General features: G+C 44.3%; 1 protein-coding gene across 4 annotated transcripts; it reads left to right on the top strand.

The window, feature by feature from the left end:
* Window positions 1–20,782: 20,782 nt before the first annotated feature.
* LATS1 (large tumor suppressor kinase 1) lies at window positions 20,783–61,225 on the top strand. Of its 4 annotated transcripts, none has more exons than XM_068231729.1 (8): window positions 20,783–20,928; window positions 36,943–37,445; window positions 39,951–40,092; window positions 41,470–42,953; window positions 45,494–46,076; window positions 49,532–49,714; window positions 50,963–51,069; window positions 60,226–61,225. In XM_068231729.1, the coding sequence occupies exons 2-8, from the start codon at window positions 37,101–37,103 to the stop codon at window positions 60,724–60,726; spliced, it is 3,345 nt and encodes a 1,114-aa protein (XP_068087830.1). In that variant the 5' UTR covers window positions 20,783–20,928; window positions 36,943–37,100; the 3' UTR covers window positions 60,727–61,225. The 4 variants fall into 4 exon arrangements, with proteins under 4 accessions (XP_068087830.1, XP_068087831.1, XP_068087833.1 ...); XM_068231730.1 differs by having other exon boundaries at window positions 20,786–20,882; XM_068231732.1 differs by lacking the exon at window positions 20,783–20,928 and adding an exon at window positions 21,156–21,290.
* Window positions 61,226–61,459: the final 234 nt, after the last annotated feature.

Below are 61,459 nucleotides of genomic sequence, written 5' to 3'. Positions count from 1 at the left end.
GGTGAGAGGAATATGGAGGCTGACATGTTTATTTAAAGGGACTCCGAGCTCAGCCAAAAAATGAAAGTTGTACTCACCTGGGGCTTTCTCCAGCCCAGTGCTGGTCGGGAGGTCCCACGACGGCGTCCTGGCTCCTCTCCATGTCCCCGCTCTGGAATGGCTGACCGGCCGCAGCCCGGGCGACACTCGGCCGAGTGTCGGGCTGCTCCTTCCGCGTATGACGCGGCTGACGTCACACACGCCGGCCGCCTCGCGTCATCACGGCGGCCGGCGTGGCAGTACTGCGCATGCGCATTTAAAGCGCGCATGCGCCGTACTGCCACGCCGGCCGCCGTGATAACGCGAGGCGGCCGGCGAGTGACGTCAGCCGCGTCATACGCGGAAGGAGCAGCCCAACACTCGGCTGAGTGTCGCCCGGGCTGCGGCCGGTCAGCCATTCCGGAGCGGGGACATGGAGAGGAGCCAGGACGCCGTCATGGGACCTCCCGACCAGCACTGGGCTGGAGAAAGCCCCAGGTGAGTACAACTTTCATTTTTTGGCTGAGCTCGGAGTCCCTTTAAATACCAGTTGCCTGGCACCCTTGTTGGTCTTTTTGGCTGCAGTGGTGTCTGAATTACACCAGAAACAAGCATGCAGCTAATAATATCAGAAACATTTGATCTGCATGCTTGTTTAGGGTCAATGACTGAAAGTATTAGAGGCAGAGCATCAGCAGAATAGCCAGGCAACTGGTATTGCTAAAAAGGAAACAAGGATGGCAACCTCCATATCACTCATCTCTGATTCACTTGAAAGGCATTTTTACCATGAGATCCAAAACTGATAAAATAGACTAATCCTTGTCACAGTCCTATCTGTAGCTTGTTCATTTTATAACCTTCCCTTTGACTTATTACGGCCACCTCTTCCCTAAACCGTTCCACTCCTCCATAATTTTGTCACTTTTAACGCTCTGTAACAACTTTTTGGCACCATAAAAACTATTTTTGTTTTTTACATTTGATAGCGTGAACAACAATTTAAACCTGATACATGCTTAATTAATCGTGTTAGAGGCAAGGTATATATATTAAAAATGTTGCATTTAAAACATTAACTTGCATCTATGTTTGATAAATACAATACATTGTGCTCAATTACATTATTGATACATACCGGTATTTTTAACAAAGAGCGAGAAGAAAAATAAGGTTTTTGAAAGGATGTAGAGGATGGAATACTCATTGTACCCGGCAACCTCCTAAATTAAGTTTTACCGCATCTTCAGCAAGTGGTGAATTTTTTCACCTTGACACCCTGCTCCATCTATACACGTGCAACTCTTAAACTGCAGCTTTTGTTTCAGAAGCAAATTTCAAGATTTTTATGCATGCATATACAATATACAATATACTTTTAAACGATTCTCTCATGGTGAAGTGAAAAAAATGAGTGCATTAGTAATAGCGTTAGGAAGGGAATAGATAAAGGATTTCCAAAAGCACAGAACTCTTTATGCACCCTTCACGCTGCACATTTAGGTCCAACTGTTTAACTGCCTCTCCACTTTATCGCTCCATCAGTATACACACAGGTATGTAACACATAGACCTATGTATATAGCTGATACAGGGACACAAGTATAAATAACAGCTTGAGGGCTATTAGCACTGTGGGAAAACCCTCCCTTTGCGTCAACAGAAGAGGAGCCCTTTACTCTATCACTCAGTACTTTGGCTTTCCAAGCTAGGTCTTTGGTACAGCCACTCCACAACCTGTGGTGACCAGGTCCTGCTGTCTGTGCTCTGTAAAGCTAGCTGTAGACCTCCCATCTTTACAATCATGTTTAAGCAATCAAACGGGACAGCAGAGAAAGGTATTTAGCCTGATTTGGAGGGGAAGGGGGGATATGCGGACTTAGAAATCAAAATAAGTTAATGTGTCCATTTTGAAAGAACGAGTAAAGGAAACAGAGAGATACATGTATCCTAAATGGATAGTGGGAGAGCTTAAGGGCAATATCAAGACTTTGTTCCCTTGGAAATACCTTACTTTATAGATATAGTAGCACAATGACATCCTGTCAGGCCACCCTGATCTTTTACATAAAACCTACCCAGGGATAGAAACTGATGTCTCCTTCAACCCTTGAAAACCAAAAGGAAGCTAACGAATGCTCTGCACAGAGCTAATTACAAGAAAAAGGACCCATTTTTCTCAATGTACCAGATGTGGTGCAGCCATTAGTATAATTTTATGTTTGCATATAAAATGGCTCTTTCCTTTTCCAGGGAGAAGTTCATTTTGTAGTTCAAAAAAGTGCAGCTAGAGAATTTGTACTTTATAAAGGTCAAAGAAAAGAGCAAGTTTAAAAATCAGGAGGGTTTATATGGGGAAAAAAAAAAGTAATATACTACAGGTGTTACGGAAATAAACAGTGAAACAGTTGTTTAAAAAAAGAGTAGGAGACATCTTTGGCTGTTATTATTGGAGAAGGGTCCTCTGACTGGGCGGAGGGGTGTCAAAAAACCTTAGCAGGGGTGCTGCATGGGGCCACACAAACTTTAGAAGCACCCCTGCTTATGGCAGTAAATTCACCCCAGGATCCCCAGCTGGCTGCTAACAAACAACCCCATCCCCAGGTCTCCATTCTCCAAATTTGTTGTGCTCCTGGACCCCAGGGCCCCTGGAAAGTCTTTACCCAAAATCTGCTCCCAGGAACCCCTGCAAAGTTTTTGCCAGCTGCAGAACAGCTTCTCCATTAGTCCAGTGGTTCCCAACCTTTTCCAAGTTGTGACACACTGTGCCAAAAATTCTGATCTCTGTGACACATAACATGTCAGGGTGAGGAGTCAGGTCAGGGTGCTGAGTAGGAGAGAGGCAGGTTAGAATGCTAGCTGGCGCAAGGCAGATGAGGGTGCTGGGTGAGGAGAGACAGTTCAGGGTGTTGGTTGAAAAGAGTCAAGTCGGTGCTGCCTGGGGAAAGGCAGGTAAAGGTGCAGTATGGCTGCCCAAGTTTAATGGCTGGTTTGGGAGAAGCAGGTGAGGCAAAACATTGAGGCAGCACAGTGTAATAGATGCGGAGCTTGCAAAATCACTCACCTGACCAAAGGAACACTGCCTATGTGCTGTCTTCCAGCTCCGCCTCCCTGAGCTAGTGTGCAATCACTGAAAGGAAGGCGGGCTTACTGGATGAAGGCAGGGGAGGAAGCTTCAAGGCATAGAGAGGAAGACACTCCAAGGGGTGGAGATGAGGACACAGCAGCCCACAGTTCTTTCCTTTAACCCTCCTGCTGCCCGTGGTCCTGCTGAAATCCAGCGACTGATACCTGGAGCTGCCACGACACATTGATGTGTCGCAACATACAGGTTGGGAACCGCTGAATTAGTTCATTCGCTCTTGTCTTTCTTATACAGCAACCACCCCTTGTGTGTTCAGCTGCCTTTCCCATTCCATGGGAAGCCCTCTCCTCCATGTATATTATCCATGTAGAGCAACCTCCTCCCCTCCCATTCACTGTAGACTCAGCCCTCTCCTTCACCCCCCACACCCAAACCAATACTAGGGCCTGCAATTTCCTCGTATGTAATATCTCTAAGGTCCGCCCCTTTCTGATCCCAAACTCATTGTCCATGCCCTCCTCTCCTGCCTGGGCTACTGCCACACCTTCCTGTGCTACCCAATAGAGGCCACCGTGTGATGCTGGATACCCCTGATGCAACTCAACACAGCACTGTGTAGCTGCATACTCCTAATGCTAGTCAACAGAGGGCACAGTGTGATGCTACATACCGCTGATGCTATTCAATAGAGGCCCTGTATGACTCTTAAATACCTCTGACGCTATTTAACAGAGTCCAATGTGTGACACTGGATACCCTTGATGCTATCCAACAAGAGGGCACCATGAGCTTGTCTCGTCTGAAAAGGCTGTGGGTCCTATTAGATTCCATCATCCAGACTTGCAGAATACAGGGGCTGTTTCTATTGGCTCCCTGCTCCTGTCAGTCACAGCGCTCACTGCTTCTGCTTGTGAGTCACGGCTCCCAGTATAGTCTGCTCGCACAGACTCTGCACACTTTTCACCACTTCAAAGCAGACGGTATTCTTTTGTGGCTTTACCACGTTGTAGGCTTTATGAATTGACATTTACTGACGTGTTGAGGTATGGTATTTACTGCACAAGTTGGTAATTTACCACACTGCTTAGTAATTTCAGCTTTTCATGTGGTAACAGCCTTTATAAATTAACATTTTCCTAAGTGCTCTTTAAATTCAGCTGTTTTCTGCATTACCAAATGCGGTAATGCTTTATGAATCGACCCCAATGTGTGACCCTGGATACCCATGATGCTATCCAACAGAGGACCTGGTGTGACGCTGATAGCCTGATGCTACCCAAAACAGGGCAACGTGTGACACTGGATATTCCTGATGCTATCCAACAGAGGGCACTGTGTGATGCTGGATACGTCTAATGATGTCCAACGGGGCACCATGTGACGCTGGATACCCATGATGCTACCCAACAGAAGACACCATGTGACGCTGATACCCCCGATGCTACCCAACAGAAGGCACCATGTGACACTGGATACCCCTGATGCTACTCAATAGAGGGCACAGTGTTATGCTGGATACCCCTGATGCAACCCAACAGAGGGCATCATGTGATGCTGGTTGGGAAAATACCACATTTGGCATTTTAGACTTTAGACTATCCAACAGAGGACACTGTGTGATGCTGGATACCCCCAATTCTACCAGAGGGCACCGTGTGATGATGGATAACCCTGATGCTTTCCAACAGAGGGCACAATGTGATGTTGGATACTGCTAATGCTACTCAACACAGCGTACTGTGTGATGCTGGATACCCCTAATGCTAGTCAACACAGGGCACTGTGTGATGCTGGATATCCCGGATACCACCCAACAGAGGGTATCAGGTGCTATTCGAGACCCCTGATACTACCCAACAGAGTATATAAATAAGTTAATTGGCTTGGCCCTAGACTACGTTGAACATATGCCTATGGTAGGGATTAGATTGTGAGCTCCTTTGAGGCACAGTTTAGTGACAAGCCTATATATACTCTGTAAAGTACTGTGGAAGATTTCAGATTTATATAAATGCTAAATAAAAATAATAAACAAAACCAGTTGCTGGGTGTCCTGCTGATCTTTAATGCATCAGTAGTATCTGCATCACACACCTGAAACAAGCATGTGGCAAATCAAGTCATATTTCAGTCAGAAACATCTGATCTGCATTTTTGTTCATGGTCTATGGGTAAAATTATTACAGACAGAGGATCAGCAGTACAGCCAGGCAATTTGCATTGTAGAAGAAAAAATAAATACGGCATCTTTCATATCCCTCTTCTTCAAGGGAACCCTACGTGAGAGAAATACGGAGGCTGACATGTTTATTTCTTTTTAAATAATGCACATTGCCTGGCTGTTACGCTTATCCTGTCTGTAATACGTTAAAGCCATAGACTCCAGTGGCATAGCTAGATATTATGGGGCTATCAGATGTAGGCACTCTTGAGCAATGCCACCTTCCGTTACCCTATTAATATGAGTTAACTGGACAATTTACATTCTCTACACTGCTACTGTCCATGGGAACTGGGACAAAGTCAGAGGGTAAATAAACACAAGAAAGTTAATAGTGAATATGTCAATTACCTTTGGCCCCCCTCAGCTCCGGCAATACACCCCTGAAGACTCTGAACAAGTATGCAGACCAGATGTCTATGACCAATCTGGCAAGATTAGCTGCATGCTAGTCTCAGGTGTATGATTTAGACTCTACTGACCAGAAAGATCAGCAGGACTGGCAGGCAACTAGTATTGTTTAAAAGAAAATAAATATGGCAGCTCCCATTGGTCTTACACCTCAGGTTCACTTTCAGGTGTGCTTTAATCATTTAATCCGCCTGGACGTGATCGTCACGTCCAGGCGGCTACTATTGCGTGCTGCGCGCGCCCGTGTTGCCCCCCCCATTAGCCCGGAGATCAATGAATGGGAACATGGTTCCCATTCAATGATCTAAGTCCCCGGTAGAAAGACTTGACGGCTTCTTATCAGAAGCCGCCGTCTTTCTAATAAAAACAAGTTTCCCGTCCTCCGTATGCTTCCTGGAAGTGAGCGTTCGCTTCCAGGAATAAAAAAAAAAATGTTTTGACTGTGGCCATCTTGTGGCCAAATAGTAAAACTACATCTGCATACCTTTTGTAATAAAATACACATATTACATTTAAAATTAACTGTTTACCTCCCACACCAAAAATGACCCAAATAAAATTAATGAAGAAAAAAAATTACAATTAAAAAACAAAAAAAGTTACCTAAGGGTCTGAACTTTTTTTAATATGCATGTGAAGATGATATATTACGAAATGTTTTAAAATTATCAGCTTGTAAATAGTGCTGGACGCAAAACTGAAAAAAATGCACCTTTATTTCCAAATAAAATATTGGCGCCATACATTGTAATAGGGACATAATTTAAATGGTGTAATAACCGGAACAAATGGGCAAATAAAATACATACTGTACGTTTTAGTTATGGTAGCAACTATTATTTTAAAGCTATAATGGCCGAAAACTGAGATATGTTTTTTTTTCATATATTTCTTAATATTCCTTTGAAAATGCACTTAGAAAAAAATAATTCTTAGCAAAATGTCCCAGCCAAAGAAAGCCTAATTGGTAGCAGAAAAAACAAGATATAGATCAATTCATTGTGATAATTAGTGATAAAATTATTGGCAAATGAATGGGAGGTGAAAATTGCTCTGATGCATACGGTAAAAAAATACCTGCAGGCTGAAATGGTTAATATAGTCGAGTCTGGCCTTAAGCTAGACATGCATTATGTGACATATACTCAGGAAACCAGCTGATCGGGCATTCTATGGTCAGGGTGCAGATGACGTTATGACGCATTTTGGCAGACTCCTTCAGATCAATGAAGGCTGAGTCTGCCGAAATGCATCATGACACTATCTGCATGATGACCAAAGGATGCCCACTCAGCTAGTCCCTGGCTGTTCCTGAACATCCTGCACACTCCACCAAGCTGCAGGCCAGGACTACTGACAGAGGAAGCGCAGGACACGCACGCTAGACAGGAAGGATCCTTATATTAAATGCTTCACTTGTTTTTATATCCAGTAAGTGCTAGCAACTTTGAACTTCACACATTTAAAAGTAAAGAAAGGTAACACGATAGTGCGCTCCTCCTCTTCCTTTTTATATGCAGTAAATGCAGTCAAATATCTGAACTGCATGCTTGTTCAGGGTCTACGACTAAATGTATTAGAGGCAGAGGATCAGCCGGACAGCCAGGCAATTTGCATTGTTTAAAAGGAAATATGGCAGCCTTCAAATCTCTCTAATAGTGCCTATACATGGTACAATTTTTTCATTTTTTTTCGATTAGATAAAAAAAATGAAAAATAGAGTTCATAGAGCCATTTGTAATTGCTCTGTGGTAAAAAATTCCCTCCAGCACGAAAAAAACAAAACAAAAAAAAAACAACAACACTGAGGTAAAACACACCTATATAGTTGCTCTGAGGTAATATTAACTTCACAATAAATAAATTGAACCACTCAGAGGAAAAATACAGCTCAATAGACACTTTGAGCTACAACTACTGTCTATGTTAACTATCTGAGGTAAAATACAGTTCAGCTGAAAAAAGAGATTCCGGTTGAAAAAAGCGTCACTTCCGATCGAATAAACCATTAGATTGAATACTTTATTTTTCATCTGGATCTTTTTTCTCAATTTGATTTTTCGCATATTCGATCATTTTCAGCCTAATCGAACGTTCATGTATTGTACCTCAAAAACAACTGCGATTTTTTTTCGATCAAACGGGATAATCGAATGAATTTATCTAATCGAAAAAAATGAAAAAGTTGTACCATGTATGGGCACCATTAGAGTGATTAAAATGTGAAATATTGAGGACATCAACAGCTATAATTACTAGGTAATCCCCAGCAGAGTTATCTAGGAATTTTATCTGATTGCCACCTATAGTTTATATTTTGTTTTCCCTTTACTACCTAAAGAGCGCTCCACGCCAATTGGCATGGACGTGGCGGCAGCCCCAGGACCGCCTAACGCCAATTGGCATGCAGTCCTAGGGGCGTGTTTTGCAGGCAATCAAGTGCGCCAATGCATGCGCATCTCTGCTTGAATGACGGAGCTCTGCTCCACCATCAGACTCCCAGCAGGAGACTGTTAGACGGCGAAACCACCGTCTTTTTACAGTGTACAATGCTGCAATCTAAGGCTGTACTGAGGACACACAGCGTGTGACGGCTGTCCCCCTGGGGGGCAGGAGAGCGATCGGCTCTCATAGGCTGATGTTTATGAGAGCCGATCGCGTTGATTGGCTGTCAGGGAGAGGTAGGAAAAAAAATAGTAATATTTATTAAAAAATGAAACAAAGATTTTCAAAAAACCCAAACAAACAAACACTCCAGGAGCGATCAGAGCCCACCAACAAATAGCTCTGTTGGTGGGCAGAAAAAAGGTGAGAAAATAACTGGGGGAATCAGGGTGCTAAATTATACGGCTTGCAGCGAGCCCTTAATGCTGCAGTGGCCTAATTTTTAATAAATGGCCTTGTCACTGGGGGGTTTAAGCCCGTAAAGGACACCCGAAGTGAAAATAAATGAATGAGATAAACAATTGTATCTATCCTTCTTCTTCTAACAATGACTTTTTTTTTTTTTAGCTATCCCACAGTTTTATTTTAAATTTAAATCTACTTTTTAAGTTTTTACGGTGTCATGGCCTCTTCTCTGGCATATTCATTGAAACATGCCAGAGCTAAAATCTGTGAACCATTGACTGTTCTTATCTCTTTCCTGCAATCAAAAGCCATTTACTGCCAGAACAGTGTTTTATGGCTGCGATTCCTTATTAGTGAGAGCTACGCTATAGTCTGACCCAGACAGAAACTGTCATTTGCATACCTGATTTTTAACTCTTTCAGGGAAAAAAAAAAAGGAACACAGCCTACTTATGTGTGCTAGGGACTGTACATACACATCTCATCATGTTACATGTCACCTCGGATGTCCTTTGAAGGATACTAGAGCCGAAGTAAATAGGAGAAACGGGAGGGGGGGGGGGGGGGTAGCAGGCACGTAGGGGAGCCATCCTGATGCCCACTGCTCCACACCCCCCCCCCCGTTCTCCTCCTCCAATCCTCTTATTTGCCCCTCAGCACCCTCTTCCAGGTTGCCAGAGTGGGACATCATTGCACCTACGCTGGCCTGGCTGCGTGCGTCCTACAGTGCGCGACCACAGCTGTGTAATCATGCAGAAAAGAGAGTGGGGGGAGTGGTGGGCATCAGGTTGGCTGCCAATACATGCCTGCTCCCCCGTTTCTCCTTTTTACTTTGGGTCTGGTATCCTTTAAAGTGGTCTTGAACTCTTGCACAGGACATAAGGGAAGCATAGAGAAATATACAGTGTTTGTATTTAGAGAGTTTAGCATGTCTAATTCCCTCCTCATCTGTGACTGATCACAAGTTGCAGTTTGATATCTCAGCTGTATCAGCTGACTGTCATGGCAGAGAGCTAACTGGTAAACATGTAACTGATTCCATGATACAGGAAGGTGACATACTGCAGGATTTGTATCAGCTGTTTTTTTTTTTTGTTTGTTTGTTTGTTTTGTTATTTTTTTTTAAACAAACTGACTATGTAAACATCGCAGAGTCCACCTCAACACCTTTGAAACCAGAGCTTCTGTCATGCTGCCCCTACCCTTTGGTATTCCTTACCTCACGCAATCAGGACAGCTCTAACCCTGATTAATGGATCCTCTTGCTCTCTCCAAGCACATGCAGGGATGGTTCAATTCTGATTTCCATGTTTCCATGGCAGCACAGTCGGGTAAAGTCCCCGCCCACTTGACCCCCTAGGACCCTATAAATTTCTCCCTAGACAACCCCCCCCCCCCCTTTAGTCTTTTCTTTTTGTCCTCTACATCACCGACCGTCAGGACCTTGGCAAGCTGAACATAATGAAGTAGTATGGTAAAGCTTCCTACCATCCTATACAGGTTCAGCCTCTCCTGTATGAGGGGCCCCAGCGTAAGGCCTAAATGGCTACTAGGTGGGCGACTCCATTTCTGGCCATGGAAAATATTGGCATGTGAAGTAAATTTTCCGCTTTGCCCTTGCAGTTAATAATATATATTCTTATTTACCTTTGTGGCGAGTTGCTACTAGCGCAGCCTGTTCCTGTCGGCCGAGCGGCATGGCGTGCATGTCAGCATGCGCTCCGGCACTGTGTAACTCCGGCCGGCGGATATCTTCCGGGTTACGCGACGTCACTACCGGTGGAGTGCGCCTCCTCCTCCTATACCCCGCACAGTACTATGGACTGCAAACCGAGCTGGCCCTTGCTCCTCATTGGCTAACAAGCGGAGGAGGGTTATGTAAGCTGGGTTAGCATAACTTCAGTGCGGACTTTGCTGGCAGACGCAGGAGACGGAGGAGGCGTACACAGCAGAGGGTGAAAGACGCAGTATATTGCTAAAGGATTATAAAGCTAGTAAGTGAAACTCTAACAGATAGTAAGGGAATTCCTCTCTCCTTCTATCTCTCATATCTATCTTTTATTTTTTTCTTTACAGCAGAAGCTGTAACTATGGAACAGGATTTGCAACATCATATTGATTAGTTACAGGTTATTAGGTAGGAAGCTAAAGTCAGTGGTAAGTTTCTCTCTCATTAGAAAAAGAGTGCTGGACTAACTACTGTTGTTTCCATCAGTACAGCCTTCCTGAGGAATTACTGGTGCAACAACCTGGTCCATCTTGGGCAGTACCGGCAGAGAGACCGGAGCATTCAAAAAGGAGATCAAGATCTCGTTCTAGAAGAAAAACCAGCAGGAATCGATCTAGGAGCAGATCACGGTCTCGCAGGCGATCATCACATAAAAGAAGACATCACAGCAGATCGTCAAGCAGAGAACGATACTATCACAGACCTTCGGAAAGAAGGTGCTGGGCCTGCGGAGATAAAGTCATGCCCGGCAAGAGAGTCTGCCTTTCCTGTTTTAACTCCACGGCTAAAGATAATGAGGAACCTAAGGATATTGCATTAATGATCAAGGAAGCCGTACAGGAGTCGATGACTCAGTATATTGCAACACTATCGCTGCCACATCCACCACAACCTGAGGACGCAGCCTTAGAGGAGCATGGCAAGAGGAGGAGCCCTAAACATCCTCCTCTATGAACCAAAAGGAGTATTACGCTCACCTGAAAAAATCATCTAAGCCCTTCCCGCTTATCGCAGCAATCTACCAAGTCATAATCGATGAATGGAAGAAAACAGATAAAAAGACTGTCTTGACAAATAAGTTAGGCAAACTTTATCCGATGAAAGAAGGCAAACTCAACTCTTTAGACAAACCCCCTAAAGTAGACGCCTCTGTGGTAGGATTAGCTAAGCATATAACCTTACCCAGGGAAGATGCAGTGTCATTTAAAGATCCCCTAGATTGCAGAATTGATGCAGAATTCAAGAAAGCATACATATCGACAGGTGGAGCCTGTAAACCAGCAATCGCCTTAACATCCATTGCAGAAGCTCTGAAAGTATGGTTAGAAAACATAGAAGAAGTTCTACGAACAGATGCCGATAAAGAAGCAATTATCGCAGCTCTTGATGATATAAAAAACTTACTGCTGATTTTATGGGAGAGGCTGCGGTGGATATACTCAAATGCTCAGCCAGAGCAATGTTGCATTCAGTAGTAGCAAAAAGAGCCCTGTGGCTTAAGAGCTCATCAGCAGACGCCACCTCCAAACAAGACTGGTGTAAAATACCGTATGACTGTAAGAGTCTTTTTGGAGAACAGATGGACACCGCTATTCGTCGTGTCACAGGTGGGAAATCTGGAATTATCTCACAAGATCGCAATCCCAGAAGACCAATCTACCAAAGAAATACATATCAAAATAGATACAAGAATAAAGCTGCAACCCGTCCTTCCAGGAACTATAAACAAAATTGGCAAAGCTCTCAATCGTCATTGCTAAAACTAAATAGACAGAAGAAAACTTCTCAACCAACATCCCAGACGAAGTCCTTTTTATGTAATTAATTAATTTGGCTGTACGTGTAGTCGCTTATTTGGCTACTAATCCCATACACAGATAGAGGGGAAGGTTAAACCCATATAATACATAGACAATAAAAGGAATGGACTGGGGTCGCACACCTTCATACGTATACCAAAATATAAATTTATTAATAGCTTAACTACAAATCATCCCATAAATACCCACAATGTAATTGCATAAATCCCAAACAATTAAAACCAACAAATGCGGAGCATCAATAGCTATATGCATGTGACCACACTGTGATGATGCTTATATTGGATATAGCTATCCTGGCCAGGAAATACACCATACCATCAAAACAATCATCCGCGCAATCTCACTCTTTTCACACTTGTGCCTGAGCTGATCAAAGTGTCGGGGGGCCCCCTTATCCAAACAATAAAGTCTGATGCACCATGACTCCAGCAAGATATGCTTTGAAAGTTATGCACATTTCATTTCGCTGCCGCATATAGCCTGGCAGCATTGGTTGGTCTCACCCCTCCTCTCGTCAGCTACTTCTCAGTAGTGTATTCCGGGTACAGGTATTGAACCATTCAGTCCTGCCCTACTCGCGCTGGGATCAGTAGAGATGCCTCCTCACAGCGCTGTGTACAGCTACGATGCAAGACGCCAGCCCGGGATCCCATCCGGCATGTGTGGAGGAGGATGCTGCGTCACACGCATCCGCGTAAGCTCCGCCCACCGACGCGTTTCACGTCCTCATTGGACGTTTCATCAGGGTGTGTCCAAGCCTTCTACTAGCCCGTCCTTTGTATCCACCTTGACTCCACCCCCCTCTCACCGTTATCCTGTCGTTGACATCATCCTATATGGAAGCTCACGCTGAGGGGGAGGATTCCTGTGAATACCACCTGTTGCATTGTAATATTAGGCAATGGCTCTCATTCTCTTCTTTTTTGCATACAATAGTACATTTATATGGGCAGAGTCGGCATTAAGGCAGGTTATACTGAGGCCCACAGCCAGAAACAGAAATACTGATCTTCACATTACTGCTTATCCTTGTCATTTCTGTCCCCAATATACATGCAGACATATTTTCGATTGAAATCATGTTCAGATTTATTTAGGCAGTTCCTCAATCTCTCAGCTGCCTTCATGGCAGGCATATAAGACATATAATAAGTTCTGCTTGTATCTTCTTATCTTCCCTCATTCAAAGAGGCACACTTAAAGGCACAGTTCATGTTTGTGGCACAGTTCATGCACTGCGGATCCACTCACAGCTCATGCTCTACCCTTACATCTAGTTTGTCCCAGGACTTTCCTTGTTAAGGGACCACAATCAGGGGACTCATCCCTAAATATACCTATTGACTCTGAGGAAGGGGGATAGGTCCAATTCTGCATTGAGCCCACCCGGAGTCACACTTCCAAGTTTGAAGATCCACATGGCCTCTTTGCAGTAGAGGACCTCATCAAAATCTCCCCTCCAGAAATCTTCAAATTGTAAATTCCCCTAACTGAGGTCCCCTTCAGGCTATTTTGATGATGATCCCTATAATGGTCATAAATTATCCCTGTAGCCTTGCCACTTGTAATCTTACCGAAATGCTCCAACACCCTCTCTTTTAATGCTCTTTTAGTTTTACCTATGTACTTTAGGCCGCAAGGGCATTGTATCATATACACTACTTTTTTTGTGTCACAATTTATAAAGGATCTAATAGTATATTCCTTTTCTCCCCTGCAGTCAAAAAATACATTGGTACGGTCCACATAGGGACACATCTTACATTTCGAGCATTTAAACATCCCCATGGGTTTCCTCTGGTCAAGCCATGTAGAAGGATTTTTTTGTAGTTCACTATGTACCAAACAGTCCCTCAAATTCGGTGCCCGCCTTGCTGTTAGAAGTGGTCTTGGCCCTACAATTTTTGCAACCTCTTTATCCGAAGTCAAAATAGGCCAGAACTTATTGAGAAGTTCACGTAAGTTTGCCCAATGGGCTCCAAAGCCGGTTATAAGGCGCATATGTCCCTCCCCCACCGCCCTTCACGGCATCCCTCCGGGGGCCAGCAATTCTTGCCGGTCCTGGCTCCATGCCCTTTTTAGAGCATGGAGCCAGAGTTCAAGACCACTGTTAGAAGTGGTCTTGGCCCTACAATTTTTGCAACCTCTTTATCCGAAGTCAAAATAGGCCAGAACTTATTGAGAAGTTCACGTAAGTTTGCCCAATGGGCTCCAAAGCCGGTTATAAGGCGCATATGTCCCTCCCCCACCGCCCTTCACGGCATCCCTCCGGGGGCCAGCAATTCTTGCCGGTCCTGGCTCCATGCCCTTTTTAGAGCTTTACGTAACACTTTCGTAAACCTACTGCTGGTAACACGGTTTTGCATGCTGGAAGTCATCATCCACAGTCCTTAAAGAGGGGAATCCCATATGGACAATTCCTCCGTCTTAGGAGGAACTGTGGGAGAGATGATGACTTCAGACAGGAGGCCCGAATGATGTATCAGAGATTCCGAGAACGTGGATATACACACTCGGTGTTACGTAAAGCTCTAAAAAGGGCATGGAGCCAGGACCGGCAAGAATTGCTGGCCCCCGGAGGGATGCCGTGAAGGGCGGTGGGGGAGGGACATATGCGCCTTATAACCGGCTTTGGAGCCCATTGGGCAAACTTACGTGAACTTCTCAATAAGTTCTGGCCTATTTTGACTTCGGATAAAGAGGTTGCAAAAATTGTAGGGCCAAGACCACTTCTAACAGTGGTCTTGAACTCTGGCTCCATGCTCTAAAAAGGGCATGGAGCCAGGACCGGCAAGAATTGCTGGCCCCCGGAGGGATGCCGTGAAGGGCGGTGGGGGAGGGACATATGCGCCTTATAACCGGCTTTGGAGCCCATTGGGCAAACTTACGTGAACTTCTCAATAAGTTCTGGCCTATTTTGACTTCGGATAAAGAGGTTGCAAAAATTGTAGGGCCAAGACCACTTCTAACAGCAAGGCGGGCACCGAATTTGAGGGACTGTTTGGTACATAGTGAACTACAAAAAAATCCTTCTACATGGCTTGACCAGAGGAAACCCATGGGGATGTTTAAATGCTCGAAATGTAAGATGTGTCCCTATGTGGACCGTACCAATGTATTTTTTGACTGCAGGGGAGAAAAGGAATATACTATTAGATCCTTTATAAATTGTGACACAAAAAAAGTAGTGTATATGATACAATGCCCTTGCGGCCTAAAGTACATAGGTAAAACTAAAAGAGCATTAAAAGAGAGGGTGTTGGAGCATTTCGGTAAGATTACAAGTGGCAAGGCTACAGGGATAATTTATGACCATTATAGGGATCATCATCAAAATAGCCTGAAGGGGACCTCAGTTAGGGGAATTTACAATTTGAAGATTTCTGGGAGGAGGGGAGATTTTGATGAGGTCCTCTACTGCAAAGAGGCCATGTGGATCTTCAAACTTGGAAGTGTGACTCCGGGTGGGCTCAATGCAGAATTGGACCTATCCCCCTTCCTCAGAGTCAATAGGTATATTTAGGGATGAGTCCCCTGATTGTGGTCCCTTAACAAGGAAAGTCCTGGGACAAACTAGATGTAAGGGTAGAGCATGAGCTGTGAGTGGATCCGCAGTGCATGAACTGTGCCACAAACATGAACTGTGCCTTTAAGTGTGCCTCTTTGAATGAGGGAAGATAAGAAGATACAAGCAGAACTTATTATATGTCTTATATGCCTGCCATGAAGGCAGCTGAGAGATTGAGGAACTGCCTAAATAAATCTGAACATGATTTCAATCGAAAATATGTCTGCATGTATATTGGGGACAGAAATGACAAGGATAAGCAGTAATGTGAAGATCAGTATTTCTGTTTCTGGCTGTGGGCCTCAGTATAACCTGCCTTAATGCCGACTCTGCCCATATAAATGTACTATTGTATGCAAAAAAGAAGAGAATGAGAGCCATTGCCTAATATTACAATGCAACAGGTGGTATTCACAGGAATCCTCCCCCCTCAGCGTGAGCTTCCATATAGGATGATGTCAACGACAGGATAACGGTGAGAGGGGGGTGGAGTCAAGGTGGATACAAAGGACGGGCTAGTAGAAGGCTTGGACACACCCTGATGAAACGTCCAATGAGGACGTGAAACGCGTCGGTGGGCGGAGCTTACGCGGATGCGTGTGACGCAGCATCCTCCTCCACACATGCCGGATGGGATCCCGGGCTGGCGTCTTGCATCGTAGCTGTACACAGCGCTGTGAGAAGTCCTTTTTATGGACAGCCCGTCCAAATGTGTCCGGTGGGTGGAAGATTACAGAATTTTGGGGACATCTGGACAAAGAACATCCAAAACCGATGGGTAATAGATACAATTACTCAGGGACACCATTGGAAATTTACAACACATCCACCAAACATCTTCAAACCGACAAGCATTCCAAACAATATGGAGAAGAAATTGATACTACAAAAGTATGTACAAGAACTAATCACCAAGGAAGCCGTATGTGTAGTACCTACTGCAGAGAGGGGTCTAGGCGTTTATTCACCCCTATTTGTAGTGAAAAAGAAAACGGCTATATCACCCTGTATGCTGCTATAGCGTATAACATATACGCTATAGCAGCGTACAGGGTGATATAGCGGCTGGGAACGCAGAAAATCACCCGCGTTCCTAGCCTGTCGGCGGCTGTCGCCGAACCCGGAAGTAGCCGCCAGCAGGGACAGGACGATCGGAGCGGGGCTGCGATGGCACCATACAGCTTCAGGGGGCTGAGGGATGCCCCAGGTGAGTAAATATCATTTTTTTTCTGACTTAAGTATTCCTTTAAGACCAGTGTTGGATCTCAGAAAACGAAATTCATTTATACATCTACAACGATTCAAAATGGAGACCTTACAAACCATCTTGCAAGTAGTAAGACCAGGAGATTGGGCAATCTCGATACACCTAGAGGATGCGTACCTCCATATATCTATACACCGACAGTACCAGAAACACCTTAGATTCTCGGTAGGGGATCTACACCTTCAATTCCGTTCACTTCCGTTTGGAATCTGTACAGCACCAAGGACATTTACAAAGGTGGTACTAGCACTGGTAGAGTTTCTGAGGCTCAAGGGCCTCAGGCTCTACCACTATCTGGACGATTTGTTATTACTACACCAAGACAAGAATCAGATTGTACAATACAAATACCTATTATTGTTACACCAGCTATAAACATTCGGTTGGAAAATAAATTCCAAGAAAAGTCGGATGGAACCCTCCCAAGACATTATATATCTAGGGGCACGTCTCCAGACCCAAATCAACACGGTCAGCCTGCCACAGGAAAAACAACAAAAAATAATTCAATTAGCATACAATATGAGATCATCTCCAGTTGTCATGGCCAGACAATGTCTCAGCTTACTGGGGACTCTAACTTCCACCATACCCATGGTCAAATGGGCACAATGGCACTCCAGGCTGTGGCAGATGGGCTTTCTATCCCAATGGAAGGGGAAAGACATGAAACAATCGATTCTGATTACTCAACCTATGAGAGACAGTTTGATCTGGTGGACAAAAATAGAAAAATTATCTACACCTCTGGACATCCAGCAGCCCTTAGGGACCATAGTTACTACAGACGCCAGCCAGAGAGACTGGGGGGCATGGCTTCAGGATCAATACATACAGGGTTTGTGGAAAAGATGCAACAACACGATTTCAGCCAACATATTGGAAATAAGAGCAGCGTATCAGGCATTAACCATTTTCCACGATCAACTGCTGGGCAAGAATGTTATACTTCAAATGGACAATCGTACGGCTGTAGCCTACATAAAAAAGCAGGGAGGTACTCGTTCGAAGACATTAATGAAAGAAGTAACTCCAATTTTTCAGATGGCAGAGGAGAGTTTCAACAGCCTGTCAGCAATTTATATACCAGGCAAAGAAAACACGACAGCAGACTTCCTAAGCAGATCAATCTACAACAACTACGAGTGGTCCCTGAACGATTAAATATTCCAAGTAATATGCAACCAGTTAAGTACCCCACAGGTGGACCTGATGGCAACCAAAATCAACCGCAAGTGTCACAGATACATATCGAGATACCAATCATCAACGGCGATCGCAACGCATGCCCTGACAACCCCATGGGAATTCCAGAGAGGGTATGTTTTTCCCCCGATACCAATAATTCATCGATTACTTTTAAGACTTTGTCAGGAGGAAGTAGTACTACTAGCGGTCATACCGTTCTGGCCCAAGAGGCCTTGGCTTCCCTTACTATGGGATCTAAAGGTTCAGGAACCATTACGTCTGCCAATCATACCGAATCTGCTGACACAAGGGCCAATCTGTCACCCCAACCCAGACAGATTAAAACTAGCAGTCTGGAAATTGAGAGGAGGAAGCTGGAGAAATTAGGATGCTCAGCAGAAGTCATAGAGACAATACTGACAGCAAGAAAGCCTTCAACCAAGGCGGCATACCAAAGAGTGTGGTCAAAGTTCCAGGATTTCGCATCAATCACGGATTTTGATTCAACGAACCCAATCAGTTGTCTATATCCTTAAAGGGAACCTTAACTGGCGAGCAAAAAAAAATTCACTTACCTGGGGGCTTTCCCAAGCCTCCCGCAGCCGTCCGGTGCCCGCGCCGGTCCTTCGGTGCCCTCCGGTCTCCCTCCGCCGCTAAGTTTCGTTTTCGGACGACTGCCAGTCGTCCTCGGGCCTCTTCCGCACTCCTTGTCAAACTGCAGTAAAGCGCGTCCGCATGACGCCGAACGCGTCATGTGCATGACGCCAAACGCGTCATGCGGCGCGCTTTACTGCAGTTTACGACGAGGAATGCGGAAGTGGCCCGAGGACGACTTGCAGTCGTCCGAAAACGAAACTTAGCGGCGGAGGGAGACCGGAGGGCACCGAAGGACCGGCGCGGGCACCGGACGGCTGCGGGAGGCTTGGGAAAGCCCCCAGGTAAGTGAATTTTTTTTTGCTCGCCAGTTAAGGTTCCCAATCAGGTCTGGAGAAAGACTTAAGTTATCACACATTGAAATCGCAGATTTCTGCTTTATCAGCCATTTCAGATCAAAGATAGGCCCTACATCCACTCATAATTCAATTCCTAAAAGGAGTAATGAAGAAAAAGCCACCAGTCAAAGTGTTCTTTCCACAGTGGGATTTACCGTTAGTATTGAACATGTTATCTGAGCGGCCTTTCTTTCCAGCAGACTATTCTTTACTTCTTCAGCTAACTTATAAAACAGTGTTTATCATCGCCATGTCATCGGCAAGAAGAGTGTCGGAGCTCCGAGCCCTAGGCTATGAAGAACCATACTTAAACTTTTACCCAGACAGGATAGTATCCCGACCAATGCAGCGCTTTATTCCAAAAGTCTCTTCTACCTTTCATTTCAATCAACAGTGGACTTTACCTACATTTTATGACGAGAATAACAAGAACCCACACCCGTTGGACGTGGGAATGACTCTGAAAGCCTATTTGGACAAAATAAAGGAAATACGTAAAACAGACAGTTTGTAGTCCCTACTGGGTACAGATTAGGCCAACCAGCAACAGAAAGGACTATTGCTCAATGGTTGGTGAAAACTATCCAGTGTGCATATAAGGAAAAAAGTTTTACTCCTCCTCAACAAATCAAAGCACACTCCACAAGGGGACTAGCTGCTTCATGGGCTGCCCTTAGTAAGGTGCAAGCTGACAAAATTTGTCAAGCGGCCAACTGATCGTCTACTCACACCTTTATGAGACATTATAAGGTTGACCAGGCAGCAAATTCCTCATTAAGTTTTGGCGTTTCTGTATTAAATGTGAAGTAACATTACATTTATGTTCAGCATTGCACCTTATCCCTCCCTGTGTATTTGTTACTAGTTATCTCCCATCTGTGCTGCCATGGAAACATATGGAAAGCGGAAAATTGTATACTTACCTGATGGTAATTTTCCTTTCCAGAAGTGTCCATGGCAGCACAGGGCTCCCTCCCTGAGATTCGGAGAGGCCGAGTCCAGATTAAAGACTACGGGGGACTACCGTCAGGTAAGTATACAATTTTCCACTATTTATGCAGTCACTGACCAGGGACACACTGGTCCTTTTTATAGTTTACTTAGGACAGACGCAGTATGTACAATGGACACACATTTATAGTTTAAAAGAGTATGAACTCATTGAGAAGCTATGTGCAATTCTATGGTCTCTAAAAAAGCACAAGCACCCTTTTTCAACAGAAAAAAATGTAGTCAATAGTAAAGCAATTGGTATAAATATGTGTCTGCAATACAGTGTATGTGTTGCAGTACATTAGAGCCTGTCAAGGTAAAAAGAAAAAAAATCTTTGTTCCCTATCCTATGGTTAGGTTTTAACTTTGCTGCTACAGGGCATCAAATACACCTTTAAAAAAATGTATTCATCGTTTTTAACCAGCCATTTGAAGTCATGCTGACTCTTTAGGAAGATCATCAAAGCCAGCTCCTGGAGGGCAGCCAAGTTTTCTAGAGAAAAGAAGCTGCCACACGATAGCGCTGTGGATAGTTAACCAACACAGACCAAGGTTTCTCATCTGTGGTTTCCTTACATCATATCCGGGAATGTTGGTGTCAGTGATTTTTGGTGGAACGAACGCAATGACGTAGATGGGCGTAGTTAGATCACCCGGCGGATGACAGTGGGACGTTCCGGAGCGAGGAAGGGGAGAGAAACAGCAACATCCGGGAACCTGGCAAGGGCTACTCTGAGGTACAAATGCCCTGGCGGCGGTAAAGCGGAGCTCCAGGGCACAGCGGTCAGTACATGGCTCGGCTATGCGGCGTTGTGAATGGTTATGTGTGGTGTCCCATTACACAGCAGAGGGGTGAGAGGACATGGGGGACTGTAGTACACAGCTGTGGTGGGCTCCTCCATCGCACCTGAGAGAGGTGCGATGGTCTGTGTGGTGGTGGACCCGAGTGTCTGTGTGGTGGTGGACCGTCACCGCTCTCAGCGCTGCGTCAGCCGGGCGCTCTCCCCCTCCCGGGCCGCTCTTTCCTGTGACTTTTATTTATTGACGTTTTCTCTAGCGAGCAGCACGCACGTTCCGGACAAAAGAGGCCGAAGCGGCATCCGGGAGCGAGCTTACGTAGACGTGATGACGACACGGGCCTACAAGTAGGTCTGTCATTTTTTTCCCCGTGGAATATGTGTCTCGGGGCACTGTCATTGTGCATAGTAACGTGCTACAACGAGGGAAATGGGCTTGGTCTATAGTACTACAAGTATCCATAATTATTTCCTTGAAACACATTCCCTGAATTTTATTTTTGCAGAGACTGGGCTCACTAAATTCAGATAACATTGTTATTGTGAATCAGTCTTAACGTGGCCCTTGTAGCAATCTCATCCACAATAATATATGCTCTTTCTTAAAAAATAATTAATCCTTCATTCTATACAGCTGTGTGAACAGAGCAGTAAAGTGACTGTTGCAATAACCTGAAGTGAGGGGGATATAGGGGCTGACCTATTCCTTACCTTTTAGCTAGCCAGGTCACTATCTGCATGGAGTTTGTATGTTCTCCCCATGTCTGCGTGGGTTTTCTCCTACATCCCAAAACATTCAGATAAGTTAATTGGCTTCCTCACTAAATTGGCCCTAGTCTACAATGGTTGGATGCCTATGATAGGGATTATATTGTGAGCTCTTCTGATGGACAGTTTAGTGACAAGACTATACTGTCTGTAAAGCGCTGCAGAAGATGTCAGCTCTGTATAAGAACTAAATAACGATAATAAACAATACCAGTTGCTGAATGTCCTGCTGATATTTAATGCATCAGTAGCGTCTACATAACATACCTGAAACAAGTTTGCGGTAAGTCTAGTCATATTTCAGACAGAAACATCTGATCTGCATGCGTGTTCATGGTCTATGGCTAAAAGTATGGCAGGCAGAAGATCAGCAGAACAGCCAGGTCATGGGCATTGTTGAGGAAAAATAAATATAGCATCCTCCATATCCCTCTTATATTAAGGTAACCCAGTGTGAGAGCGATACATAGGCTGACATTTATTTCATTTTAAATAATGCACATTGTCTGGCTGTCATGCTGATCCTCTGTCACTAATGCTGCAAATACACCATGAGTTTATGGGGGAAAATAGATTATTTTCAACAGGTCCGATCTGATTCTGAACATTTTTCTGATCGATTTTCTCATAGAAGGGAATGGAAATTGATCGGAAAATTGATTGGCCAGTAAATCTGCTGAAAAAACTCATTGTGTATTCCTAGCATAAAATAATAAAGAGGAACTGTAACGGCAAAACGTCCCCTGGTGGGTACTCACCTCGGGTGGGGGAAGCCTCAGGATCCTAATGAGGCTTCCCACGCCGTCCTCCGTCCCTCGGGGGTCTCGCGGCAGCCCTCCGTACAGCCGTGACGTAATATTTACCTTCCTGGCTCCTGCGCAGGCGCTCTGACGGCTGTCGGCTCCGAAGTAGGCGGAAATACCCGATCGCCGTCGGGTCCGCTGTACTGCGCAGGCGCAAGTCTCCGGCGCCTGCGCAGTAGAGCGGACCCGACGGAGATCGGGTATTTCCGTCTATTTCCGAGCCGAAAGCAGCCACAGCGCCCCCGCTGGAGCCAGCAAAGGTCAATATTGAAATTTACAGTTGGGCCTGTCGCCGGCTGTTCAGAGGGCTGCAGCGAGACCCCCGTGGGACGGAGGACAGCGTGGGAAGCCTCATTAGGATCCAGAGGCTTCCCCCACCCGAGGTGAGTACCCCCCAGGGGATCTTTTTGAAGTTAGTCTCTTTAACCACTTGCCGACCGCACGCTTATACCGTGCGTCGGCAAAGTGCCAGCTGCAGGCTGATTAATCAGGAAGCAGCCGCTCGTGCGAGCGGCTGCTTCCTGTCAATTCACGGCGGGGGGCTCCGTGAATAGCCTGCGGGCCGCCGATGGCGGCTCGCAGGCTAAATGTAAACACAAGCGGAAATAATCCGCTTTGTTTACATTGCACGGCGCTGCTGCGCAGCAGCGCGTAAGGCAGATCGGCGATCCCCGGCCAATCAGCGGCCGGGAATCGCCGCCATGTGACAGGGGACGTCCTGTCACTGGCTGCACAGGACGGATAGCGTCCTGTGCAGCCCGGATCACCGGGGGGAGAGGGAGGGGGTGAATGTCGCCGCGGAGGGGGGCTTTGAGGTGCCCCCCCCGCAACTAGCCTGCACGCAGGAGCGATCAGATCCCCCCTGCACATCATCCCCATAGGGGGGAAAAAAGGGGGGCGATCTGATCGCTCTGCGTGCACCCTGATCTGTGCTGGGGGCTGCAGAGCCCACCCAGCACAGATCACAACAAACAGCGCTGGTCCTTAAGGGGGGGTAAAGGGTGGGTCCTCAAGTGGTTAAGCTATAGACCCTGAACAAATATGCAGATCAGATGTCTGACAAGATTAGCTGCATGCTTGTTTCAGGTGTGTGATTCAGACTCTACTAACCTGAAAGATCAGCAGGACTGCCATGCAACTGGTATTGTTTAACCACTTGCCGACCACCCACAGCCGATGGGCGGCGGCAAAGTGGACGCCGGAAGGACCGCAATACGCCCAAGGGCGTTGCGTCCTTTCGGCATGCCGGGGGAGCGATCACGTCATTGATGACGCGCGCTTCCCCCGGCAACTGGCTCCGCCCACCAGCGACGACAACCCGCCGGCCGTTCGGAAGCGCTGGCGGGTTGTTAACCCCGCGATCGCCGCTACAAAGTGTATAATACACTTTGTAATGTATACAAAGTGTATTATACAGGCTGCCTCCTGCCCTGGTGGTCCCAGTGTCCGAGGGACCACCAGGGCAGGCTGCAGCCACCCTAGTCTGCACCTAAACACACTGATCTGCCCCCCCCCCCCCCCCCGCCCCCTGATCGCCCACAGCACCCCTCAGACCCCCCCTGCCCACCCCCCAGACCACTGTTTGCACCCAATCAACCCCCTAATAACCCATCAATCACTCCCTGTCACTATCTGTCAACGCTATTTTTTTTAAAAATTCCCTAAACTGCCCCCTGGGGACTCCTGATCACCCCCCCCCCCCCACCCCTCAGATTCTCCCCAGACCCCCCCCCCTGTGTACTGTATGCATCTATCCCCCCTGATCACCTGTCAATCACCCATCAATCACCCCCTGTCACTGCCACCCATCAATCACCTGCCCCTTGCGGGCAATCTGATCACCCACCCACACCATTAGATCGCCCGCAAACCCGACGTCAAATCACCTCCCAAGTGTATTGTGTACATCTGTTCTCTTCTCTAAACACCCACTAATCACCCATCAATCACCCCCTATCACCACCTGTCACTGTTACCTATCAGATCAGACCCTAATCTGCCCCTTGCGGGCACCCAATCACCCGCCCACACGCTCAGATTGCCCTCTGACCCCCCCCCCCCTTATCAATTCACCAGTGCATTAATTACATCTGTTCTTCCCTGTAATAACCCACTGATCACCTGCCAATCACCTATCACCCATCAATCACCCCCTGTCACTGCCACCCATCAATCAGCCCCTAACCTGCCCCTTGCGGGCAATCTGATCACTCACCCACACCAATAGATGGCCCGCAAATCCGACGTCAGATCACCTCCCAAGTGCATTGCATCTGTCCTCTCCTCTAAACACCCACTAATTACCCATCAATCACCCCCTGTCACCACCTGTCACTGCTACCCATCAGATTAGACCCCTATGTGCCCCTAGGGCACCCAATCACCCGCCCACACCCTCAGACCCCAGCCCTGATCACCTCACCAGTGCATTGCTTGCATCTATTCCCCCCCACTAATCACACCTTGACACCCATCAATCACCACCTGTCACCCCCTAGCACACCTACCCATCAGATCAGGCCCATCAGATCAGGCCCTAATTTGCCCCGTGTGGGCTCCTGATCACTCGGCCAAACCCTCAGACCCCCTTCCGATCACCTCCCCAGTGCATTGATTGCATCTATTTTCCCCTCTAACCACCCCCTGAGACACCCATCAATCATCTCTTGTCACCCCCCTAGCACTCCTATCCATCAGATCAGGCCCAATACAACCTGTCATCTAAAAGGCCACCCTGCTTATGACCGGTTCCACAAAATTCGCCCCCTCATAGACCACCTGTCATCAAAATTTGCAGATGCTTATACTCCTGAACAGTCATTTTGAGACATTTGGTTTCCAGACTACTCACGATTTTGGGCCCGTAAAATGCCAGGGCAGTATAGGAACCCCACAAGTGACCCCTTTTTAGAAAAGACACCCCAAGGTATTCTGTTAGATGTATGACGAGTTCATAGAAGATTTTATTTTTTGCCAAAAGTTAGCGGAAATTGATTTTTATAGTTTTTTCACAAAGTGTCATTTTTCACTAACTTGTGACAAAAAATAAAATCTTCTATGAACTCACCAAACACCTAACGGAATACCTTGGGGTGTCTTCTTTCTAAAATGGGGTCACTTGTGGGGTTCCTATACTGCCCTGGCATTTTAGGGGCCCTAAACCGTGAGGAGTAGTCTAGAAAACAAATGCCTCAAAATGACCTGTGAATAGGAAGTTGGGCCCCTTAGCGCACCTAGGCTGCAAAAAAGTGTCACAAGTGGTATCGCCGTACTCAGGATAAGTAGTATAATGTGTTTTGGGGTGTATTTTTACACATACCCATGCTGGGTGAGAGAAATCTCTCTGTAAATGGACAATTGTGTGTAAAAAAAAAAAAAAAAAAAAAAAAAAAAAAAAAAAAAAAAAATTGTCATTTACAGAGATATTTCTCCCACCCAGCATGGGTATGTGTAAAAATTCACCACAAAACACATTATACTACTTCTCCTGAGTACGGCAATACCACATGTGTGGCACTTTTTTACGCCCTAAGTGCGCTAAGGGGCTCAAAGTCCAATGAGTACCTTTAGGATTTCACAGGTCATTTAGCGACATTTGGTTTCAAGACTACTCCTCACGGTTTAGGGCCCCTAAAATGTCAGGGCAGTATAGGAACCCCACAAATGACCCCATTTTAGAAAGAAGACACCCAAAGGTATTCCGTTAGGAGTATGGTGAGTTCATAGAAGATTTTATTTTTTGTCACAAGTTAGCAGAAAACAAATGCCTCAAAATGACCTGTGAATAGGACGTTGGGCCCCTTAGCGGACCTAGGCTGCAAAAAAGTGTCACAAGTGGTATCGCTGCACTCAGAAGTAGTATAATGTGTTTTGGGGTGTATTTTTACACATACCCCTGCTGAGTGGGAGAAATATCTCTGTAAATGGACAATTGTGTGTAAAAAAATAAATAAAAAAATTGTGATTTACAGAGATATTTCTCCCACCCAGCATGGGTATGTGTAAAAGTACACCCCAAAACACATTATACTACTTCTCCTGAGTACGGCAATACCACATGTGTGGCACTTTTTTGCAGCCTAACTGCGCTAAGGAGCCCAAAGTCCAATGAGCACCTTTAGGCTTTACAGGGGTGCTTACAATTTGGCACCCCCCAAAATGCCAGGACAGTAAACACACCCCACAAATGACCCCATTTTGGAAAGTAGACCCTTCAAGGTATTCAGAGAGGAGCATAGTGAGTCCGTGGCAGATTTCATTTTTTTTTTTTTTTTTTTTTTTTTTTTTGGTCACAAAGTGTCATTTTCCGCTAACTTGTGACAAAAAATAAAATCTTCTATGAACTCACCATGCCTCTCAGTGAATACTTTGGGATGTCTTCTTTCCAAAATGGGGTCATTTGGGGGGTATTTATACTATCCTGGAATTTTAGCACCTTATGAATCATGACAGGTGGTCAGAAAAGTCAGTGATGCTCCAAAACGGGAAAATTCACTTTTGGCACCATAGTTTGTAAATGCTATAACTTTTACCCAATCCAATAAATATACACTGAATGTTTTTTTTTTTTTTTTTTTTTTTTTTTTTTTATCAAAGACATGTAGCAGAATAACTTTCGCGCTCAAATGTATAGGAAATTTTACTTTATTTGAAAAATGTCAGCACAGAAAGTTAAAAAAGTCATTTTTTTTGACAAAATTTGTCTTTTTTGATGAATATAATAAAAACTAAAACTCGCAGCAGCAATCAAATAGCACCAAAAGAAAGCTGTATTAGTGACAAGAAAAGGAGGTAAAATTCATTTAGGTGGTAGGTTGTATGACTGAGCAATAAACCGTGAAAGCTGCAGTGGTCTGAATGGAGAAAAAGGCTCTGGTCCTTAAGGGGTAGAAAGACTGTGGTCCTCAAGTGGTTAAAAGAAAAAATATCCACAGCAAAAGGTAGAAGGAGCACTCGCAAGTAAAACAAAAAATTAGCAAGGTGTGCCAAGACTTGTACCCCAATACCGTTAGGGGCCAATGTCAAATAGGTCCAAAAAGGTTGGCACCACCAAACGTATTATAGCTCAGTTACATTTATTAAATCCACAGAAACAAAACAGACTGTAGCAGTGACGGATTGCTGTTTCGGACATCTGTCTTTTTTCAAGATGCACAAGGTCACAAATGAGTACAAGATAACATACAATATATGTCCCTTTACCCACCCATTAACTAGCAAAACATCAATCACCAAGCAAGGAGTAGGAGGAGCAACAGAAGCGGACCTGAGAGGAAACTGCCTAGATAACATGCAAAGTCGCTGCTCACCTGCAGCCTAAATGCCCATCATATCCTCCATTTCATCCTGTACAGCATCACGAGTGCGCATGCCACAACAGCTGACACAAGCAGCAAAAAAACATCCTGTACGTCACATCCGCTGATGTCACGCACATCACATGACTCACCGTATCAGCTGACCATACCTGTAATGTCATTCTGGTGCCTAGCCTGTCATAGCGTGGCTGTTGGTTGCCGTAGGTGCATACCAAACAGCCATTTACATCACACAGGCTATGTATAGCAGAGTCCGGCCAAGCATGGCTTCCTGATTGCCCGAGCAACCAATCCAAACTGTCGCTAGCATAAAGGGGCCCTCTACAAAATAATGCAAAAAAAAAGTGCATGCTCACCTGTCTTCAGGCATGTAAAAAAAAAAACAATCGGGCAGTTCTCACCACAAACCGCGCTCCTCCCTCTCCATCTGGGTAAAAAGATGAAAGACACAAATATAAGTATACAAAATAGAAACACAGTGATAAATATACAGTACAAACAGTAATAGTCCCAATGAGAGATCCTCCATACAATCTCAATAAACAAGATACAAAAATTAAGATCCAGTTCCCCCGCCCCATAGCATCGAACCTCCTGATCCACTATGCCTCCTTTAACAGGTTTTTAGTATGATCACCACCCCGATTGCGGGGAACCATTGGTGTTTTGCTAGTTACTGTACTGGGTGGGGGAAAGGGGTATATATTGTGCGTTATCATTTGTACTCATTTGTGACTTTATGCAGCTTGAAAAAGGACGGATGTCCGAAACAGCGGTCTGTCTCTGCTTTCTGCTACAGTCTGTGTTGTTTCTGTGGATTTAATAAATGTAACTGAGCTATAATACTTTTGGTGGTGCCGACCTTTTTGAACCTATAAGAAAATAAATATGGCAGCTTCCATTGTTCTCACACCTCGGATTCGTTTTCAGGTGTGCTTTAAAATGTAGCCAAGTCTGGCATTAAGCTAGACCTACACTATGTGACATGTGCTCGATATCGGGTACAACTGATAATTTCCTGATTTTAAAGAGGAACTGTAAGGAGATTTTTTTTTTCTAATACACAAAACTAAGGATAACTGTGTGTTATGGGGAGCAGAGAAAGGAGCATGCAAAAGAGAGGAACACTTTTTTTACCCTGTCAGTGTCATGTAGAAAAAGTGCCTCATGCAGCATGGGGGGACTCGTTAACTACTGGTGCGCAGGGTTCGAGATTTTTTTTTTTTTTTTTTTTTTTTTTTCAAATTCCCTTAGTTGAATACAGGCCCTTTTTTTTTCTTTACATACCGTAGATACCCAAGTTTATCTAGATCCCTTGGGGACCTGTAAAATCACTAATATTTGCTGAATTTCTGTTTGCCAGGGAGTGATTAGCGTTCCCTTAGGCCCCGTTCACACTGCACGCGTTTCCAGCCGCGTTTTGGAAACGCGTGCAGGTGGCCAACACGCACGACATCAGACATTGCATAGAGTGCAATGTCTGATGTTCACACTGCATGCGTTCCGGACCTGTGCGGTCCGGGAATGCATGCTGCACGCATTTTTTGTAAAAACGCGTGGCTGTCCCATTCACTTTTCATTGATGGGATCAGCCACGCAACGCACACAAACGCGGATGGTGTGCGTTCGCATGCGTTGCGTTCCGCATGCGTGGCCATCCGCATTTGTAATGTGAGCGGGGCCTTAATGAGAATTGCAAATGCAACCGTGGAAAAATGTTGCCTTTTTTTTTTAGTATGAAACACTGCTTTTTACACTATTTTCTGCTATTTCTCTGATTTCCACTAGGCTGCTACATCTGGGCTGTAGCTGATCCTGTGCTCCTGCTGCCATTTCTCTGCTCTTCACTACGTTGCTATGACCATGCTGTGTCAGATCCCCATATGTCTATAGTATTATGTTATGCTACTAATAAAAAAGGCACTATATCTCACCACTATACACTCCTATACACTCTACATTTTGAGCGTAGGGAGGGAACCCCGAAAATGTGCTTAACTGCAGCCTCCCTGGCTCCTGAGATAGGGCATATCAAAGCTATCTTGTGAACCAGTGGGGCTGCAATTTGGCACAGAGGTAGTTTGGGGGGCTGGGGGGGGAGGGGGGTGGTGGTCAACATTTGGAGTGTGTAGGAGTGCTGAGATGTTAATATCAGCATGTTCAATTCAGAAATGAGCTGCATGTGATGTCATTACACATGTAATATGTGTGTATATAGGCCTACAGAGTGGGAGGGGTTTCACTTTTTCAGCTGGATTTCCATTTGCTGCAGGACTTTTTCCCCTCTAATGCTGGGAATACACGTTTCGTTTTTGCCTTCGTTTAAACCTTCGTTTCGATTGTGCCTTTTGTCCTTTTCGATCCCGAAATAATCGATCGTACGGTTAATATCACCACCCACGGTTTCGTTTTTTTTTAGATTCTGATGGTTTCGTTTTTCCAATGATCGAAGGCTGCAAAGAAACGAAACGTAGTACAGGGACGGACGGCATAAACAAATATATAATCGATCTGAACAGCCATCAAGCCTACCAATGGTTCGATTAGATGGATAAAGAGAGATCATATCAAACATGTTCGATCACTAGTCGTTCGTTTTTGGGGTCTATTAATCGAAACTATAATGAGATTATGACTATTTTCACATACGTTTTCAACACTCGATTCGTTTACCAAACGAATCGAAGTCTAAAACGAAGGCAAAAACGAAACGTGTATTCCCAGCATAAGGCCTGGGTTTTTCAGTGGCAGACCTGCAATCAGCTTCAGGCCAGAAACCCACTAGGATCGATTTGAAAACTCTTGCTAATGCAATGCTATGGGTGTGATCCCACTTGAGCAATGTGATTTTATAAAAATCCCCCATAGCATTGCATTAGCAAGAGCTTTTTCAAATCGCTAACGATTAGAAATCGCTCCTAGTGTGTTTGTAGCCTTACACTGGTGGTGAGGTGATATGCTTACGTTGCTCAGTAATAAGGTATATTCTTTTGGGGATCTGGATATTCTGGCATTTTTACTAATCGTATGCTGCAGCTAGCCATACATGGGTCCATAGTGGCGCTATCCAGCAAGCAAGTCTTCCACTGTGCACCACTGATATTTTCTTAAATATCAGCAGATGTCTGATTGAGAAATAGAAACTACTGTCCTCGCTAACTTTGTATAAAGATCTATGACAATCAGTCCCATTTGCCTTTTAAAAATGTACTGCTGTGTCTGATCACACTTTTAGGCCTCGCTCACATCTAAAATCAAAATCGCTGATGCCAGCGATTTTTGATTTTGTGAAGAATTTTTTTTTCTCCTCCCGGCACTCGGGTGGGTGCTGCGTATTTTTTTTTTTTAAGTGCTTTTGTAAGCGCTTTTGCAGAGCGATTGCGTTTTTTCACTCCATGACGCAAGTCAGGAAGCGAACTCTTTGATCCGGAAAAGAATAAATACAATATATTTATTCTTAAAGATGCGAATGCAATCACTGCACAATGTGATTTTGTGATGAGCGTTTTGCATTTTTCCTATATTTTCTATTGAGGCAAAACGCCTCATATGGTACAGGCACCGCTTTGCTGAGCGGATCGGAAACGAAGCATTTTGAGGGCGATTTTGAAAATCGCATGAACTTGAAAAAGGGCAAAAAACGCCCTTAGTGTGAATGAGCCCTTAGTCAGTAAATCTCTAAAATTCATTGGAGGTTTCTGGCTTTTGCAATGATTGGTGGCAGATTTTTGTCAGCGATAACTGCCAGAAAAGTAATCCTGATTATTATTACCTTCTGCAAAAAAATCTATATTTTTTAATCAGTTTCATAATAGAACTCCAGGCAAAAAAATAAAAATGTACCTCTTAGGGTGATAAATTGGATGCAAATAATTTTAAGCTGATACTGGTTTATGCAAAGTTTGAATGGAAATTTATGCAGTCAAGATAGAATTAGAATGGTCAATTTTCAAGCTGCATACACATTTTTTTTCATAGTTATGCATCAACTTGGAAGTATTTGCATCCCATTGACCATCCCTAGTACCTGTGTGGAGAAAAATGTATACTGTTAGGTGAGCGTTCCACTGCTTGTCTTCATCCAAAACCATCTGCCTATGCCACTGAGTTCCCTGAATGTTTAGGCTGCTAGCCACCTATACTTTCTGGCAGGGCTGTGGAGTCGGTCCAAAAATCCACTGACTCCGACTCCTCAGTTTAGGATTCCATCGACTCCGACTCCACGACTCCGACTCCTCTAATTCGCATATTACAATTTTGTTGATTAAAAGTATGTAACATGAAATTCGTCTCATAACTGCCAACGCTTAGGAATTTTACAAGACAACTGAAGTGAGAAGGATATGTAGACTACTATATTTATTCCCTTTAGACCAGTGCTGTCCAACTTCGCGGGCATGGAGGGCCGGTTTTTTTCCAGGCCACATGGTGGAGGGCCGGCAGACCCCCCCCCCCCCAAAAAAAAATCTAGCAGCAGATTCCCCACGAAATGCACTCAGATTGGCTGCAGATGTACCCACAATATGCTGTCAGATTGGCTGCAGTTGTACCCACAATATGCTGTCAGATTGACTGCAGTTGTACCCACAAAATGCACGTACATTGGCTGCAGATGTACCCACAAAATGCACGTACATTGGCTGCAGATGTACCCACAAAATGCACGTACATTGGCTGCAGATGTACCCACAAAATGCACGTACATTGGCTGCAGATGTACCCACAAAATGCACGTACATTGGCTGCAGATGTACCCACAAAATGCACGTACATTGGCTGCAGATGTACCCACAAAATGCACGTACATTGGCTGCAGATGTACCCACAAAATGCACGTACATTGGCTGCAGATGTACCCACAAAATGCACTTACATTGGCTGCAGATGTACCCACAAAATGCACTTACATTGGCTGCAGATGTCCCCACAAAATGCACTTACATTGGCTGCAGATGTACCCACAAAATGCACTTACATTGGCTGCAGATATACCCACAAAATGCACTTACATTGGCTGCAGGTGTACCCACAAAATGCTCTTACATTGGCTGCAGATGTACCCACAAAATGCACTTACATTGGCTGCAGGTGTACCCACAAAATGCACTTACATTGGCTGCAGGTGTACCCACAAAATGCACTTACATTGGCTGTAGGTGTACCCACAAAATGCACTTACATTGGCTGCAGATGTACCCACAAAAGGCACTTACATTGGCTGCAGATGTCCCCACAAAATGCACTTACATTGGCTGCAGATGTACCCACAAAATGCACTTACATTGGCTGCAGGTGTACCCACAAAATGCACTTACATTGGCTGCAGATGTACCCACAAAATGCACTTACATTGGCTGCAGGTGTACCCACAAAATGCACTTACATTGGCTGCAGATGTACCCACAAAATGCACTTACATTGGCTGCAGATGTACCCACAAAATGCACTTACAATGACTGCAGATGTACCCACAAAATGCACTTGCATTGGCTGCAGGTGTACCCACAAAATGCACTTACATTGGCTGCAGATGTACCCACAAAATGCTCTTACATTGGCTACAGATGTACCCACAAAATGCTCTTACATTGGCTGCAGATGTACCCACAAAATGCTCTTACATTGGCTGCAGATGTACCCACAAAATGCACTTACATTGGCTGCAGATGTACCCACAAAATGCACTTACATTGGCTGCAGATGTACCCACAAAATGCTCTTACATTGGCTGCAGATGTACCCACAAAATGCACTTATATTGGCTGCAGGTGTACCGACAAAATGCACTTACATTGGCTGCAGATGTACCCACAAAATGCACTTATATTGGCTGCAGATGTACCCACAAAATGCTCTTACATTGGCTGCAGGTGTACCGACAAAATGCACTTACATTGGCTGCAGATGTCCCCACAAAATGCACTTACATTGGCTGCAGATGTCCCCACAAAATGCACTTATATTGGCTGCAGATGTACCCACAAAATGCACTTATATTGGCTGCAGGTGTACCGACAAAATGCACTTACATTGGCTGCAGATGTCCCCACAAAACGCCGTCAGATGGTCTGCTGTAATGTAATATTTCCAGTCCCCCTCCGCTCCTCTCCTCTCCTCTCGTTCCCCCGTGCTGCCGCCGCCATACCTCAGATCAGCGGCGGGTAAGAGATAGCAAACAGCCACACCAGCGCACGGCAGCCGCGCGGTGAATTTAAATGCTGGAAGGAAGTGACATCATCGGTCACGTCCAGCATTTAAAGTCCCCCGTGTGGCTGCCGTGCGCGGTGTAGCTGGTTCCTATCTCCTGCTCGCCGCCGATCAGATTGTTGGGGCCGCGGCTGCACGGGGGAATGAGGGGAGATTAGCGGAGGGGGTCTGTAATTTATTACAATAGCAGAGGAATGGGAGAAAAGGTTTAAAAAAAAAAAAAAAAAAACTCTGGGGACCCGGGGGCTAACACTGCCACAGCAGGGGGGCCGCAGCAGAAGGCCTGGCGGGCCGGATGCGGCCCGCGGGCCGCCAGTTGGACAGCACTGCTTTAGACTAAAACTAGTCCTTAGTAATAGTACTTGTAAAAGGTACAAACCGGAACAAAGAACATCTCTCAGGCCCTAGGCAATGTAAGTGTGGGTACATGTAAGAATGATGTGCAGGTACTCTGCAGGGGAATGAGGAGATTGTAAACAGACAACACCTCTGTGTTCAATGTGCACAGCATTCTCAGTGGATTCCCTGCAGCTCTGTGAGGAGTGCATATGTAGAGTATAGTACTACTGTGTAACAAAGTAAACCTGAGACAGATGAAATTAAAGTTTTATACATACCTGGGGCTTCCTGCAGCCGCCTTCAGGATAATCAGTCCCTCGTTGTCCTCCTCCACCACCACCTGGATCTTCTGCTATGAGTCCAGGTACTTGAGCCAGTCTGGCGTAGTGCGCATGAACACACTCCACCGCTAGGAGCATACTACACCTGTGCAGCACTATTGCGCAGGTGCAGAATGTTCCTGGCTGTGGGAGTGGCATGCGGCCGGACTGCGCTGACTGGCTGAATTACCAGGACTCATAGCAGAAGATCCGGGTGGTGGAGGACAGTGAGGGACTGATTAGCCTGAAGGGGGCTGGAGGAAGCCCCAGGTATGTATAAAACTTTACTTTTCATCCGTCTCAGGTACCCTTTAATTTGTAGTCACCAAACCAAATTTTAATAACATATCAAATTATTTGATTTCATCAGCAAAGGGAGTGCATACATTTGCATAAATCAGCATCAGTGCAGAATTATTTCCATCTCATTGACCATCTCTATTAGTGACACAGCTACACATCAGGCTTTATTCTTACAGCATAGATGTTATTTAGTATATATAAGAGATTCCTGTGTACGCATCATATATACAGTCACAATCAGATATGTATATCTGACCTTAAAAATACGGGGACTGCTTTATTGAAGCAGCACAAGTAACTAATTTTGATTGGTTTATTTCATTTTTGTGGACTAAGCACAGCTATTACTGTATATATACATTATTTTTAATGACTATTATCTGAGAAATAGAACATTTTATCATATTTTCTATTTTAATTACAGTTACAAATTCATTAGGAGTCGGAGTCGGTGCATTTTTTCCCGACTCCGACTCCGACTCCAGGCACCCAAAATTGCCCGACTCCACGACTCCGACTCCGACTCCACAGCCCTGCTTTCTGGCACTCATATTTTGCAAACTGCTTTATTTGGCAGTGTGACTTACTAATTAAGACCATGGTGGCCGGAAGCTATGGGATGATTGGCCCTGGGCACACTCTGTCATTCAATCGTCCATGGGAGACAGCAGTGGACTGGGAGAACAGGGGTTACAATACTTTCTACAGATCTTTTATCTATTGCTGTTAGATGAGCTTTAAAGCGGAATGAAACCCAGCATTTTTTCTTTGCTCTAATAGATTATTTACAGCATATTACATACAACAAGCATTTTTTTTTACTAGAACAGCATTCAAAGGGTTACACACAGAGCTTAGAAGTTTCCCTGCCAGCAAAGCTGGACTCATCCAAAGTTGTAGATAATGCTATCTTGTGTTTAATTGAATCAAGTGGGGAATGTAAATAAACAGTTCTCTGACACTGATGGGTCTCCTGAACAAAGTCAGACACTTTAGAAAGCATTTCTGCTTGTTAAGGTGGCCATACACTGGTCGATTTGCCATCAGATCGACCAACAGATAGATCCCTCTCTGATCGAATCTGATCAGAGAGAGATGTATGGCTGCCTTTACTGCAAACAGATTGTGAATCGATTTCAGCATGAAATCGATTCACCATCTGTGAAGCTGCCGCCGTCCCGTTCCCCCCCCCCCCCCCCTACATACATTACCTGATCTGGCCGGCGCGAGTCCCCCGGTCTCCGTTGTCTTCTTCTCCGTGCTCGGCTCCAGCTTCACTTCCTGTCCGGGGAAGTTTAAACAGTAGAGGGCGCTCTACTGTTTAAACTTTCTGCCGGGACAGGAAGAAGTGAAGCCTGCAGGACTCGGAGCCCAGCGGAGAAGGAGCAGCGGTTACATCGGGGACACGTTCCGGCGGAACAGGTAATGTATTGCTGCTGTATTGCGTCGGTCGTGGGACATTCGAACACCGCTATCGAAGCACTCGATCTAAATCTTCCGCTCGGACAGGAACGACGGGAATCGACAGGAACGATCGATTTCGGTCGGAAATTGATCGTTCGGTCAACGTTTGCGCAACGATTTCACAGCAGATTCGATCACAGTGATCGAATCTGCTGTATATCGGCGGGAAAATCGCTAGGTGTATGGGCCCCTTTAGAACATGAATAAAGCAGTTATAAATAAAATGCAAAGTAAGCATTCAGAGCAATAAAGTGTACTTTGGGAACGTATAATTTCTAAATAAATACTAATACTTCTGCACAAAAGCAAATATAACCGTATGGCATATAAAAAGTAGGAAAACATGTTTTTTTATTGAATATTATGTCAGGGTTTTATACTGCTTTAATTCCCAGTGGCTGAATGCCTGTAATTGTTGCATTTTTCTTGCATGCTAGAGTGTTTTTGTTGATGCTCTTATACTATGTTCACTACACAGGTCAGAGTTGCCATTTTGCATATATGGTGAACATATCCACAAAACTTCTTTACTTGGCTGATGTCCTTTCTCAACATTCCAGCTCTAAGTGTACACTACAGTCTTAGTGTCATTTTAGATTTACCTCTTAAAGACATTGCCTATATACATGTGTTTTCATGAAGAGGGTGGAGAAACCAGAGGGATACCGGCAGATGAGGCCCAAAACATTTCCAGCCAGCACATACACTGGCAATAGCAGACAGATGCTGCTAGAAATCCGGGAGAGCCTCCGCCATCTTCCTAAGCCAATGGATGCTGCTAAGGCTGAGCAACTGCCTGTCAAAACTGAGGATCCGAGACAAGGGAGAAATCCTCCCAAGTTTGTTACTTATCACAAAGCCCTGGCAGAGATTCGTAACTCTCTGCAACCTTTTGCAAATTCATCACAGCAGTCTCAGAGAGGGGGAAATGACATCAACAGAAAAATGCTACATGATCTGCAGCTGGCTGGATTTGATGAGGTAAGGCTGGGAAATGATAGGGATATTTGATGTGTAATGTATCCAATAAATTAAAGACACTCACTCACTCACTCTTCAGGATCACAGGGTTTTTCTCCCTTACAAACCAAAACAATTTTCACATTTCAGCCCTACATCATCTCTGGCTCCTGAGATAGGGCATATCAAAGCTATCTTGTTAACCATTGGGGCTGAGGGGCTGCAATTTGGCACAGAGGTAGTTTTGGGGGTCCCCGCCATAGAGAGATAACCTCTCCACCCCATTCTGGACAGGTAGGTAGGATAAGGAAGGATAGAATAGGAAGTATCATAAAATATTTAAATTGGCCACAGGGTATATATGTGCTGCAATCCCACACACTCTGTCCATTTCCTGTCCACTCAGGAGTGGGATTGCTGGGCTGGAGAGTGCTATCCATGTCAGATGGCAGGAGCAGCAGTCAGGGTATGTTCCCCTGTTATGCTGCAGACTATAGGGGATCTGAGCGGGGGATTGTATTATTGCAGCCACCAGATCTGGAGCCATGGCCGACTCTCCTGATAGTTTGCTGGAGACCGGCCTGCTCACCACATGGGCTGCTGTTGGAACTTGGATGTGCATTTGAGTGTGGAGTTATCCCGATGCAGGATGCTATAACCTAGTGAGCTCAGACTGCAACATACCGGCAAGCCACGAGGACACTTCAACATTTTGGTAGGACTTCATTTGCCTATGTTCTTGTGTTGGGGCACAAGTGTATGGGTGCTATCTACTGACCCAAAGTGAAGCTACTATAACACTGTGCTTAATAATTAAAGGGAAGGAAATAAAACTGATAACATCTGTTTGTACTTTCAGAGTGCAAGGAACATCTCCCATGAGGTCCTCTTTGTAGTAGCTAATCTGAACCTTTAGGAGGAACACAAAGCTTTTTTACGTTGGCCTAGAATAGAATTTTCCACATTTGGCTGAGTATGTTGTCCTTGAAAAAGCCATTCGTGTAAAAGTACATTACAGGTATTAGTGGCAAAAAGTTTTGAGTCAGGATAATAGCATTTATTGGCTAACTCAAAGGAATAAGAGTAAGCAAGCTGTTGGCTGTGCAGCCTTCGTCAGACTTAAATCCTGTTTCAAGCAGGCAACTTGGCGGCCGATCGACCATCCAATTCGATTATTATAATCAAATTGGATGAAAATCGGTGCCGCCAAGTGCATGCCCGACCGACAAAGCGGCAAATTTCGGGACGGAAATCGGTCGCATTGCCGATCGTGCATGCCGCAACATGTCAGGTCAAAGTTGGTTGGTCGGGTGTGTGTGTGTGTGTGTGTAGAGGTACGGCAGCAATTTCCAGAACGAGCGACGGAGGCTGCTACAGGACAGGTAATGTTTAATGCACACACTGGGGGCAGCTGTGAAGCGGACTCAGACGATTCCCTGAAGATTTCATGCTGAAATCGGACATAAATCGGCCTGTAGTGTATGGGCAGAATCAACAAAAAACAAATTACTCTTATTCTTTTGAGTTAGCCAATCGATGGTATCATCCTGACTCAAAACTTCTAGCTTTTACTGATGGCTAACACTGTACAATACTCCACAGGTGTTAGTCGATTAGCTCTGTTGGCCATCAGGATGGTCTTTGTGTATTCCAGCAGGTCTTCAACAGGTAGCGGCCTCCAGTGATCACTTTGCAACAAAGGGCAGTTCCAAATCAAAACTTTTCTGTTCCCTTATTGCCTACATTCATTCCTCAGTCGTGGTATTTCTGAGGATCTTTTATAAAGCCCTATCAATCAGGACAGAATGATGACAGAATGATGGCCAAAGACTCTGCCTGGCTATTCTGAAGAACATTTTAATTCAGAATCGTAGGATTCGTTTGATTTGTCTGACCTACCTGTACAGGGATCACTCTTTTCACTTGAATTGGTTCGCCGCAGCTCCGTCCCGGTCCCCGGTGATGTCAGGGCAACTTCCAGGTCGGTCTGTACTGCGCCTGCGCGAGCGGTGCTGTCAATCACCGACACGTGGGCTGAAGCAGACTGCGCAGGCGCAGAACTACTGCGCCTGCGCGGTCCGCTCCGGGCCACATGGCGGTGGTTGACAGCACCGCTCATGCAGGCGCGGTACAGGCCGACCTGGAGGTTGCCCTGCCGTCATCACCGGGGACCGGAACGGAGCTGCGGGGAGAGCTGCGGCGAGTGACGTGCTGGGAGCTTGGGGCTGGAGTAAGCCCCCGGTAAGTAGCACTTATCTTCTTTAATACTGCCTGATGACTCCCTTAAGGGAGAATTCTGAATATAGTGTTCTGATGAAACATTGGTTCTTAATTGAATGAGGGTTTTACATTGCAAGAACCTCACAGATTCTTACAGCTGATATACAGTATACAGTGTATATATAAATATTTATGATTTTAGTGGAGTTTTTTTTACGGGGTTCAAGAAGAAAAGAGAATGCTCATGCCAGTGATCACATTTGACTCTGAATCTATTGAAAGTCTCTGATTTTGTTTTCATTGTAGGAAATGGTGATACGAGCATTACAGCAAACAAACAGTCGTAGTATTGAAGCTGCAATTGAATATATGAGTCTTCAAGACTCCTATCGAGAACAACCAGTTGCTGCTGCAGCAAGACCTCCAAACATTGGCATGAAGCCACCAGGTATAATATGAACCTTTAAAGCATAACATAACTCACATGGGAAGGAGTCCAGCAAAAGTAATGTCAGTAGTAGTAACTTTGGTTATTTTGTACATATAATTTGTACTTTTTTTTTTTTCTTTTTTTTTTTTTTTACATGGCTATTTTTATTGAACAAGAGCCTTTCACTTTTTCTTAGTGACACAGCAGTCTCCTAAAATAAATAAATAAATGTGAAATTTGGTTACATAATGCACTCACTTTTTTTCAAAGCCCAGCTCCATCCAAAGGTGTTTGTTGGCTACGTAAAAAGTGCTCATAACCTTTGAGAATTTTTTTTTTTATTGCATTCATTTGACAGAATGCTGTTGTACAATTCTTGTCCAGAGACCGCACAAAAGTTCTATTTACCATTTCTACTACACATGCAGTTAATTAAATCTTAAGGTGGCAGCTAACCATACAATTTGCTGAACGATCATTTATGAACGATTGCTCGGATAAAGGATCGGAAATATTTGTTTGAGAACAACTAAAGGATAAAAATCTCCTAACCTGTCCGATCAGATTAATGAAATTCATCCGATTTTTTTTTTTTTTTTTTTTTTTTTTTTCCCCCATTAGTGCTCCCAAGCTTTCATTTTCGATCGTTCATACAAACAATTGTTTGTAAACGATTGTTCGGCAAACTGTATCATTAGTGGCCACCATTAGTGTACCTGGCACAAGAAGCGTCTAGGGTACCATACTCCCTTAAGCCTGCTCATCACACCAAGTGGCTCTGGTCCCCCACAATTCAGCATGAAGGCATGGCCAAGTCGCGTTTCGTCGGGCATGCGTGGCCCTGCCAGGTGCGCTCCCCCGTCGTGCTCCTGCGGGTGGAAGCATTTTGCGCTTCCAGTACTACTGCACAGGTGCAGAACGCTTCCAGGGATGGGCCGGGCCTGTGCATGCATGATGAAACGCGACTCAGCCAGGCTTTTGGGCTGAATAGTGGGGGACCGGAGCCGCCCAGGGAGACTGCGAGGGACAAGTGACCTTTAGGGGGCTTAAGCAAGTCCCTGGCAATTATAGAACCTGAGACGTGTCTCGTCTCACGTCTCCCTTTAAGTTTTTCTTTATTTTTAGTTCAGGTTTGCATTAAGTTTAAATGTACCCCACTGAATAGTGCATGTTGCTTGGCATTAGCAGAATAACATGTCTGTATAGTGTACAGTATCAAATTACTGCCACATGGATGCTATTTGCTTCTAGTGTGTGTGCGTGTTTTTTTTTTTTTTTATTTTGTTTTTAATTTTTTTTAAATGTACATGTCTGTATAGATTATTATTATTATTATTATTATTATTATTATTATTATTATTATTACTATTCTTATATATTTTTTTTTCTATGCAGGTAACATCCAGCATCCCGTGAATCGTAGACAAAGCTGGAAGGGTTCGAAAGAGTCATTGGTTCCACAAAGACTCATTTCGCCACTATCTGAAAGTGTTATTTATAGCAGCTCAGACATGCCTGGATCCCAGTCAGAGATGGGACGGCCTTTATCTGGATCAGGCCTTCCGAACTTTGCCCAACAAATTCCAGTCAATGGACAGAGAATAAATCCACCACCCCCACCGCAAGTAAGGAGTGTTACTCCACCACCGCAACCTCCACCCCGAGGAACTGCACCATCTCCACAATCTTGGGAGCCTAACTCACAGACCAAGCGCTATTCTGGCAATATGGAGTTCCTTGTTTCCCGCATTTCACCAATTCCAGGAGGTTGGCAAGAGGGCTATGCACCATCTAATATGAACCCTGCCCAGATTATGAACTCACAACCTCAGCCACAGAGACCAATGAATGCTGTTCCTGTTGGTAGGCAACCCATTATTATGCAAGCATCCAGTAACAGCAAATTTTACTCTGGGAGAGCTGGCATTCAGAATGGTAATGGACAAACTGAATACATACCACATCAAGGTGGAAACAATGTGGCAAGGTCCCAACCTCCACCTTACCCTATGTCAAATGGTCCTAATAATGCACCACTACAGATTCAGGGAAGTAATGGACCCATGTCACCTTCTGCTTATAATAATGGAAATTTGCCACAGGCTATGTTAGTACCAAACAGAAATAGCCACAACATGGAACTTTATAACATAAGCATACCGGGTCATCCAACGTCATGGCCACAGTCGTCATCTTCAACCCAGTCACCTCCTGGCAATCATGAGATGCCATCTTGGCAGAATAATATACCTGTAAGGTCCAACTCTTTCAATAACCCAATGGCAATTCGCCAAGTACTTCCTACTAATTCACAGCCTTCTGCTACGACTGTGACTGCAATCACTCCTGCTCCCATACAGCAACCTGTAAAGAGCATGAGGGTCTTAAAACCAGAACTTCAGACTGCGCTTGCGCCAGCGCATCCATCATGGGTGACTCAGAATATACAAGGGGGTCTTTATTCGGAAGGCGTTCCTCACAACACTACAGTTTTGCCGGGACAGGCAGAAGCACCAAATTACCAAGGGCCTCCACCACCGTATCCAAAGCACTTACTACAGCAGAACTCACCCGGCTATGAAACCGGACAAAAACCCAGCAAGGATGAAATATCTCTTGCTTCTTCCACTTCTCAGGAAGAGTCAGACAAGGCTGCTGAATCCCCCGTGGAAACCACTGAGAAGGAAAAGAAACAGATCACAACATCTCCTGTTCCAGTCAGAAAAAACAAGCGAGATGAAGAGAGAAGGGAATCTCGAATCCAGATCTACTCACCTCAGGCATTTAAGTTCTTTATGGAGCAGCATGTAGAAAATATACTTAAGTCTCACCATCAGCGACTGCATCGCAAGAAGCAACTGGAAAGTGAGATGATGCGAGTAAGAATTTTTTTCCTTCTTCTTTGTGCAGGAATGTTTGACCAAGTGTAGTTTATTTTAAAGCAATAGTAGGAAACCAGATTGATCAGAAGTGTGTGTATGTGGTTAATCTGTGGCATATGGTTCAGAAATAGGTAACTAAATGAGAATGAAGATCTTGCAGGATAGCTAACACAACCATCTAAAATCGGGTAATAGATGCCTTTCTGAAGTTAGGGTTGGTAGACAACCAAGAACTTAGTTTTTTTGACATTGCGCATAAGCTGTGGATGCTGGACGACATGCTTGAATGCCCTGTCAGGCCCGGTGGCTATTCCTGCAGTGGGTTGCCATCTGAATCACATTGTGGTGCAATTCTGGATAACATGCTGCAGTTTCCCACAGCATGCACCTAAATCCCTATAGCCCTGCATGGCATTGCTAAGCGATTCGGGCTTCACGGCTGCTGCATCCAAGTCAGAAACTGACGCAACAGCTGGTGGAAATAGGCCTTAAAATAAAGCCGAAGTCACATCAAAAAAAAAAAAAAGTTAGAGGTTTCCTTCGGGGGGTGGAGGGGGGGAGAAGCAAGTGAAATGCTTCCTTCAGTAGGGTGAAGCCTCTGGATGCTCTAGAAGCTTGATCTCCCAAAGACTTCCTGTACTGGGACCCCTCTTGCAATCTTCAACAGCAGTAGAAGATTGCTGACAGCCACGCTCCCCTCTGTGTACGAGCACTGTGCACAGCAATGGTTGGTGTGAGAAAGACACAGGAAGCCTCTGGAGGATCCACCTGGAGGCTTCCCCCAGTTTGGTTCCTACAATTTACATTAAAAACTTGAACTTAATGATAAATACTCCTTGCTTAGAATGGTGTGTGTGTGTGTGTGTGTGTGTGTGTGTGTGTGTGTGTGTGTGTGTGTGTGTGTGTGTGTGTGTGTGTGTGTGTGTGTGTGTGTGTGTGTGTGTGTGTGTGTGTGTGTGTGTGTGTGTGTGTGTGTGTGTGTGTGTGTGTGTGTGTGTGTGTGTGTGTGTGTGTGTGTGTGTGTGTTATATATGAAGAATCAGTGGTCAGGTCACTAGCAAGCATTCAGCATAGAATGCCTGGGGTCAGAGTATAATAATTTGGTACTTCCATATTAGGCCATCAACCAGACCTGCCTGTTTCAAATGTAGAAAAAGTTTATGCTCTGAAGAACAGCTAATTCGTCATGAATCAGATGCTTTGATCTGCAGCGCAATACAGTATTTGCTCAAAAGCAGGCAAAAGTTATATAAATTAATCCTGTTGTTCAGCAATTACATAATCATTTGTGATGAGCTTTTTTTCCCCCCCCTCATATCAGTGAGCTGCCCGGCGTTGTCAGCAGCTCCAGAGGATGACTGTAACCTGGTTCACTGGAGGTACTCTCAGTGGCTCAAAAAATATACTGCAACCTATATTACAGTTTATTAGCTGTTTTTCACGGTGTACTTTTTTTTTCTGCATGTGAAACAGGCTGATCTGGTTGACAGTCTAATGTGTAAGTGCCTATAATTCTGCTAAAGACTTGTTTAGAACAAAACATTTTTGGCTGAATATTAGAAAGAATGGTAGTTCTTAAAAATGTATGTGCTGATCTCTACAGTTCCTTCTCAGTCTGTTTCTTCTCTTAGCTGTTCTGTCTCTCTCCTTTTTTCCTACTCACTAACAGATGGTTTAAACAGTTAAGGTTGGAGCTTGACTGAGCTCTTCAAGCCTTCATTACCGGGTAGGCAAGTAAATGTCAGCGCCTTGGTGCTGTGTTAACAATGGCATGATCTTCTTAGGCCACTGCATGTGTATTCTGAGTGACAAAGGTAAGCATGAGGTTGTCACAACATTTTGCACAAATGACTAACAGACTTATAAGGCTTGATATATATTTGAGTTTGCGGTTATACGTTTTTTCACAACCATATATCTTCTCATTTTTACATCCTGCATCTGTATAATGTATTAAATGTTTTGCTTTGTTTTTTTCCCCACTGACTATTATCTTAATACTTTTTTTCCAGAGTATTCTCATTTTAACGAAGTGCTCTAGATAAGGATTATACAGTGTTTTTTGTTGTTTTTTTTTTAATTTTGAAGTTGTGCTTGAAATTTTATCTTAAAGCTGGGTGAGCTTTGCTGAGGCCAAGTATGCTTTTGACAGAGGACTTTTTATCTGCTACATTGGTGCTTTAGCATATTTTAATACATTTTTTTTTTTTTTTTTTTTTTTTTTTTTTTTACCACTCAAGGTATTTATATTTAACAGACCTAAATATTTAATTTAGAATGATGTCTCACTACACAGATAATTATTCGCGGGGAGGGGGTACACAACGTGGACTTGGATAAAGGCACCTGTACTAAGTATACTATGCGTCTTCGCTGCTATTTACCCAGTTTTAAGGTTTTGTTTTTTTTTAAATACTAAGAAGCTGATAACATTTTAGTGGTACTGATCATATTAATTTAGACATATGTCCCAGTCACAAAATATGGACGTTTCTTCTGAAAATTTGTAACTGCATCTCCTAATTATTTTCCTTTAGGTGGGCCTGTCACCAAATGCCCAAGACCAAATGAGAAAGATGCTGTGTCAGAAGGAGTCCAACTACATCCGCCTTAAGAGAGCCAAAATGGAAAAATCCATGTTTGTAAAAATAAAGACTCTTGGTATTGGTGCCTTTGGAGAAGTGTGTCTAGCCAAAAAAATTGATACCAATGCTTTGTATGCAATGAAAACCTTACGTAAAAAAGATGTCCTATTACGTAACCAAGTAGCCCATGTCAAAGCAGAAAGAGACATTTTGGCAGAGGCAGACAATGAATGGGTAGTACGATTGTACTATTCTTTCCAAGACAAAGACAACCTGTACTTTGTCATGGATTATATTCCAGGTGGGGATATGATGAGCCTTCTGATTCGCAAGGAAGTTTTTCCTGAAGATTTGGCCCGGTTCTACATAGCGGAGCTCACCTGTGCTGTTGAGAGCGTTCACAAAATGGGCTTCATTCATCGTGACATCAAACCTGACAATATCCTCATTGATCGGGATGGGCACATAAAACTCACAGATTTTGGTTTATGTACTGGTTTTCGGTGGACACATGATTCAAAATATTATCAGAGTGGTAAGTATCAGATTGAAAACCTTTCAAATATAAAGTAAAGCCTACAATGGTAAAAAAAAAAGTAGCATTTAACTTGTGTGAAGCAAACCCATTTTTGACTTTCTTCATCATTGCTACTTAGGCTATCATTCATAAAGAATTTCCGCATGCGGAAATGCTTAAAACAGCTGACTTTACCGAACACTCGGCAAAGTCAGCATTCATAAAGGCTCTTTCCGCATGAAAAAATGACACTACCGAGCAGAGTGATAAATCGCCGCCTTGTGCAGTGATTATCGGAACAAATGTAGCAAAATGTTAATTCATGAAGATCACAGCAAGCGGTGTGAGGTCTGGAAGTACCGCTCACTCTGATGTGGCGATACCAATGTAAGTGAATGGAGACACACAGACCTCCCAGGCAGCTGCAGCAGAGCGGAACACGGAGAAATGTATCAACTCGGCAGCTTCCGTGTCTCCGCCTGCCTACCGCTAGCCTAGTTCGGGGAATCTCCGCACTGCTACCGCACATGGATACATTTTTATGAATGCCCACTCAGAAGTCTAAAATACCGGCAGCGGTGTTTTCCCGCATTGATTCCCTTTTTTCCGACAGCTCCTTTATGAATGATAGCCTTAGTAAGGGAATGTAGTGCTCCATTTATCACTTACTGATGTCAAATGAGGTAGACATTCATCAGTTATAATTGGCTTTATCAATTCTAGAGCAGGAAAACCTTGGAGATTCATTTGGAATCATAATGTCAAATGTGCATCAGTTCAGTACGTGAAGCCAGAGTAGGCTTCCTTAAAGGATATGAGTTGACCGAAATTAGTGAAGCTTTACTTGCATTCTTCCAGCTCTTAGGAGTGTAAAGAGGGTCCACTGACCTCCAGGCTACCCTGTCCCCTCCGTAAGATGGCTGGGTCACGGACATCTGCGCAGGCGTGCTTCGTGGCCCGCAGTTTAAGTCTTAGTGAACTGCGTAGGGCGCTGCTGGCTATGGGAGCACAATCTCAAGAAATATGCATGCACAGAAGCCCATGACCCAGCTGCGGGTCACGAATTTGCAGACCGGACAGCGGAACTTCAGTGCTAGAGTGGATGGACTTCTAGGGGCTGAAAGAAGCCCAAGGTGAGTAAAGCTTCATTAATTTCTTTTAACTCGTGTAGCCTTTAAAGCTAGCAGCAGGCTGCATGTGGTAAAGCTAATTAGTAAAAGGATCACAGGACTTGGCGGATAACTAAAGAAAACGAGATCACAAACCATGAGGTACATAAAAATCCTTATAACCATGTATGACAGTATACATTGTTTCTCTGTCCTTACTGTCAGATTTTTGCCTTGCACCATATTAAAGTTGCAAAATATTTTAAGTATCTACTTTCAGATACTCTGGGATTTAATATTTTACAATTTTTTTTTTTCAAACCTTCCTTGAGCTGCCAGTTTGGCTCAGTTGTTCTCTGTGCATTACAAATCACCTAGATGTTTTGGAGATGTTGCTGTGGTCCATACAGATTGCATTGTTACAAGTTATGGTGAACAATATTGTTAGTGCTTCACCTGAACCTACAGCTCTGTTTTTAATAAAGTTGGGACACTGTAAAGTGTGAATAAAAAGGGAGTGACTTGCAAATGTGAGCGCTTCTATTTAGTAAATTATACAAGGACTACATATCAAATTTTGAAAATAAGAAATGTTTGTTTTTTGAATTTGATGGCAACAACCCGTTTCCAAAAAGTTGGGACGGCAATAAGACTGGAAAAAAAATAATTGCCAACAAAATAGATGGTGTTTTAACCACTTAAGGACCAGGGCTTAAACCCCCCCTAGTGACCAGGCCATTTTTTTTTATTTTTTTTTTTTTTACTAATTAGGCCACTGCAGCTTTAATGCCTCGCTGCAGGGCCACACAACTCAGCACACAAGTGATTCCCCCTCCCCTTTTTCTGCCCACCAACAGAGCTATCTGTTGGTGGGCTGTGATTGCTCCCCCAATGTTTATTTTTTGGGGGGATAAATATCTATTTCTTTTATTAATTTTCCTATTTTTATTTACTTTCACACTCCCCCCCGCCAGCCAATCAGTGCGATCAGCTTCAGCCTATGACAGCGGATCGCTGTCTTGCCACCCATGGCTGTCCCCAGTACAGCGCTGCCGTAGGTCGCATCGCTTTACAGGCTAAATAGACTGCAGTTTTGCCGTCTAACAGTCTCCCAGCGGCGCCGCTGGGAGACTGATGGCGGAGTGAAGCTCCGTCATCCAAGAGGCGATGTGTTCGCATAGGCGCACGCGATCTGCAAATCCCCGCCCCAGGTCTTAACGCTGATCGGCGTTATGCGGTCCCGCCCATTGGTGTGACACGGTCGGCAAGTAATTAAAAGCGCTCTCTAAAAATGCTTATGGCCTCTTTCCATTTGCTGTGCATTTGCAGTGCTTTCCCGCATGTGGTTCGGATGGGGAAGTGAAGTCTATTGAAATCAAAAGGCTGCTGTTGGAATTGCATGTGGGAAAAATAGCATGGGATACTGCAAGTTTTTGCATCACGCATGTGAATCCTTATAGCCGTGCCATGCACAACTAGAGTGATTTGGAGGCGACTCTTATACAGCTGTGCCAGCATTACATCTCAGAGGACACATGCCAGCACTGTGGAAATGGGCCTTTTGTCGCTCTGAAGTAAAGTTGGGGAGGGGTATACTTTTTGTTTAAAACACCGCGTATTGCAAAAAGTTTAACTACATAACATTAAAAGATTCTGAGAATCCATAGAAATCTGGAAATGCAAGGGACAAGGCTGATAGTGAATATTGCATAGCTGTGATCTTGGTCCTTCAATGCATTAGTTGGACTTGCTGCAAAGGCTCAGGAACACTTAAGCCCCTTTTCCAAGGACACACTGAACTGCATGCTTGATGGACAGTTCAGCCTTTCGAATACGAGTGCCTTTTGGATGCAATTTCATGCAGCATAATGGCATCGTTTGTAACGCCATGCCTGACATCGTTTGACACGTGGTGGTGGTCAGCAGGGCCAAAAAAGTATCTGACACTGGGCACAGGTGCTCAGACGTGATTCCATTCTGCGGGGGGGGGGGGTGAAGGGTTCAGTGCCAATGCCTGCCCCTAGAGCCAGTGCATGGGAGCAGCTGACACATGGTGAATTCACCACCTTCAGCCTCCTGTGGAAAAGGGGCCTAAAGTTGTCTGTGAGCTACTATATCCACAACTGCAAGTTAAAGGTCTACTGTGTGAGGAAGAGACTATACAAGTATAAAAACCCTTCATTCTTTGGCCCCAAGCTTATTTAAGCTGGATGGAAACACAGTAAAATACTTTTCTGTGTCTGACAGATCCAAATATGAAATTCTTTTGATATGTGTGTATAATTCTCTGAATGTTAATTGTTGGTTAAATCATTATTTTGGCATGCTTATTGTTAATGGTGCAACTCTGCTCTTTTAACCCAGGTGACCATTTACGTCAGGACAGCATGGATTTTAGTAATGAATGGGGTGATCCAGAAAATTGCCGATGTGGTGACCGGCCTAAACCTCTTGAGTGGCGAGCAGCTAGGCAACATCAGCGATGCTTGGCCCATTCTCTTGTCGGAACTCCAAATTATATTGCACCAGAGGTCTTGTTACGTACAGGTATGGCGAATGCAGAATCCCTTCAATTATTGGTATTTTAAGAATGTAATTATTATTTATTCAAGTATTTTTTTTAAAGTATTTAAACTGCCTTGGGTTCACTCTAACCACTTCCGGACCTTGCTAATTAAAATGTATGCCCTGTTTGAGACCGGTTATCCCTGCCAGGGCATAGATTTTAGTTACCACTCTGCACACTCCTGCCACTACCCCCACCCTCACGCCGCTCACGGCAGAGCTCTGGGAGCCAGTCAGGAGCCGATATCACACACTGCCTGTGTGTGAAAGTTTTGCTCTGACCTATCTTGCGTTAGCACTGCATCGCACCACAGAAATCAGCCTACATGTATCCCTGCGTCGCAGTGCGTTAACTGTCATATGAATAGAGCCCCCCTTGGCTAGCGATGTACTCCCTGTTGGACAGGAATAACATCACTGGGATTCCCATCGGCCCGCGCATGTGCACTGCGCTCCCGTCGTGCACACTTATGGTAGGCACAGATCACGCCATGATGCATTGCGTGAACTGTGAAAAACTCCATAGACTTGCATAGCCTTTGTGGCGGGGAAGCGTAACGTGATGCGATGTAGAGTTTAAAGTGAACCTGAACAGAGTAAAATTATTTAAAATAAACACATGAAGTACCTGCAAATGAATATTACATACTTGCCTCACGGTCAGTTCCTCTCAGAAGCTCACCATTACCTTCCAATTCTGACAAGATTTTGTCAGAACTGAAATAGATCAGTTGCTGTCAGTTAAAACTGAAAGGACATCTTATGAGCAAGGTAATGTCCATGTTTTCCTTTGGCTCATGTGGGCGATATACAGCTAACCACAAACGCGGCAGTGAGAACACTGCCACAGGCTTATATGGGCTAGTGGGTTTTTAAAAACCGCTGTCCCACACTGACCGCTCCGCTCTCCACCATCGTCCTGGGCTCCCCGCACGGTGCAGAGGCCAACCTCGAGATCGTCCTTACTGCGCCTGCATGAAGACGCAGTCAATCAAGCCCACGTTGTCGGCGGCTTACTGTGCAGGCGCAGTAAGGGACATCGGCGGAGAACGGAGCGGTCAGCGTGGGACAGTCGGCTGCAAGGGGCTGGAGAAAGGAGGTGAGTAAAATGTTTTTTTTTAGTTTGGCTCCCGATTCCTTTAAGTGTACAAGGGGCCTTAACCATGTAAGATAGGCTATATACTCTATAACCTAAACTTACAAGTAGAGCTTCTTTTCCTCTTGTTGCAGGATATACCCAGCTTTGTGATTGGTGGAGTGTGGGGGTTATACTTTATGAAATGCTTGTTGGGAAAGCTCCTTTCCATGCAAGTTCACCACTGGAAACACAAATGAAAGTAAGTTTAAATTATGACTTAAGTTGTGTTTTTTTTTTTGTGTGTGTGTCAAAAAATATGTAAATTATTTCCAGATTTTATTTTTCCACAAGCTTTCAAACCCTAAAAATCATACCACTTGATAGGTCTGCGGCAGCCCTGTACATTCCACACATCCGATGGATCCCACTCGGGATTACTGCTCTGTGTTGCGGATTTCCGTCCCGGGGTTACCGCTAAGGAGGTTAATACCCATTGTCAATGAGATGCAAATTGATCCAAGTTGTGTAGAATTTTGCAGATTTTTGTATGCAACTATATGCTGCTTGAAAATGGAACAATCAGTGGTGTCTACATCAAACACCAGGAATAAGCATGCAGTTAGGCAGGTGCCATACTTGCAGGTCAGTTAACACATGCAAGTTTTCTGTGTGCTGTTTTCCGTACACCATGTGCTTTCGTATACAGAAAACATATGCAGTTTTCACAGCAGGACAATTAAACACATATGGTGTCGGGGAAAAAAGCAGTAAGTGGTCATTTTTTAAAAACTCACACAGAAAAATGCATACACTAGCGGTTACCTGGTCCCCTAGCACACCATTATGGGATAACCCAAGGCTTGAACAATATTACTTAATACCGGACGCAGTTGTCTGAATCAGATATGGGATAAAAACCCTATGAGATATTGTCTATGCAGATAAATTACTTAATTTGATTACTTTAAATCCCAAAATCCCAATATTCACTACCAAACAAAATGATTTTCTAAATCTTTTACCTCAGGCATGTCTTCAACACTCTCCCAAGGGATCTGTTAAATTGGAGAGTGGCCAAATAGAATGTACTCTACTGCCACTTAATTTACCTTATCCTCTAGTAGAGATATACTCAGACCTTACAATAACAGAGAAAAACTGCCCCTTTACTCATCTCTGAGTCTCTTTAAGAGGTGTCAGAATAAATGGACGCAAGACATCCCCTCCCTGACCACAGAGGAATGGGCCAAACTTTTGGAAGACTTTGTTAGACTACCCATCTCAGCTTATTCAACTTAAAGTGAACCCAAGGCAGATTTTTTTAATCTTAGTAGGACACCGAGGCATGTTCTGTGCACAATGACATGCCTCTGTGTCCTTCTGCGGAAGTACTCCTGGGTTGCGGCTTAGCTTCCAAACAGAGGAAGCTAGGGGAGGTGGGGAGCGGCATCTAATGGGGGAGGCAGTGCAGGAAACTGATTGGTAAGATGCAGGTAAACAGACGACAAGCAGATTGTCAATAGCCTGGCGCTATTTATCGGGGGACCAGAAGAGGGGGGGGGGTGGAGGACTGGCGGTAGCAGCAGAATGATACAGATGCTTGTCATTGTGCACAGAACATGCCTCTGTGTTCTATTGAGATTTTAAAAATCTGCCTCTGGTTCTCTTTAACCACTTAAGGACCACGTGGTTTTTTTAATGATCGGTGCTGCGCGGGCTCTCCAGCCCGCAGCACCGATCAGGTAAAAGGCAGGGCGATCAGACTTCTCCCCCCCCCCCCCCCCTTTTTCCCTACTAGGGGATGTCCTGCAGGGGGGGGTCTGATCGCCGCCGGCTGCCTGTGATTTGCGGGGGGGGGGGCTCCTCGAAGCCCCCCTCCGTAGCGATATTGTGCGCTCCCTCCCCTTACCTCGCTCTCCCTTCCCGTATGTGAGGCGCAGGACAGGTATCCGTCCTGCGCCGGATAGCATAGGCTTCATCCTATCAAATGACGGCGATCCCCGGCCAATCAGAGGCCGGGCATCGCCGATCTCCGTCACGGCGCTGCTGCGTAGCAGCGCCGTATTGATGTATTCTTCCCCGCATGTTTACATTACGTGTGCGAGCCGCGATCGGCGTCTCGCACACTTTTCACACCCTCCGTGAACTGGCATGGAAAGGCCGTTTCCATGCAAAACCACAAACGACCAGGCGGCGCCTATCGGCGTTAGCTGGTCGTTAAGTGGTTAAATGTCTACACCGCACATAACCTACCCCTCTAAGACTACATAATATGGATGAGTCGATTAGTCAATACTGTCATAGAGGTTCCAATATCCAAGGTGATTTCCTGCATATGTTCTGGAGTTGTTGATACTCACAGAAGCTGTGTTCAGGAGTCATACAAATGATTGTATGATGACGGAAACCCCAAAGAGTGCCTTTTGGGAATCGTTGAAGACTCGATTCACAATAAACTCGAGCAACTCTTGGTGAAATACCTCTGCAATTATGCTAAAAGGGAAATGGCACTCAAATGGAAAACTACCACTCCCCCTCCATTAAGGCATGGAGAGACCGTGAATTTGATTTTGCTTATAATCCAAATCGCCTATGCTAGCAGGGGATGTCCACAAAAATTAGACACAATATGGGCATCATAGATATCAGACAGAGAAACAAACGCATTGCTGTGGTGGACTGCCGGGCCAGGAGGTACAGACTAGAGGTGCGTACACACATGCGACTATAGTCGTTTGTAACGATCGTTCCCCGATCTTTACCAACGACGATCGTTACAAAAAACGAACCACCGACTATTAAGGCAAACGACGAACGAGCCAAATCGCTACAAAAGAAAGTTCTGTCTCGGCGGATTTAAACCAACGACGATCGTTTGCAAAAGTAGTACATCGTTGGAAACGATCGTTCGTACTAGGCTTGACATGCGCATTTCACTATTTCTCCATGGAACTTCTCATTTTTATGCGCAGGCGCAATAGTTGCTTTCTGTGATGTAACGTTCGTTCTAACGATCAGATCGTTACACACATTTTAAAACTACCTTTACTTAGGTCGTTCTTTCATCAATTAAAAGTTCGTTCGTCGTTCTTAACGAACGATCGTTGTCGCATGTGTGTACGTAGCATAGGGATGGTCAATGAGATGCAAATAGTTTTGAGTTGATGCAATATTATGCAAATTTTGTATGCAAATTTATGCAGCTTGAAAATAACCCAATCAAATCCCAATGAGGTAAAATTCAATTGGTTCATTTTCAAGCTGCATACATTTGCATACACAATTTGCATAATCCTGAATCAATTGGAAATTATTTGCATCTCATTGACCATCCCTAGAGCAGACCTTACTTTCCCTTTTCTCTTTTTTTTTCACACCTTTTTCCTCACTCTTCCTATCTACTCTTTACCTCCTTACTGCAGTTTAACCCCCCTGGAGGTAACCCCGTCTCGGGGTGGAAAGCCACAGCAAATAACGGTAACCCCGTGTGTAGCACGGGGTAGCCATGTGGCTCACCTCTCTCTTTCCAGCAGTGATCGGCGCTCCCCCCGCTGGCTCAATCTCCCGCAGGAGACATCAGCTGCAGCTCTGGCAGCTTCCCGTCCGTCCTCTCCCCGTCTTCTCCCCGTTTTGTCCCCGTTTTCTGGCCCTCCCTGCATGGGGTAGCAATGTGGCTCACCTCCCTCTGGCCGGCAGTGATTGGCGCTCCCCCCGCTCATTCTCCCGCAGGAGACATCAGCGGCTGCTTCCCGGCTGCTACCCGTCCTCTCCCCATCTTCTTGCCGGTCTCCCCCGGTCTGATTGCCGCTCCTCCCTCCGATCGTGTGCCCCTGCCCCCCCGCGCATTGACGTCATCGGCGTGATGACGTCATCAGTGCCTGATCGGCACTTGTAACAAAAAAAAAAATCAATAAAGAAAAAAAAGTTAATATGAAAAAATGTAAATAAAATAAAGTAACACACACACACACACACACACACACACACACACACACACACACACACACACACACCTTTCTAAGCAAGGAGTATTTATCATTAAGTTCAAGTTTTTAATGTAAATTGTAGGAACCAAACTGGGGGAAGCCTCCAGGGAAGCCTCCAGGTGGACACACACACACAAGTAACACACACACACACACACAAGTAACACACACACACACACACACACACACATAAAATAAAGCTACATACTTTCAATACAAAAAAAAAAAAAATGAACACACACACACAAAAAAAAACCAATGTACACATAAATAAAGTTACATACAAGCTACACTTGTTACAAACTTACCTCAGAGAGATTTCAGAGATTTGATTTGATTCTCTCTGCTTCATTGATCTGCGTCCATGGCGTCCAAGCGTGCGTCCAGCGCAAAAGCTGTTCTTCAGCTGCAGGAAAGTGACAGCGAACTTGACGCACTTGATGCAAGCGATAGCGAATCCTGGCAAAGTTCGTCGTCTGATGCTGAAAGCGACAGCGGTGAGGATTCGTCGCTTGATGTCCGAGATGTGCGCACCTGGTGCGCAATTGATTGCAGTACGCCTCAAGCTCCGCCGCCGAGATTCGCATTCACTGGTTCATCAGGTTTGAAGGTGGAGGTGGAAGGCAGCGACCCCTTGACGTACCTGAAATTGTTTCTGACAGCTGACGTCATCGACAAAATTGTTTCTGAGACAAACAGGTACGCAGAGCAGCAAATGGCGACTTCACATCTGAGGTGTTCCAGAGTCAGAGCATGGGAACCGGTGACCTCAGATGTCATTTGGCAGTTCCTGGGCCTAATCATCTTACAAGGAGTTGTGGGGAAACCAATGCAGAAAATGTATTGGACCACCAACCATTTACTGGCTACTCCTTTCTTTGGATCCGTCATGTCGGAATATAAATTTTCTTTGATTATGAAGTTCCTACATTTTACAAAGAACGAGGAATATGACGAAAACACACATCCGGCACCGAAACTTCGTAAAATTTGGGATGTAAGCCAACTTATGAGGAACTTCAAGCAGACCTATGTGCCTGAGCGAGACATCAGCATCGATGAAAGCCTCATGGCATATAAAGGACGGCTCAGCTGGATACAATATATCGCGTCTAAAAGGGCACGATTTGGGATAAAATCTTATCGCCTGTGTGAATCCAGCTCTGGATATATATATGGAATGCCGTTATCTACACAGGAAAGGGGACAACATTTAGCAAGACTTTCCGCACCTATGGTCTGGCCACGTCCTCTGTCCTGACACTTCTCGAGCCACTTCTAAATCAGAGCTACTGTGTCACAACAGACAACTTTTATACCTCTCCAGAGCTAATTGAGGTCCTTTTTCATAACCGAACTGATTGCTATGGCACAGTTAGGCCTAACAGGCGCGACAGCCAGCGTCATTTGGCGCCAAAGGCAAAAAGGCAAAATTCTGGGGCTGAGATGGTGGGACAAAAAAGACGTGTGTCTGATGAGCACCGTGCACAATACCGCCACAGTGACGGTCCACACAAGAGGTGGGAAAGAGGTTGTCAAACCACAGCTTGTGTTGGATTACAACAACACTATGGGAAGCGTGGACAAATCTGACCAGGAGACCACCTTCTATCCAGCGATGCGGAAACAACAAAAAAAATATTATAAGAAAATTTTTCGGCATCTTCTGGAGCAGTGTCTTTTAAACTCCTATGTGCTCTTCAAAAAATATAGCGACTAGCCCGGGATTCATGCTGACTTTATTTGGAAAGTTGTGGAGTCCATATTTGTTAGACGCCAAAGTTCACCCACAGCGGCGAGGAGACCTGGACGTCATGGTGAACCTCGCCGCTGTGGGTGAACTTTGGCGTCTAACAAATATGGACTCCACAACTTTCCAAATAAAGTGGTAAATCCAGAACGCCTGACTGCACGCCACTTTGTGGAATACGTCCCGCCGACAGAAAAAAAGGCAACACCAAGTCGGATGTGCGTCGTTTGCTGCTCAAAGAAGGACAGCAGTGGCAAAAAAATAAGAAAAGAAACCAGGTTCCACTGTCCTGACTGTGACGTGGGTCTTTGTGCAGTCCCATGTTTCAAAATTTACCATACCCGGGAGCTTTATTAGTTTTTTTTTCTGATTAGCATTACATTCATTACATTGTATTTTATTTGTATTATTTTTTCATGCAAAAAAGTATGAATTTATTTGCATTACTCTTTCATGCTAAATTATCTGTGGGGATGTGCAGATATATTATATCCGGGAGCTTTATTAGCTTTTTTTCTGATTTGCATTATTTTTTCATGCAAAAAAGTATGAGTTTATTTTTATTACCCTTTCATGGTAAATTAACTGCAGTACTGTGTTTATGATCTTGTTATTTATTAATATGTCTGATTTTTATGTTGTGCATTTTTTGAAATGTAAGGTAGTTTATAAATCCTTGCATTGAAAAAAAAAGTAGTTGCGTCTGTCTATTTATTTATTTATATAAATTCTTAGCACTAGTTAAAATTAGATATGAGTAGGTTATTGCTATTTGCTAACAATTACAGGTCAAAAGAAAACTACACATTTCCATCACAAAAATTGTACCGCTTTTAGGAAGTAATTCCAGCAGTAATCATACCGCCAAGGAGGTTAATGATTGTACACTGGGGACCTACATACATGGTAGATAAGGAGGTGAATATAATCTGTCTGCACTGTTCCCTGCTACATATACAGTACATCAATGTTGTATATCTCATGTAACCTTGACAGCCTCTGACAACACCTATTCCTTATTGCCATGTATGCTGTGTGGTGCCAGATACTGTATGTATCTATATGTGCTGTTTGTTTTGTTTTCTCTATATAATAAAATTTACTTGTTCTGGGTCTTTAACGTATTAGAGGCAGAGGATCAGCAAGACACCCAGGCATTGAGCATTGTGGAAAAGGAAATACATCGGTCAGCCTCCATATCACCACAGGGACACTTTAGGCTCACTTATAACTACACTAACACTTTAAACTATTGTTAATAAAATGTATATGCTTATACAGTACAAGCTATTTTTTTCCAATTAATACTTTTAATTACTTTGACATTGCTGTAGGCGACCAGCTATGATTTTCCTAACATGACAGGTGATTCTTGCTATTAGCCATATCAGCATTTCACGGTGAACTGCTCACCTGAGATTCAAATTTTACTACTGTAATTCCAGCAGTTATTTACAGGCACAGTTACATCTTTGTGCACTGGTGCACAATCAGCTTAGCAAACTTTGTATGGATTTTTTTAATTCTCTACACATATTTAGATTTTGTTTTAAGATGAACTTTGAGGCTAGATTCACAGTAGGATGTTGCGTTTTGATGCGACGTTAAAGTCGCAACGCAAATTACAACGCAATGCCCTAAAAAGTTGCAACGCAACTTAATGCCCCGTCATCGTCGCATACAGTAGAGCATACAGCCAATGAAAAGTATGTTTCTAAGTCATTACTGAGCATGTGCAAACAGTCCAACGCAGCTAATAACGTGTATAACGCACTGCATGCAGTACTTTCACTTGACGTGCAGCGTTAGTCACCAACGCAAAGTGTGCACTGTGAACAGGGCATTGATTTTTCATTGCAGCGAGTTATTCTGCGGTAAATGTTTTAACGTCCCCACTGTGAACTTAGCCTGAGCATGATGAAAGAGTGAGTAGCTCCACTCTATACCCACTGTTACATGGTGGGTTGCTCCCAGATTCCCGCTTTTAGGGCTGGAACCCACAAGAGCGTTTTTTTGAGCATTTTGGCAGCGTTGCGATATGCTAGCGTTTTGCCAAAACGCTCAGCTGATGTTAATGGATGGGGCAACTTCCACAGGAGCGTTTGCGTTTCCCAGAAACACAAACGCAGGACCTGCAGCATTTTGGGAGCGTTAGCGCTTCAATGTAAAGTATTGAAACGCTAGCAGAAACGCTCAGCAAAACCTAAACTGAGCGGTTTTGCTAGCGTTTTGCGGTTCAGAACACTGTAACAAAATTAAAAATAATTCACAGGACCAATCAGGATAAAACCGCAAAACGCTACACAACCGCTGAGCAAAAAATACACTGTTGCAAAACGCGACCGAAAACGCGCATGAATCCGCTTTCAAACCGCTCAGACAAAACGCTAGCGGTTGCGTTTTGCGGATTTCAGTGGGTTCCAGGCCTTAGAGTAGGGCAGGTATGTCAAATTGGTCCTACGAGGGCCGAGATCCTCACACATTTTTGATACAGCTCAAATGAATTGATGGGTCTGACTCAGGAAAGGTGTGGTCCATCAGGAAGAACACATTCTTTTCTTTCTCAGTCCACCCTAAGGGCTCTTTCACATTAGGGCAGATTTTCTGCGTTTCAACGCAATGGGTAAAGTTTGCGTTACCCAAGGTGAAATGAAAGTCCATAGACTTTCATGTTAGCTTTCACATATAACGCAGCCTTTTTGTGCGTTGCGTTACACTGCACCCAGGCGCAGTTTTTCGGCCGACGCTAGCTTTATGCGTTACAATGTTAGTCAATGTAAAACGCACACTATGCGTGTTTTTAATCCGTTAACGCAGGCAATCAGTCCCAGAATGCAACAGAGGAACAATGTAGAAAGTTGAAAACAAAAAGAAAAAAAAATTACCTGCGTTTTCCTATGTGCTGTAACGCATTGAAAACGGATTAAAAACGCACACTCACTGCAGTGCAACGCAAACGCATTAAAACGCATACAACAAAACGTATGCTTCGAGCGTTCTCCAACGCAAGCTCTGATGTGAAAGAGCCCTAAACACTGGCATGGATCTGGCCCTTCAGGCCTGGAGTTCGACACGTGGAGTAGGGTCAGTGGTGATACTACATTACTGAACTACAGTTTCTTCAAACGTCTCTCGCTCATCCTTACATAGACCTCACACTGCATTATATCCCTACTGTAATCTAGTCAATGTCTGTCAGCTCTGTGTAGTTCAGTTTCAGCTGTTGCTAGCTGTAACTAATCATTAGTTGTTTACATTCCTCTGTTGATACAATGTCATTACCTCTGATCACAAACTAAAAGTCCGGATCACATGCTTCCACTGTAGAATGAAGTGCTGTGGTTAACTGTTTAAATGCTATTCCGCTAAAAAAAAAAAAAATTGCCGATCGTTTGTTTAAATCTAATTTTTGAGAGACTGTTGCCTTTTTCAGGTTATCGTGTGAGTTAGTTTTATATATTGTGTTGCTTTGAAAAATGTACACACAAGTGGTATTTAGAAAACCTCATAAACGTGTGTAAAAATCTGTCAAAATTGTGTCCTTAGTATTTTGCCATGGAACTTTTTAAGTTTTTTTTTTTTATTTATATTTTTATTTTTTTTCAAAATATAGATACTATAGTTGGTTTTCACACAACAGTTCATTTCATCTGGTATATTCATGATCTTTGTCTTTCAGGTAATCAAGTGGCAAACAACATTGCACATTCCACCACAAGCTAATCTCTCTCCAGAAGCCTCTGATCTGATTGTGAAGTTGTGCAGAGGCCCTGATGATCGCTTAGGCAAGAATGGGGTTGATGAGATCAAAGCTCATCCATTTTTCAAAACTATCGACTTTTCTAGTGACTTACGACAGCAAACTGCTTTGTATATTCCAACCATCACTCACTCTACAGACACTTCCAATTTTGACCCAGTTGATCCAGAGAAGCTCTGGAATGATGAAGACAAAGATGGAAATAAAAACGATACCTTGAATGGCTGGTACAAAAACGGCAAGCACCCTGAGCATGCATTCTATGAGTTCACTTTCAGAAGGTTTTTTGATGATAATGGACACCCATACAATCACCCGAAGCCATTTGAAAATGACTACAGTGATCATAAGCAGACTGACACAGAAGAAAGTGATAATGTTGGGAAGAGGCCTTCTAACAGAGATTTAGTTTATGTATAAAGATAATATGCATTCTGAACTCTTACCAATTGTCTGGTTTGGTTTGAAAGGCTGAAACTAGTAGCCTACGTCTGCTATGATGGAAACCTCAGAATACACAAGTTGGTGTATTGACTTCGGCCCACTAAAAAAAATCAAGCTTCAGTGGAACCTATAATGTAGCAGTATTTGTAACTGCACGTCATGCTGGAGTTTGTAGCCACTTACTAAAATAGGACATTTTATTCCTTATCAGAGCACCTTGTCTTATCATTTTATCATTTTGTGCTTTTAATTTTTTTTTCTTGGGCACACAGTAGAGTTCTTATGAATGGACTGAAAAACATAACTTAATTTTAAGCTGCAAAGGTACAAGTTTCCTCAGCAATGGAGGACATTTATATAAGAGAGTTTCATTAAAGTCTCACAGCAGCTATATATCAATTCTATTTATGTAACTGCAAGTATTTATAAAGCATCATAAAAAATATTTGAGATCCTGATAACACAGGAAAGTGTAGCTGAGAAATGCGTCATGTTTATTGATGAACAAGGCACAGTTCCCAGAAGGAGTCAGGCTTGAGGTCTGATACTCAAGAATTGTTCCGCCCAAAACTGATATTTAAACTTTAGTTTTCCCACACATATCATTTTTTTTTTCTTTTTGCTTTGTTCACATGTCTATTGTGTACAGTAGAAGAAGACACCTAAAAACAATGTAAAAATCAGACCGGTATAACCCTTCATTGGCGGT

Source organism: Hyperolius riggenbachi, chromosome 4 (assembly GCF_040937935.1).
Source record: "Hyperolius riggenbachi isolate aHypRig1 chromosome 4, aHypRig1.pri, whole genome shotgun sequence".
Taxonomy (NCBI): Eukaryota; Metazoa; Chordata; class Amphibia; order Anura; family Hyperoliidae; genus Hyperolius; species Hyperolius riggenbachi.
The sequence above is the reverse complement of the archived record's forward strand: the minus strand, read 5'-3'. Positions and strand labels throughout refer to the sequence as shown.

Coding starts and splice junctions, on each gene's coding strand:
- LATS1 (XM_068231729.1), top strand. CDS start 37,101: ATGAAGAGGGTGGAGAAACCAGAGGGATACCGGCAGATGAGGCCCAAA. Junction 42,954..45,493: donor TGGAAAGTGAGATGATGCGA/GTAAGAATTTTT, acceptor ATTTTCCTTTAG/GTGGGCCTGTCACCAAATGC. Junction 49,715..50,962: donor AGAGGTCTTGTTACGTACAG/GTATGGCGAATG, acceptor CTCTTGTTGCAG/GATATACCCAGCTTTGTGAT.